Genomic DNA, 72,089 nt, shown 5'->3' with positions numbered 1-72,089 from the left:
TTCCATTTCAAGGTTTTATTCCATTTGTGTTTTCTTTATTGTTTCTACGTCCACTTCTAGGTATTGGATCACTTTGCTGAATTGCTTCACATATTTTATTGTGTTATCCTGTATTTCTTTCAGTGAGTTATGGATATTGTACTTAAATTACTCTATTATCTTCATGAGATATGATTTTAGGTCATCTTTCCTGATTTTCAAATGTTTTGGTGTATTCCAAGCTTGATGGGGTGGGAGAACTGGGTTCTGATGATATCCACATATATTAGCTTCTGTTGCTTATGGTATTGTGCTTTCCTCTTGCCATCTGGATGTCCATGGTGTTTGATGGTCTAGGTGACTCTGTCTAGAGTCTGAATCTTTTGCCCCTGGGTTGCTTCAGGTCTCCTGGTAGGCCTGAGGACCTGGCTGTAGAAGACCACCTGTGGGGCCTACAAACTGGGGTCTCTACATAGGGACCGGGAAGTTGCTGATCTGAAGCCCTGGTTGTGGTAGACCTTCTGGCAGGCCTTCAGACTATTGCATTTTCAGAGGAGCAGTTAAGCTGCTGTCCTGTGTGAAGATGTTCTCCGGAGGAAGGTGGCAATTGACTGTAGTTTCTGTTTTCCTGTGTGCAGCAGAACTCCATGGCATGTTTCAATCTGTTGAGTCAGCTGTCCTACATGCTGAAGAGCTCCCTTGGAGGTCTTTAGACTATGGTGTCAGTTGCTCGGTTTCCCTGTGTTCAGAGGAACTCCTAGATGCCTTCAAGCTGTGGTGTCTTTTGGGGAGCAGACAAGCTGGAGATCAGTTACTCTCATGCCCTGTGTATAGCAGATCTCCTGGGGCGCCTCAGGCTGTCATGTACTTTACCATGAGTACAGTGGATCTTCTGTGCTGCCTTAGCATATGTGTCACCAGGGGAGTAGACTAGATAGCCTTCTTCCCAAGTAGAAAGTACAAGGCAGAAGGAGAGGAATATTTGATGGGGAGGGGGGAAGGTGATGATAAATCCTGGGTCCACTGGAATCTAGTTGCAGCTTTAGGACTTCAAGATGGTACTTACCAAATGATCTGAGTGCAGCAGATCTTCTGGGCTGGTTCAGGATATGGCATTTCCAGGGGAGCAAATGACCTAGCAATCTGATTCAACAGAAAGGCAAAGAACTTATTGTAAATTTACTAAAATATAAAACAGTCTTTCTTTATTTAATTTTACTTCTAATAATCTTTAAATTCTTTTTTTATTTTTTATTTTTTTGTTTGATATATTTTTTATTTACATTTTAAATGATATCCCCTTTTCTGGCTCCCCACTCCCCAAAAGTCCCATAAGCCCCCTTTTCATCCCCTGTTCTTCTTTAGATATTAAATTCTTAATATCTAAAAATACTGTAGGCAATATTAAAACATAAGATATAATTTTCATTATAAAATATTTAAGTCATACCTCAAGAAAGATAATATGAAATATAATGAAATATAATAATTATTTATAAGGTTCCTGTGGAAATTTTTGTAGAAATATTTATGCTTAATGTTTAAAAGATTAGATTATCGCTTACAAATTCATGCTTTCCTTCATATATAGAAAAACATAAATCATGTGATTCATATGTGACCATTTCTATAAAAATATCTGTCTATTGCAAAAATCATAGTAGAAGGGTTCATTACTTTTAATCTTCATGTAGTTTTTCTTCTTTTTTGTTGTTGTTCCTTAGCACACAGAATCTCAGACTGAGGTAGCCAGTCAAAACACGAAGTGGTGAATTTCAGTATATTTTATTGTTATTTGTTTAACAAACATACATCCTGCTATTACGGAAATACAATATTTTAATTATAGAAAGCAAAGATTTGAAATTGTACTATCAATAGAATTTTTGATGTTAAAATTGCTGTTAGGATATCTAGTTTCAGATATAAACATTGTTAAAATGTGGGCTTTTGTTTGTTTTGTTCTGCCTTGGGAATAGAAAAGAAACTTCCAACAATTTCTAAAATGGACCTAAACATTCTTCTGCAAATTTGTACCATTTATTTTTGCAGGGTAGATGTCAGCATTGATGTATAATACAGACATATAATCTCTATCAGCTCTTAAAAGGCATTGAGGAAATCCTGCATCCTGAAGTATCAAATGTTTCTCCAAGATTTAATTCTTTATATGAAAATAAAAGAACATCCATCTAACTAGTGTGAAAATCTGCTTTCATTTTAATAAATGTTAAAATTATGTGTATACCACTGAATTGTATGATTTTTAATTTATTATCAATAAATATTTGATATATACTTCCTTCACACACACACACACACACATGCACGCCCGTGTGTGCGTGCGCGCACACACACACACACACACACACATACACACCCCTCTTCTGACTGCAGGAGAACACTGTTACAAGACAATCATATGATGAGCGGGTCTGCCTACAGTTTACACTGCAGCAATGAGAAGCCATCTGGAAATGAGTCTAGACTTTGAGCATCCCAATCCCTCATGTAAATGGGTCAATCTAACTATCTTACATGAGATATACCCCCATCCCATGTGAGTTCTGCAAATAAGGGAATAATTAAACATGAAGTCCAAGCAGAAGAAATCACATATTTTTATGATGGTTGGTTTGCTAAGCTCAGGCTAAGTTGAATTGAAATATCAGAGGGGAGTAATCCAAAAGCACTCTGCTCTGATGGCCCCATTCCATCAGTGACTACAGTAAATACTTGAGAGTATGAGTGTTTGGAATGGAACTGGAGAAAGCCCTCTGATCACTTGGAAAAAATAAGAACAGTTCACTGTCTCAGAGAAATCTGAACCATGGGATTCTTTATATACATACATACATACATAATTTTCTATATTATTTGTTTAAAATCCAAAAGCTTTCCACTTTCCCAGTTCCCCCCTCCCCATATGTCCCATAAGTCCTCTTCTCTCCATCCATTCTCCTATCTTTCCCCCTTCCTTTTCTCTGTCCTGGTACTCCCCTATAATGCTGAATCAAGCCTTAACAGGATTAGGGCCCTCTTCTTCCTTCTTCATGGGAATCATTTGATATGCTAATTGTGTCTTCAGTATTCAGAGCTTCATTGATAATATCCACTTATCAATGATTGCATTCCATGTGTATTTTTTGTGATTGCATTACCTCGCTTAGGAAGATATTTTCCAGTTCCATCCATTTGCCTTAAAAATTCATGAATTCATTGTTTTTAATTGCTGAATAGTACTCCATTGTGTATATGTACTACATTTTCTGTATCCATTCCTCCATTGAGTGACATCTGGGTTCTTTCCAGCTTCTGGCTATTATAAATAAGGCTGCTATGAACATAAAGGATCATGTGTCCTTATTGCGTGCTGGGGAATCCTCCGGGTATATGCCCAGGAGAGGAATAGCAGGGTCCTCTGGAAGTGTCATGTCCAGTTCTCTTAGGAACTGCCAGACTGATTTCCACAGTGTTTGTACCATCCTACCATAGTGTTTGTACCACCAGCAGTGAAGGAGTGTTCCTCTTTCTCCACATCCTTGCCAACACCTTCTGTCTCCTGAGTTTTTAACCTTAGCCACTCTGACTGGTGTGAGTTGAAATCTCAGGGTTGTTTTGATTTTTATTTCCCTAATGGGTAATGATGTTGAGCATTTCTTAAGGTGTTTCTCGGCCATCTAAATTTCTTCAGGTGAAACTTCTTTGTTTAGGTCTGTACCCCACTTTTTAATAGGGTTATTTGGTTCTCTGGGGTCTAACTTCTTGAGCTCCTTGTATATATTGGATATTAGCGCTCTATCAGTGTAGGATTGGTGAAGATCTGTTCCAAATTTGTTGGTTGCTGTTTTGTCCTTTTGACAGTGTCCTTTGCCTTACAGATACTTTGTAATTTTATGAGATCCTATTTGTCAAATCTTGATCTTAGAGCATAAGCTATTGGTGTTCTATTCAGGAACATTTCCCCTATGCCTATCTCCTCAAGGGTTTCCTCCAGTTACTTTTCTATTAGTTTCAGTGTGTCTGGTTTTATGTGGAGGTCCTTGATCCACTTGGAGTTGAGCTTAGTACAAGGAGATAAGAATGAATCAATTCCCATTCTCCTGCATGCTGACCTCCAGTTGAACCAGCACCATTTGTTGAAAAAGCTATCTTTTTTTCCACTGGATGTTTTCAGCTCCTTTGTCGAAGATCAGGTGACCATACGGGTGTGGACTCATTTCTGGGTCATCAATTCTATTCCATTGGTCCACTTGCCTATCACTGTGCCAATACCATGCAGTTATTAATACTATTGCTCTGTAGTATTGCTTGAGGTCTGGGATACTAATTCCCCCAGAAGTTCATTTACTGTGGAGAATAATTTTAGCTACCCTGGGTTTTTTGTTATTCCAGATGTATTTGAGAATTGCTTTTTCTAACTCTGTGAAGAACTGAGTTGGGATTTTGATGGGGATTGCATCGAATCTGTATATTGATTTTGGCAAGATGGCCATTTTAGCTATATTAATACTGCATGGAAGATTTTTCCATTTTCTGAGGTCTTCTGCAATTTCCTTCTTCAGTGACCTGAACTTCTTGTCGTATAGATCTTTCACTTGTTTGGTTAGAGTCACACCAAGATACTTTATATTGTTTGTGGCTATTGTGAAGGGTATCATTTCCCTAACTTCTTTCTCAGCCTGCTTATCCTTTGAGTATAGGAAGGCAACTGATTTGCTTGAGTTGATTTTATAACCAGCCACTTTGATGAAGTTGTTTATCAGCTGTAGGAGTTCTCTGGTGGAGTTTTTTGGGTCACTTAAATATATTATCATGTCATCTGCAAATAGTAATAATTTTACTTCTTCATTTCCAATTTGTATCCCTTTGACCTCCTTATGTTTTCTAATTGCTCTAGCTAGAACTTCAAGTACTATATTGAAAAGATATGGAGAGAGAGGGCAGCCTTGTCTAGTCCCTGATTTTAGTGGGATTGCTTCAAGTTTCTCTCCATTTAGTTTGATGTTGGCTACCGGTTTGCTGTATATTGCTTTAACTATGTTTAGGTATGGGCTTGAATTCCTGTTCTTTTCAAGACTTTTAGCATAAAAGCATGCTGAAGTTTGTTAAATGATTTATCAGCATCCAATGAAATGACCGTGTTTTTTTTTTCTTTGAGTTTGTTTATGTAGTGGATTGCATTGATGGATTTCCTTATATTGAACCATCCCTGCATCCCTGGGATGAAGCCCACTTGATCGTGGTGGATGATCGTTTTGATGTGTTCTTGGATTCGGTTGGCAAGAATTTTATTGAGTATTTTTGCATCAATATTCAAAAGGAAAATTGGTCTGAAGTTCTCTTTCTTTGTTGGATCTTTCTGCGGTTTTGGTATCAGTGTGATTGTGGCTTCTTAGAACGAGTTGGGTAGTGTTCCTTCTGTTTCTATTTTGTGGAACAGTTTGAAGAGTATTGGTGTTAGGTCTTCTTTGAAGGTCTGATTGAATTCTGCACTGAAGCCATCTGGGCCCATGCTTTTTTTGTTGGGAGACTTTCTATGACCCCTTTTATTTCTTTAGGGGTTATGGGCCTCTTTAGATGATCTATTTGATCCTGATTTAATTTTGGTGTTTGGTGTGTGTCTAGGAAATTGTCCATTTCCTCCAGATTCTTCAGTTGTGTTGAGTATAGGCTTTGGTAGTAAGATCTGATGATTTTTTGAATTTCCTCAGTTTCTGTTGTTATATCTCCCTTTTCATTTCTCATTTTGTTAATCTGAATAATGTCTCTGTGCCCTTTGGTTACTCTGGCTAAGTCTTTATCTATCTTGTTGGTTTTCTCAAAGTACCAGCTCCTGATTTTGTTGATTCTTTGTATGGTTCTCTTTGTTTCTACTTGATTGATTTCGGCCCTGAGTTTGATGATTTCCTGCCTTCTACTCCACTTGTGTGAATTTGCTTCTTTTTGCTCCAAGGTTTTCAGGTGTGTCATTAAGCTGTTAGTGTATGCTTTCTCAATTTTCTATTTGGAGGCACTCAGGGCTATGAGTTTTCCTCTTAGCACTGCTTCCATTGTGTCCCATAGATTTGGGTATGTTGTGTCTTTATTTTCATTAAATTCTAAAAAGTCTTTAATTTCTTTCTTTATTTCTTCCTTGACCAAGGTATCATTGAGTAGAGTATTGTTCAGTTTCCATGTGTATGTGGGCTTTCTGTTGTTTTTGTTGCTATTAAAGACCACTTTTACTCCATAGTGATTTGATAGGAGGCATGGTATTATTTCAATCTTCTTATATTTGTTGAGGTCGTTCTTGTGACCAATTATATGGTCGATTTTGGAGAACGTACCATGTGGTGCTGAGAAAAAGGTATATTCTTTTGCTTTAGGGTGAAATGTGCTATATGTATCTGTTAAATCTAATTGGTCCAAAGCTTCAAGTAGTTTCACTATGTCTCTGTTTATCTTCTATTTTCCTGATCGGTCCATTGAGGAGAGTGTGGTTTTGAAGTCACCCACAATTATTGTGTTACATGTAATGTGTGCTTTGAGCTTTAGTAAAGTTTCTTTTATGAATGAGGGTGCCTTTGCATTTAGAGCATAGATGCTCAGGATTGAGAGTTCTTCTTGGTGTGTTTTTCCTTTGACCATTAAGAAGTGTCCCTCAGTGTCTCTTTTGATGACTTTAGGTTGAAAGTCAATTTAATCTGATATTAGAATGGCTACTCCGGCTTGTTTCCTGAGACCATTTGCTTATAAAATTGTCTTCTAGCCTTTTACTCTAAAGTACTGTTTGTCTTGGACACTGAGGTGTGTTTCCTATATGCAGCAAAATGTAGGATCCTGTTTACCTATCTAGTCCATTAGTCTTTGTCTTTTTATTGGAGAATTGAGACATTGATGTTAAGAGATATTAAGGAATAGTGATTATTACTTCCTGTCATTTTTGATGTTATCTTTTATATTTGCTCGGTTAACTTCTTTTGGGTTTGGTAAAAGAAGGTTACTATCTTGCTTTTTCCAGGGTGAAGTTTCCCTCCTTGTATTGGTGTTTTCCTCCTATTATCCTTTGCAGGGCTGGATTTGTGGTAATATATGGGGTGAACTTGGTTTTGTCATGGAATATCTTGGTTTCTCCATCTATGGTGATTGAGAGTTTTGCTGGGTATACTAGTTTTGGATGGCATTTGTGTTCTCTTAGAATCTGCATGAGATCTGCCCAGGATCTTCTAGTTTTCATGGTCTCTGGTGAGAAGTCTGGTGAGATTCTGATAGGTCTTCCTTTATATGGGACTTGGCCTTTTTCTCTTACTGCCTTTAATATTCTTTGTTTGTTTAGAACATTTGGTGTTTTGATTATGATGTGACAGGAGTTATTTCTGTTCTGGTCCAGTCTGTTTGGAGTTCTGTAGGCTTCTTGTATATTCATGGGCATCTCTCTCTTTAGGTTAGGGAGGTTTTCTTCCATAATTTTATTGAAGATATTTGCTGGCCCTTTAAGTTGTAAATCTTCACTCTCATCTATGCCTATAATTCTTAGGTTTGGTCTTCTCATTGTGTCCTGGATTTCCTGGATGTTTGGGGTTACAAGCCTTTTGCATTTTGCATTTTCTTTAACTGATGAGTCCATGGCTTCTATGGTATCTTCGGAATCTGAGATTCTTTCTTCTATCTCTTGTATTCTGTTGTTGATATTTGCATCTATGGCCCCTGATTTCTTCCCAAGGTTTTCTCTCTCCAAAGTTGTCTCCCTTTGAGATTTCTTAGTTGTTTCTACTTCTGATTTTAAATCCTGGTTGGTTTTACTTAGCTCCTTCCTTCACTTGCTTGTTTGTGTTTTCCTGTAATTCTTTAAGAGATTTTTGTGTTTCCTCTTTCATGACCTCAGCCTGTTCACCAAAGTTATCCTGTATTTCCTTAAGTGATTTTTGTATTTCCTTATTGGCTTCTGAATTCTCCTGAATTTCTTTCAGTGATTTTTGTGTTTCCCTTGTAAGGGATTCTAACTTTTGTTCCATTTTCTCCTGAATTTCTTTAAGAGATTTATTTATGTCCTTCATGTGATCCTGTAACAACATCATGACCAGTGATTTTAAACCATATCTTGTTTTTTTGGAGTGTTGGTATATCCAGAACATGCTGCTAATGGAGAACTGGGTTCAGATGCTGCCATATTGCCTTGATTTCTGTTAGTAATATTCCTGCATTTGCCTTTTGTCATCTAGTTCTCAATGGTGTTAGTTGGTCTTGTTGTCAATGCTGGACTCACCAGTGCAAGCGTCCTCTTTGCAGCTGGTCTCCGGGTGTACAGCTGACCTCCTGCACTGCCGGGAGACTGGGTGCAGTGGCCCAGGCTGATCCTGATCCTGATCCTGAAGCGGGGGGCCTGAATGCTCCCGCCAGTGGCCTCAGGGCTGGATCCTCTGCTCTGCAGGGCCTGACTCCCCATAACATGCTGCTTGCTCCCAGCAGGCCTCCGGGTGTACCGCTGGCCTCTTTCACTTCTTGGAGACAGGGGTGCAGTAGAGGCCCAGCCTGCTCCTGATCCCGAAGCGGAGCTAGTTTTTCTTTATCATCCAATGAAAGTGAAGAATTCACTTATTTTTAATTTGAGAATATTTTATAATACTTCTCTTATTTTAAAACATATACTTGGTATTCTGTACGTTTTTGGCTAATATGTACTTATTAGTGAGTATATACCATGCATGTCCTTTTGGGTCAGAGTTGTGTCACTCTGGATGATATTTTCTAGTTCCATCCATTAGCCTGAAAAACTCAAGGTGTCCTTGATCGTAATAGCTGAATAATATTATATTTTGTAAATGATCCACATTTTCTGTATCCATTCTTCTGTTGTAGGACATGTGGTTGTTTCCAGCTTCTGGCTATCACAAACAAGGCCACTATGAACATAGTGGAACATTTGCCCCTGCAGCATTGTGGGCATCTTTTGTGTATATGTCCAAAAGTGTATAGCTGATTCTTCAGGTAGATCTATTTCCAAATTTCTGAGGAATATCCAGATTGAGTTTCAGAGTGACTGTACCAGTTTACAGTCCCACCAGGAATGGAGGAGTATTCTTTCTCTACATTTTCTCCAACATGAGCTCTTACCTGCGGTTTTGATCTTAGACATGGTTAGTGTAAGGAGGAATTGCAGTGTTGTTTTGATTTGCATTTCCCTGATTACTAAAGACTTTAAACATTTCTGTAAGTGCTTCTCAGATATTTGAGATTCCCCTGTTGAACTCTCTGTATAGTTCTATACCCCAATTTTTTATTGGATTGTTTGGTTTTTTGGCAGTTAGCTTCTTGTGTTCTTTATATATGTTGTGTATTAAACCTCTATCTGAAGTGAGGTTAGTGAAGATTTTTTCTCAATCTGTAGGTTGCCAGTTTGTCTTATTGACTATGTCCTTTGCCTTACAGAAGAATTTTAGTTTCATGAAGTACCATTTATCAATTTTTGATCTTAGAGCCTGAGCCATTGAAGTTCTGTTTAGGAAATTTCCACCTGTGCCAATGAGTTCAAGGCTTTTCCCGACTTTCTCTTCTGTTAGTTTAAGTGTATCTGGTTTTATATCAAGCTCCTTGATCCACTTGCACTTGAGCTTGTTCAAGTACAGGATACCTAGGATATGATCCACAAATTTTAAAATGTTTAACAAGCTGAAGAGCCCAAGTTAGGATGCCTAATCCCATTTTGGAGGAAGAAGAAAGAAATTACGGGAGAGGGAAGGAAGGGATGGACCTGGTTGGGAAAGAGGACAGCAAGGGAAAGAGGGGAAACATGATCAGGTAGGTGGTGGAACAAGTCTGAAACCCTGAGGCCAGCAGAAAGAAGGGAAACAGGAAACCTCAGGATTTTGGAGGCAAGGGGGTGCTCTCTAGAATATATCAGAAACCTGAGAGCTAAAAGAGACTCCCAGGACTCGTAGGGTGAGATTTTAGATGAAATTCCCTACAGTAGAGAGATGGAAGTTACAGAGCCCACCTCCAGAAGAAAGACAGCATCATGTGAGGGATGGAGTTGTTATCCCACAGTAAAAACTTCCCTCCCAGAATTGTTCCTGTCTGAAAGAACTGCAGGAATAAAATAGAGAAAATTCTGAAGTAAAAGAAGTCCAGTAACAGGCACAAATTGGGATCCAGCTAAAGGGAGGGCCCCAAGGCCTAACACTATTATTGAGGATATGGTGTACTCACAAAAATGGACCTATCATGGCTGCCCTATTAAAGACCCACAAAGCAACTCAAAGAGTCAGATGCAGATATTTACATCCAACCAGTGGACAGAGCTGCTGAGAAGTAGCAGCAGTCTCAACTATCCTGGACCCCTGAGGTCTCTCAGACACCATGCCACTGACTATGCAGTATATACCAGCTTATATGAGGTCCCAAAACACATACAGCAGAGGACTGCAAGGTCTGGACTCATTCAGAGAAAATGCACCTAACCCTCAAGAGATTGGAGGTCCCAAAGTAGGGCGATCTGGTGGTATGGGGGTGGGTTGGCAGGGTGGGGACATCCTCATGCAGATGGTGGGGAGGGGTATGGGATATGGAACAGTTAGAGTGTAGACTAGGAGGGAGATTATTTCTTGAGTGTAAAAATGATTAAATAAAATTTATAAAAAACATATGCAACAAATAACAAAGAACATTTTATACTATATGTTAAAGGTATTTTAATTTAAGATGAATTACTACACACATAAAAATGAGCTTTCCAGTTGCATGTTATACGAACTCATTAGTCAAAATATAAATTACATTTATATTTTCATTTTTCAATTTAAAATGTATTTTTTACTTATTCACTTAATGTTCTACTCACTGTCCCTCTCTTGATTACTGCTTCCCACGACCCTTCCCTTTTTCCCCTCCCTTTTTCCTCTGAGTAAGTGGGGGTCTGTATCCCCCTGACCCTGGCACTTCATGTCTTTGCAAGGCTAGGTATGTCCTTTCCTAATGAGGGCACACAAGGCAGCCCAGCTAGAAGAACATACCCCAAATGACAGACAAAAGCTTTTGAGATAGCCCTGTTCCCATAATTTAGCCCTTGTTTAGGCAATCATTTCAACATCACTTGATGGGTACAGCTTCTGATATTACTAGGATACATAATCTCATAGCAACATCCCTGATCTTCTTGCTCTTACAATCTATATGCCCTGTTTTGTACAACATATGGGAATATTTCTAAATTTTTCCACTGGATCCAGGATGAACATTTCTGTTCTGATTGTGGGTTTCTATAATTGTCTTAGTGTCTTGTAAATACAAATTTTCTTTATGAGATGTAAAGATATAATTTTCTGTGTGAATAAGCACAAAATTAAGTGTGTGTGTGTGTGTGTGTGTGTGTGTGTGTGTTTACCTGTTTTTGCTGTGAGGGATGCTGTTTGTTAAGTAAAATGGCAATTATTTGTACTGTATAATTATCTCTAGTCCTTTGTACTTTGATAGTATTTGTTTTTGTTTGTTTGGCATAATGGCTATATAGGATATCTTGAAGTATGAAATGGCAATACCTCCAGTGTTGATATTTTAGCTCAGGATTATGTTGAATACTTGGAGTCTTTTCTAGTTCCATGTGACATTTAGAATTTTTTTCTTTTCTAAGAAGCATGTTATTCTGTGAACATGTAATTAAACTGCATTTCATCTGTGAGTTGTATTTATAGGATGACAATTTTCCAAATATTAACTTCAGCATTATATGCTTATTTAATGTCTTTTTTGTAGTGTTTTCCTGAAACTCTTTTTTTCTGAAATAAGTTTACTTTAGTCTTTTTTGTGATGTTTATTCCAAGATAATTTGGGGTTTTTTTATGGTATTGTACATGGAAGTATAGAAGTTTGTCTGTGACAATATCAGTGTGTTTGTTGTAGGTATACAGAAAGTCTATTTGTGTTTGTAAGGTGACTTTTTCATACAGAAATTTTTGACTGTTTTACATGCATTGTGGTATAATTTAGGGGATCTACTATGTACAATATTATATCATCTGATAATAAGCATAGCGTGTATCTGTATTTTCATCATATATGTGTACTTTTAATTTCCTACTCTTCTGGGTTCCTCAGTGTACCTCTTCCAGCACAACACTGAAAAGGTGTGAGGACAGTTTGTAGCCTGTCTTCTTCAAGGTTTTAGTGGATTTTCTTGCACTATTTCTACATATAGGATGGTGTTAGCTTTAGGTTTGTCACAGATAGCTTTCATTATGTTAAAGTATGTTCCCACCAGCCCTATTCTCTGGATTTTTTATCTTGAAAACATTGTGTATTTTCCCAAAGTCTTTTTCTTCATCTATTGAAATAAATATTCAATTTGTATTCTTTTTTCTTTCTTATCATTCATTATATTTGTAAAATTGTGTGTGTTGATGCAAGCCTGTGTTTCTGAAACAATTATCACATGGGGCGATCTTCTTGTTATTTTCATTCTTCTAGTACTTTCTTACAGATTTCACACCTATAATCATCAGGTATACTCTTGTGTATATCTATGTAGCTTTCTCTGTGTGTGTTGGGGGGGGGTCTGGTTTTGGGTATTTCTTTAATGCTGGCCTTATAAAACATATTTTAAATAGATCCTATAATTTCTATATTGAAAAAAAGAAAAAAATTAGTTTGTAATTGGCATATGAAGATCTAGTGGTAATACAGATTTTGTCATTTTTGGGAAGCCTCCCCCACTGATTTTGATAGTTGTAACAGTTTTCACTTTCCCAAAAAATAAATAATAGTGTCACTTTACCTGCATTATCATCAGTTTGTGTCACATTTTTTTATTGGCTTGGGTAAGACAAAATGCCTAAATAGTTTTAATTTTTGTCCTTGATGACTAAGGATGAAGAATGTCATCAAGAGTTAATCAGACATTAATGTTTCATTCTGCTCATTTTGGTTCAGTTTCTTAATAGAGTTATTTGTTTTGTAATGTTCATATTGGTGGAAAGCAGAGAAAGAATAATTCCTGGGTATTGTTAACTTCTAAAACTGGCACATTTGGGGAGTTTGGGGCTTCAATTCCATCACGTCTGAAAACAAAATGACAGCAAAAACACTTAAGACCAATTCCACAATTTGACACAAGATTATCCCTGAATAGCTAAAATAGATTCCAGAATTTGATGTAGGAAGATTATCATTGAGAGTAATACCAACTAATTCTGGTGTTTAAATCGCTTGTTTAGTAGTTTTAATTAACAAATTACCATCCAGAATTCAGTTATAATTTATACTTGTTTTTGAAAAGTACAGTGGGAATTACATATGTTTATGGAACCAGTAATGATTTATCTTCTATAGCTCAGGACATAAGTTCAAATAAACAGTTTTAAGTTTTTTCTAAGAATAAATGATGATTTATTAATAAATGATGTTTGGGCATACTTTACCTGTGCTGTTAATATTGTGAATGGTGTGCTTTAGAATACCCATGCCATTTTAACACTTAGGACCTTAATAAGAACTTTAGACAGTAAGAAAATCATTCATATTAATTTACTCCCACAAATGAGATCACATATAACTTGGTGAAGACCAAGCATCAGTGATCAGCACTTAACAGGAATACATATTACATATATGTAAGAAAAACTAAGTGGACATAATTGACTACAAATTTATGTGTCAGTTTCTGCACTCTCAAACTAAATATGAGTGTGTGTACACACAGAAACAAACACAAAATCGCATTCATTAAAATAACTGCAATTTCATGATGAAGTTGTGAATTGCATAGAGAATTTAGAGAAAAGAGAAGAGTAGGATTTATTCAGAAAATGTGGGTTACAATGATATAAGTATACCTTGAGTTTTCAAAATTTACAAAAATATTCAAGTAATTTTCTAAACTAATATTGTTTCACCACACACAAAGAGTAATATTAAATAATAGCTTTCTTTCAAAAACACGAAGACTATCATGGTTTCTTAATTGCTTCTATTACTTACTGAAGTTACTTTGTGTCTGTTTGATCTTTAGATTGTAGGAGACTGAATGTAACACCACTTTAGCATCTTTTCTTTCACCATGTTTTAAGATCTCAAAGAAGACTACATCTGCCTTTTCTATTTTGATAGATAACTAGATACTAAGGAATCACGCCAATAAACACAGAAAATACAATATATAAATGCATAGTTGTAGGATTTGATATTATGAACTATCATTACAGGGAATTTATTCTTCCAAACTGATTCACTCAACTATATACCATATATACATATCAGATTTGTTTACTAAAGCCATAAAGCAAAATATAATCTCAATAGATGAAATTTAGAAATGATATTTAATCCTCTATTTTAAATAATTAATAACATGTAAGCAGAACCACAGTGTTTGTTATATGAAATATTTTAATGTACTAGGATCATTTAATTAGCTTATCAGAATTTACACCTGAAAGAAAATATGAAGCAAAATATAAATTTCACTTATGTGTTGTTCTTGCCAATGTCTATCAAGTAAGTGAAGCATTGTCAAATATTACAAAGGTTTTGGTAACAAAAATATCATTTGTTATACTGGACTGGTTTTTAAAATTAAATTAGTAAATATTTATTTGCCTTTTGAGTGATAATTTTTTACAAGCTTATTGTTTCTCGAATAACTTTAATCATTCAAAAAGAAGAATAATTGCTCATAGTTCATGAAAAGGAGAAATAAAGGTGAGCTGGATATTTGGTATGGAGTTTTTTGACTTCACAGGGGAGGGCAGTTTATTTTGAACCAAAAGGTAAAATATATGATACTAATTTTTGGTCAAGAGGATATGATGCATAGTTCTAATCCTGTTGTTATCTTGTTATCTGTGTAAACATTAAAAAGAAAAATTAGATTTTTCTCTCTAGCAACTGTCCAAGGCAGGTACAGCCAGGATCGCAGGTAACAACAGTGGCAGAGCAGCAGGAAGAGTGTCCTTACAGGATCCATATGCACCAAGGAGCTGATATACTCCACAACTATCTGTGCACAGGTCCTGCCAGGAAAGAACGGATCTCCAGAGAGTGATTTAACTCCTGGGTTTGGAGTTAAGACCACCATTTTCTCTCCAGTGACTGTCCAAGGGTAGTACAAACAGGGAACACAGGGATCACAAGTGTGGCAGATGGGACAGGGTTCTTCCAGGCTCTATCTGCAACTACAAGCTGGGCTGAGCCACATCCCTCTAGGCCAGAATAGAGTTGGTCTCCCAGGGATGCTGAGACAGGCTTGCAAGGCCACAGGAGGGACAAGAAGCAGCCAGAGGCAGCTGGACCAACTAACACAAGAAATAACTAGATGGTGAAAGGCAAACACAAGAAAGTTACCAACATAAACCAAGGCAACATGGCAATATCCAAACCCAGTTCTCCCACAAAAGCAAGTTCTAGACACCACAGCACTCCAGAAAAGCAAGATTTGGGTTTAAAATCACAGCTCATAAAGCTGATATAGGACTTCAAGTAGGACATAAAATACTCTCTTAAAGAATTAGAGGAAAACACAAACAAACAGGCAAAGGAAATGAACAAAACCATCCAGAATACAAAAATGGAAATAGAAACAATAAAGAAATCACAAAGGGAGACAACCCTGAATTTAGAAAACCTAGGAAAAGAATCAGGAGTCATAGATGCAAGCATCACCAACAGCATACAGAGATACAAGAGAGAATCTCAGGTGCAGAAGACACCATAGAAAACATTGACACAACAGTCAAAGAAAATGCAAAATGCAAAACGCTCCTAACCCAAAACATACAGGAAATGCAGGACACATTGAGAAGAGCAAACCTAAGGATTATAGGTAGAGATAAGAACGAAGATTTCCAGGTGAAAGATCCAGTAAGTGTCTTCAAAACTTATAGAAGAAAACTTCCCTAACCCAAAGAGACAGAACTCCAAATAGATTGGATCAGAAAAGAAATTCATCCCATCATATAATAATCAAAACACCAAATGCACTAAATGAAGAAAGAATATTAAAAGCAGTAAGTGAAAAAGGTCAAGTAATATATACATGTGACCCACAATTATTATGTCAAACTTCTCACCAGAGAATATAAAAGACAGAAGATACTGGGCAGATGTCATACAGACGCTAAGGGAATATAAATGTCAATCCAGGCAAAATGTCATACCCAGCAAAACTCTCAATTACCATAGATGGAGAAACCAAGATATTCCATGATAAAAAGAAAAAGTACACAGTATCTTTCCACAAATCCAGCCCTACAAAGGACAATGAATTGGGAAACATCAACAAAAGTAGGAAAACTACACAATAGAAAAAGCAAGAAAAATAATCTTATTTTAACAAACCAAAAAGAAGAGAGCAACATAAACATAACTCCAACTCTGATAACAAAAATAACAGGAAGCAACACTTTTCCTTAATATCTATTAATATCATTGGACTCAATTCTCCAATAAAAAGACATAGACTAAGATATGAGATACATAAGCCAGACCCAACATTTTGTTACATACATGAAATTCACCTCAGGCACAAAGACAGACATACATGAAATTCACCTCAGGCACAAAGACAGACATTACCTTAGAGAAGAAGGCTGGAAAACATTTTCCAAGCAAATATTCCCAAGAAACAAACCAGTGTAGCCATTCTAATATCAAATAAAATTAATTTTCAACATACAGTTATAAAAAAAAAGATGATGAAGGACATTTCATACTCATCAAAGGTAAATAATCTATCAAGATGAATTCTCAATTCTGAACATTTGTGCTCCAAATACAAGGGAACCTGCATTCATAAAAGAAACTTTACTAAACCTCAAAGTACACATTGCACCTCACACAATAATTGTGGGTGACTTCAACATTCCATTCTCCTCAATGGACCAATCAGGGAAGCACAAACTAAATGGAGACACAGTTAAACTAATTGAAGTTTTGGACCAAATGAATTTAACAGATATATAAAGAGAGAGCATTTCATCCTAAATTCACAAGAATATACCTTCTTCTCAGCACCTCAGGGTACTCTCCAAAATTGACCATATAATTGTCCACAAAACAGACCTCAACAGATATAAGAATATAGAAATAATCTCATGCCTCCTATCAGATCACTATGGAGTAAGGGTAGTCTTCAATAGCAACAAAACTAACAGAAAGCCCACATACACATGGAAGCTGAACAATGCTCTACTCAATGATAACTTGTTCATGGAAGAAATAAGGAAATAAATCAAAGACTTTTTTAATAATTTAATGAAAATGAAGGCACAGCATACCCAAAATTATGGGATACAATGAAAGAAGTGCTAAGAGGAAAACTCATAGCTCTGAGTGCCTCCAAAAAGAAGCTGGAGAGAGCATATACTAGCAGGTTGGTAGCATATCTGAAGGCTCTAGAACAAAGAGAATCAAATACACACTAGAAGAGTAGATGGCATGAAATAATCAAAATCACAGCTGAAATTAACAAAGTAGAAACAAACAGAGCTATACAAAGAATAAGCGAAACCAGGATCTGGTCCTTTGAAAAAAATCAACAAGATAAACTAAGCAGAGGGCACAGAGACAGTATCCAAGTCAACAATTTCAGAAATGAAAAGGTAGACATAACAACAGATACTGAGGAAATCCAAAAAAATTATCAGATCCTACTACAAAAGTCTATATCAACAAAACTTAAAAATCTGGTAGAAATGGACAATTTTCTAGACAGATACCAGGTACCACAGTTAAATCAAGATCAGATAAATGATCTAAACAGTCCCATAATGCCTAAAGAAATAGAAGCAATCATTAATAGTCTCCCAACCAAAAACGACAGAGGACCAGATGGGTTTAATGCAGAGTTCTGTCAGACCTGCAAAGAAGGCAAAATACCAATACGTTTCAAATTATTCCTTAAAATAGAAACAGAAGGAACACTACCCAATTCATTCTATTACTCTAATACATAAAACAAATAAAGACCCAATAAAGAAAGAGAATTTTGGACCAATTTTCCTTAAGAATATCAATAAAATTCTTGCGATCTGAATCCAAGAACACATCAAAATGATCATCCACCACGATCAAGTAGGCTTCATCCCAGGGATGTAGGGATGTTGCAATATATGGAAATCCATCAATGTAATCCACTATATAAACAAACACAAGGAAAATCACATGAACATTTCATTAGATGCCGAGAAACCATTTGGCAAAAATCCAACAACCTTTCATGATAAACGTCTTGGAAAGATCAGTAATTCAGAGCACATACCTAAACATAGTAAAAGAAATATACAAAAAACAAGTAGCCAACATCAAACTAAATGGAGAGAAACCTGAAGCAATCCAACTGAAATCAGGGACTAGACAAGTATACTCTCTACCTATCTGTTCAATAGAGTACTTGAAGTTCTAGCCAGAGCAATTAGACAACAAAAGTAGGTCAAAGGGATATAAATTGGAAAGGAAGAAGTCAAAAGTGTCACTATTTGCAGATGATATGATAGTATACTTAAGCAACCCTAGAAATTCCAAAAGAGAACTCCTAAATCTGATAAACAACTTCAGCAAAGTAGCTGGATATAAAATTAACTCTAACATATCAGTAGCCTTCCTATTCTCAAGGGACAAAGAGGCTTAGAAATAAATTAGTAAAACGACACATTTCACAGTACTTGCAAATAATATAAAATACATTGGTGTGACTCTAACCAAGCAAGTGAGAGATCTGTATGAAAAAAAAAATAACTTCAAGTCTCTGAAGAAAGCAACTGAAGATCTCAGAACTTGGAAATATCTCCCACGCTCATGGATTGACATGGTTAAAATAGTAAAGGTAGCCCTCTTGCTAAAAGCAATCTACAGATTCAATGCAATCTCCATCAAAATTCCAACTCAAGTCTTCGTAGAGTTAGAAATAACAGTTTCCAATTTTATCTGGAATAAGAAAAAAACCAGGATATAGAAATCTCTTAAGAGGGCTTATGAGACCAATGGAAAGGGGGGAACTGGGAAAGGGGAAGGGGGAAAGCATTCAGAATGTAAAGAAAGAATATAGAAAATAAAAAAGAAATTCCTTCTCAAAAATAAAAGAACCTCTAATAGAATCATCATTCCAGACCTCCACATAAAACCACATATAATGAATCTAATAGACATTAGAAGAGACAAAGTGGAGAAGAACGTGGAGCATATGGGCACATGGAAGATTTTCCTGAGGAGAACAGCAATAGCTTATGCACTAAGATCAAGAATTGACAAATGGGACGTCATAAAGTTATAAAGCTTCTGTAAGGCAAAGGACACTGTCAATAGGATAAAATGTTAACCATCAGTTTGGGAAAAGATCTTTACCAATACTATATCTGTCAGAGGGCTATTATCTGATGTATACAAAGAACTCAAGAAGTTAGACTCCAGAGCAACAAATAACTCTATAGAAAATGGGGTACAGTGCTAAACAAAGAATTCTCAACTGAGAAATAAGGAATGGCTGAGAAACTCCTAAAGAAATGCGCAACATCCTTAGTCTTCAGGGAAATGTAATTCAAAACAATCCTGAGATTCCACCTCACACCAGTCAGAATGACTAAGAAAAATATCTCAGGTGACAGCAGATGCTGACAAGAATGTGGAGAAAAAGCAACACTCATCCATTTCTGGTGGGAATGCAAGCTGGTACAACCATTCTGGAAATCAGCCTGGAGTTTCCTCAGAAAACTGGACATTGTACTACCTGAGAGCCCTGCTATACCACTACTAGGCATATACACAGAAGATACTTCAACATGTAATAAGGACACATGCTTCACTATATTCATAGCATCCTTGTTTATAATAACCAGAAGCTGGAAAGAACCCAGATGTCCTTCAACCGAAGAATTGATACAAAATATGGTGCAATTAAACCATGGAGTACTACTCAGCTTTTAAAAACAATGAATTCCTGAAATTATTAGGCAAATGTATTGAAAAAGAAAATATGATCCTGAGTGAGATATCCCAATCACAGAAGATCACAAATGGTATGCACTCACTGATAAATGGATATTAGCCCTAGCTACTGTGAATAGAATAGCAATGAACATGGGAGTGCAAATATATGTAACAAAAAAATCATGTCCTGGCTATAATCCAAGAAGTTGTATAACTGAGGCACATGGTACATTTACTTTTACCAAACTGAGAACTCTCCAAACTATTTTCCAGAAATTGCTGTACAATTTCTGTAATCCCACCAAAAGATATCTCAGAGATCTCTCATTCATTCACTCCCCTTCTCTTTCTTTCACAGACAGACTCTCTCTCTCTCTCTCTCTCTCTCTCTCTCTCTCTCTCTCTCTCTCTCTCCTTTTAAAACCACTATATCAGGGTACTGGATGATTTTGAATAAGCTGTGCTTTCTGAAACTTTGTGATTTAACATTTTTATATACTCTGGATAGTAATTCACAGCTCGCATGTATGCCTGCTGAACCTATACTAGACGTCACCTATCTGCTTGAGGGCATAAAGGAAGATGCATATCATGGGCTTGTCAACCTCCTTTTTGAACTAGGAGCCAAGGATATATTTGGGGTAGGAAGACCACTGGCATTCCCTATTGTTCCCACATGTAAAAATATTAGTGCCCAAGAGGGGTCATAGAATGTCTCCCAAACAAAAAAAGCACGGGACCAGATGGTTTTAGTGCAGAATTCTATCAAACCTTCAAAGAAGACCTAACATCAACAGTCTTCAAACTATTCCACAAAATAGAAACAGAAGGAACACTACCCAATTCCTTCTACGAAGCCACAATTACGCTGATACCAAAACCACACAAAGATCCAACAAAGAAAGAGAACTTCAGACCAATTTCCCTTATCAACATCGATGCAAAAATACTCAATAAAATTCTTGCCAACTGAATCTAAGAACACATCAAAATGATCATCCACCATGATCAAGTAGGCTTTATCCCAGGGATGCAGGGTTGGTTCAATATACAGAAATCCATCAATGCAATCCACTACATAAACAAACTCAAAGAAAAAATCCACATGGTCATTTCATTGGATGCTGAAAAAGCATTTGACAAAATTCAGCATCCTTTCATGCTTAAAGTCTTGGAAAGAACAGGAATTCAAGGCCCATACCTAAACATGGTAAAAGCAATATACAACAAACCAGTAGCCAGCATCAAACTAAATGGAGAGAAACTTGAAGCAATCCCACTGAAATCAGGGACTAGACAGGGCTGCCCCCTTTCTCCTTATCTTTTCAATATTGTACTTGAGATACTAGCTCGGGCAATTAGACAACAGAAGGAGATCAAAGGGATACAAATTAGAAAGGAAGAAGTCAAACTATCATTAAAAAAATCTCAAGGGATAGCACCTGTTGGGGAGAATGTGGAGAAAGAGAAACACTCCTCCATTGCTGGTAGGATTACAAGCTGGTACAACCACTCTGTAAATCAGTCTGGAGGTTCCTTGGAAAATTAGAAATCGATCTACCTGAAGACCCAGCTATATAAGACTCCTTATATATAAGACTCCTGGGCATATACCCAAAAGATGTCCTACCATACCACAATGCCATGTGTTCCACAAATATTTTAATCATTCATAGTGATCTTATTTTGTGATACCCAGATGCTACAAACCACCCAGATATCCTACAACAGAAAAATAGTTACAGAAATTGTGGCTAATTTGTATAATTGAATAAAATTCAGCTATTAAGAATGAGGAAATTATGAGTTTTGCAGACAAATTGATGGAACAAGTAAATATCATCCTGAGTGAGGTATCTCAGATCCAAATAGACATACATGGTATATACACACTAATAAGTGGATATTAGTCAAAATATTACAGAACATCTGGAAAATTGTGGAGAGAACTCAAGATTAACAAACTGGAGGGCAAAGAAAGGATGCTTCAGTACCACTTTGGATGGTGAAGAAAGCAATCAATGGGTACAGAGGGACAGAAGGATATGGGTAGGAGAGGGAGGAGGAGAGGAAAAGGGGAACATGGACATCAGATATTGGGGTAGGGAGTTCAAGAGTGAAGACCCGAGGACAAGCAGAATGAATGGAAACAGGCAACCTTAGGAGGTGGGAGTTCAGGGGTTTCTCTTGAATATACCAGTGACCGGGCAGGGAAGAGACTCTCAGGGATGCACATGAGATGAAATACCCAACAGTGGGGAGAGAGAACTCATAGAGTCCATCTCCAATAAAAAGAATGGACATCAAGTCGTGGGATGTGGTTGCAATTCCACTGTCAAATTCTCTGACACAGAATTTTTCATGTATAAAAGAAATTCAGCAGAAAAAAAAAAGGAAAATAGACTGAAGGAAAAGAGGTTCTGTAACTAGCTAAAATTAGGACCATATCAAGGGGAGGCTCCAAGGCCTGACACTATTACTGATTCTATGATGTACTTACAGATAGGAGCCTAACATTGCTGTCCTCCAAGAGGCCCAAAAACCAGCTGACCAAGGCTGATGCAGATAATTATACCCAGCCAATGATCTGAAGTTGGGGGACCCCTGTGGTTGAATTAGGGAAAGGCTGGAAGAAGTTGAGGAAGAGGGCATCCCCATAGGAGACCAGCAGTCTCAACAAACCTGGACCCCTGAGATCTCTCAGATACTGAGTCAACAACCAGGCAGAACACACTAGCTGGTCCCAGGCCCCTGACAAATATACAGTAGAGCACTGTCTGGTGTGACCTCAAAGAGAGGAGATGCACCTAATCATTGAGATACTTGAGGGCCCTGGGAGTGTGGAGGACTGACAGGGTATGTGGAGGTGGTCTAGAAGTTTGTGGACATCATCTTGGAGACAGGAGCAGAGGAATGGGATGAGGAACTGTTCAAGGGTAGACCAGGAGGAGATAATAGCTGTAAAAAAAAATATGTATGTGACTTTTAAAAAGTGACATTTTTTGCAAGGCACATGAATGAATGTGAAGTAACAGCCTTCTTTCAACAACAACAACAACAACAAAAAAGACTGTGCCACAGTTTCTTAATCACATCAGCTGCTTATGGATACTACTTTGCATCTGTTTCATCTTTAGACTTTAGGGAACAGGATGTAACAACACTGTCTACATCTTCTCCCTTTCATTGTTCCAACTCTCAAAGAAGACTGCATCTGCTTCTTCTTACTTGAGAGCTAACTACCTTCTAAGGAACCACTGTAATACACATATAAAATGTAATATATAAATGCATATTTGTAGTGTTTGGTATTATGGATTACAGTGAATTTATTCTATTTCTCAAAACTGATTGACTCATTAGTAAACTATTTGAAAGTACCTGGATTTGATTGCTGAAGACATTATACAAAAGCTAATCACCTTAAATGGACTTTTGGAAAAGATATTTATTTCATCTACTTTAAATAATGTGGAAAATGTAGCCAGAACCAATGAGTTTGCTATGTGAAATATTTTAATGTGCTGGGATAATACAAACTCCTATGACAAATTACAGGTGAAACTAAATACTAAGCAAAATATATAGTTCAATTCTTTGATGTTCTTTGCAGTGCCTCCTGAAGTGGGACATTTTCAAATATTGCAATTGTTTTACATATAAATTTATCATTTGTTCAACATTTATGTTACATATATTTAGGTATTATATTCACGTGCCTTTTAAATGAGACACATTTCACAAGGCCATTGTTGCTTCTTGAATCATTTTTATTTATTGATTCAAAAAAGGAAGAACTGGTCATGAGAAGAGGAAGGAAAGGCAAGGAAAGGTATGCAGTACCTTGACTGCACAGGGGAGGAAAAATGTATTTTGAAAGGAAAGTTAAATTATACATAATGCTGATTCCACAGTAAAGAGGTTATGATGCATAATTCTCATCCTGTTGTTATCTGTGCAAACATGAAAAAAATTAACACATGGTTGAGTTGACAGGAAAGGTTTCATCACTGAGATTACAACAGAACAAAATTAATTATTACAATGTAGACTATAGAGAAAGAATATACACAAAAAATTCTTTTATAGAAATAATCTGTGCCCCATACATTGGATAGAGAGAGAGTTACTACCGGAAATAATGACAATATGGTCTTACATGCAAATTTAAAATAAAAGTGATCAAAGTGCATATTGAAAAGACAACAGGATTACACCAAATCTGCTGAAACTATATGCCAGGAATCATGTATGAATGCAAAGTTCTAAAATAAAAAAAAAACATATTTTGATGGAATATTTTCAAAATAGGAACATTAACAATTCTGAATGATAAAATGTATTTAATATTGTTTTATAAATGAAATTACTCTCTAAGTCACAGTTATCACTATAGGAATTTCAAATCCAAAATTTAGTAAAACTCTTGTTAGATTTTGCTTCATTTAAAATCAAGTACTTTTAGTCACATGCTTATGTCAAATTTTTCATAAAAAACACTTCTCAATTAAAACAGAAAGTTGGGTATATATGGGGTCTCTTAGTCACCTACAGAAGATTGTTACTAAGGAGACATATCTGGAAAAGAAAGTGAGGTAAGTAGCAACAAAGATTTTATCACTAGAAAATGAGGATGGCTCCCAAAATATTCTATCTAAATCAGGAATGAGATGTGTGTGTATGAATATATATATGTAAATAGAGATAAATGTGCATATGAATATTAATATATTTAACATGTATTCATATATATGCTATAGCATAAGACAACATGTATTAACTTTACCTGTATCCAGGACTTGTCGAATGTTTTCAGGAGGAATGTGCTTTGACATGGCAAATTCCATAAGTTTTTGGTTTTGTTCATGAGTTAAAGATTTATGCCCTGTATTCTGTGAATAATAATGTCAGAGATTTGTTCATGACAATCCTGCATTATGTACATTGCTTCCTTTGTGTCCTATTATGATATTTAATGAAAAGACCCAACTTCTCCAAATTCATCCACCATGGATGGGGTCAATACCGCTAATAAAACTTAAACCAAGGGTCATAGACATAACTAATAAGATGAACCTTATGGTATGAGATCACTTTCCAGTATTTCATGATGAACAAAAATATAGAAACAATTTGTCTATGGAAATTACACATATCAATCTCATCTACTCTTAAAAATAAAGTGTCAAGAACTTCGACGGAAAATGGAAACTTCCCATTTCTCTTGGGCTATACTGTATGTTTTAATTTTCTACACATTTAGTGAAATGACACTGAAAATGGTCTGAACTTTGGGAAAATCACATATGCTCCATTTGTCCAGGGAGGAAACATGAACATGAACTCTTCAAGTCACTTACTTCATTGCCCACCAAAGTCTTTAGTGTCATGCCATTCTATTACAATACAACATTCATGTAGGTCCACACACAATCTGGTTATCAGTTAGTGGAAAGAACTTTGGACATCCTATAACACTGTACTTGGGGGAGTGGTAAATCTGACTTAGTCCTTATTTTCAGAGTAGTACATTTGTTACTATTTCAGAGACCTACTGCCATTTTTACCAATAACAAATATCAATTTTGTTTTCTGGCTGGATCTGTCAACATTCTCCCTGTAAAAGACTATGTTCTCTGGTGTCTGCTTCACAACTACATAATGATTATCCCCTTGATCTGGAATGATTATGGACATATTTCAAAAGTCAATGACACTCAATTTTCTGATGTTACTTATTTGTGAATCATTAATGTTGACCCTGAGAGTAGCAATAATCTCTGCTTCACAAATATACAATCCATGCATGTGTGCCTATTCCTGCAGGCATTCGTTTTCCATACTACATTATAATATGAAGAATATCTATTTGTATGCTACAAAACTGATCAAAAATCCAAAGTATAGAGACTTTGTAGTTCTCTGAATATCTTTTGCCAAGAGTAGTGGGACTATTGGTGAGCTACTACTGGCATTTTCAACCAGATATCAAAGGCTGTTGGTGAATTTTTTGAGAAGTTATAGCTATGTTTTTAATCATTGGAACACTTGATGAGAAATGTATACATGTACTCAAAGAGATAGTTAATAATTAGTAACATGTACATAATATTGTACTTTCTTTGTTATTAATGAAAAGGATGTAAGTATGACATTTTAGAGAATACTAGCTGTTCACAGTATGTGTAAGACAGAGTGACAGAGACAGAAACAGAAATACAGATTTGTGAGAAACAATTGCACTTATTCTGTTATCAAAGTTACCAGAAAGTAAAAGAATAGTCAGATCTGTTCTTTCAATTCCAAGTCTGATTTTGAATAATTATATAAAATTAGGTAACAAATTTTCTGGACAATAAAACGTACCATCTTGTGTTTGATTGTTTGTTTTGCGTGCTTTAATATAAAGTACAAAGTCAAATTATGTACAATTTATTTGAATAATGTTGCTATTATTTAAGATTTCTTAAATAGTCTGAAATACTTTAACATGTATTATGTTTAACTGCTTTTCAGAATGGCAGTTTGTCATTCAATATTCAGAATATTAAAATCTCTGCCAAATCTGAAAAAATAAATATTTAAAATAAAAGTGTAAACTAAAATTTCCCTCACTCAAGGATGACAGATCATGCAGAGGCATGAATACTTCAAATATGTTTAATAACAATGAGGTATACTATGGAGTAGCAAGTCTTGCAAATAAAAAATTTATGCAATATTAAAAGAAAAACAGTAAAAATTATCTGTAAATAATGTTTCTGTGGGAAAATTACTTGCAAAATACATTGCTAGAATTATTCAAATTTTCATATAATAATATCCTTCTCCAAGTAAACCTCGGGTGGCCTAGAATTTTTTTGTACTTGGTATTATATCAGAGATGATTAGAGAGATAAATATATTTCCAAACAACCAAATTTGCTCTTGACTTATGTAACATTGGCCAGCTGAACTATCATCATGAACCACAATGCATCAGTCTCAGAGGATGCTCCCACAACCTGTACTTACACTGGGTTGTGAATGTCTCGCCATCTTCTTGCAAATACCCAATGACTGTGGTCAAAGAACAATGTCTGTTTTTGCTAAAAAAAAAAAAAATAGAGAGAGGAACCATGGTTTGTTCATTGCTACCACTGAATTCATATTAAAGATCATCAACTGTTATATGCATTTAAGGAAGAACTGTGATCAATTATGTTGTCACTGTACAGAAATAGGACCTAATTCCTAATTTTTATTTTACTAATTGTTTACCTAATCTTTTCCTATTTTTTGTTCAGAAAATATCATACTAGTTGCAGTCACATAGTTTCTTTTCTTTATTTGTGCCAGTTTTCCACATACTATGAAGCTTCTGGTGATAGCCATATACAGACTTAAATAGTCATTGAGCAAGAATTTCTATATGAAAATTCTCTTGATCTAGCCCAGCCATAATAGAGACATGAGTTTATATATACGTATTTTAATAGACACTATAAGTAACCTAAAAGTTAAAGTTGTGGTTATAAAATATAAATGGGTCTAAGCATTCTTAGTTCTTATTGAGATATGCAGGCATGCATGAAATATAGTCATCCAAATGTCAGAGAGAAGCTTTAAATGTAGAGCTCATAAAAAGATACTAAAACTAGATTTATCAGACCTATGTGTAGAAGGTGTTTATGAAATCACTGATTGAACCATATAAGGTCTATGGTTCTGAAGTAGGTGATCACACCCTTCACCAAAGTATAGATGTGCCACAGCCGGTCCCAGCCTGGAACTTTCAGATCCAAGGGGGAACTCTAGATATCAGGAGAGGAACAGGTTCAGCTGGATGACAGACAGAAACAACCACACACAGAAAGGCAATTAAATCTGAATGTATTTAGGAGCTCTAAAGCAAGGATTTTTATACACAAAGAGTTGGTATTACCATTTCAAAAGATGTATCCAGTAAAGCAGGCACAATTATCATAACCATTTGGTAGAAGTACATGCAAAATCAATCAGGTACAATTTTTCTCATGTAACACATACAGAGGATCAATTTACAGATGCCATCAAACTTCCTGATTAGACTACAGAGTCACTTATAGTTTACAGTAAACCTTCAAAGATTTTGAAGTTACTTTTTTTTATTTTTTTTATTTTCTAAAGTCTTTGTTTACATTCTAAAATGCTTTCACCTTTCCCAGTTCCCCCCTCCCCATATGTCCCATAAGCCTTCTCTACACCCATACTCCAATCACCTCCCTCCTTTTTCTCTGTCCTGCTACTCCCCTACAATGCTGGATCAGGCCTTTCGAGGATCAGGGCCCTCTCCTTACTTCTTCATGGGAGTCATTTGATATGCTACTCGTGTCTTGGGTATTCAGAGCTTCTGGGCTAGTTATCATCCACTTATCAGGAATTGCATTCCATGCATATTATTTTGTGATTGTGTTACCTCACTTAGGATGATATTTTTCCATTTCCAACCATTTGCCTACAAATTTCATGAATTCATTGTTTTTAATTGCTGAGTAATATTCCATTGTGTAAATATATCACATTTTCTGTATCCATTTCTCCACTGAGGGACATCTGGGTTCTTTCCAGCTTCTGGCTATTATAAATAAGGCTGCTATGAACATAGTGGAGCATGTGTCCTTATGACATGCCGAGGAATCCTCTGGGTATATACCCAGGAGTGGTATAGCAGGGTCCTCCTGTAGTGTCACATTCAGTTTTCTGAGGAACCTCCAGACTGATTTCAAGAATGGTTGTACCTTCTTGCAATCACACCAGCAGTGGAATATTGTTCCTCTTTCTCCACATCCTTGCCAACACCTGTTGTCTCCTGAGTTTTTAACCTTAGCCATTCTGACTGGTGTGAGGTGAAATCTTAGGGTTGTTTTGATTTGCGTTTCCCTAATGACTAATGATGGTGGGCATTTCTTAAGGTGCTTCACAGCCATTCAAAATTATTCAGGTGAAAATTCTTTGTTTAGATATGCACCCCATTTTAATAGGTTTATTTGGTTCCCTGGGGTCTAACTTCTTGAGTTCCTGGTATATATTGGATATTAGTCCTCTATCGGATGTAGGGTTGGTGAAGATCTTTTCCCAGTTTGTTGGTTGCTGTTTTGTCCTTTTGACAGCGTCCTTTGCCTTACAGAAACTTTGTATTTTTATGAGGTCCCATTTGTCAATTCTTGATCTTAGAGCATAAGCTATTGGTGCTCTGTTCAGGAACTTTTCCCCTGTGCCCATGTCTTCAAGGGTTTTCCCCAGTTTCTTTTCTATTAGTTTCAGTGTGTCTGGTTTCTGTGGAGGTCCTTGATGCACTTGGGGTTGAGCTTTGTACAAGGAGATAAGAATGGATCAAGTTACAATCTTCTGCATGCTGACCTCCAATTGAACCAGCACCATTTGTTGAAAATGTTATCTTTTCCACTGGATGTTTTCTGCTCCTTTGTCAAAGATCAAGTGACCATAGGTGTGTGCATTCATTTCTGGGTCTTCAATTCTATTCCTTTGGTCGACTTGTCTGTTGCTGTGCCAATACCATGCAGTTTTTAACACTATTGCTCTGTAGTATTGTTTGAGGTCAGGGATATTGATTCCCCCAGAAGCTCTTTTACTGTTGAGAATAGTTTTAGCTATCCTGTTTTTGTTTGTTTGTTTGTGTGTGTGTGTGTGTGTGTGTGTGTGTGTGTGTTTGCTATTCCAGATGAATTTGAGAATTGCTTTTTCTAACTCTAAGAAGAACTGAGTTGGGATTTTGATGGGGATTGCGTTGAATCTGTATATTGCTTTTGGAAAGATGGCCATTTTAACTATATTAACCCTGCCTATCCAAGAGCATGGCAGATTTATATACTTCCTGAGGTCTTCTGCGATTTCCTTCTTCAGAGACCTAAAGTTCTTTTCATACAGATCTTTTATATGTTTGGTTAGAGTCACACCAAGTTACTTTATATTGTTTGTGGCTATTGTGATGGGTATCATTTCCCTAACTTCTTTCTCAGCCTGTTTATCCTTTGAGTATAGAAAGGCTACTGATTTGCTTGAGTTGATTTTATAACCAGCCACTTTGCTGAAGTGGTTTATCAGCTGTAGAACTTCTCTGGTGGAGTTTTTTTGGGTCAGTTCAGTATACTATCATATCATCTGCAAATAGTGATAATTTGATTTCTTCCTTTCCAATTTGTATCCCTTTGACCTCCTTATGTTGTCTAATTGCTCTAGCTAGACATTCAAATACTATATTGAAAAGATATGGAGAGAGAGGGCAGCCTTGTCTAGTCCCTGATTTTAGTAGGATTGCTTCAAGTTTCTTTCCAATTAGTTTGATATTGGCTACTGGTTTGCTTTAACTATTGCTTTAACTATGTTGAGGTATGGGCTTTGAATTCCTGTTCTTTCCAGGACTTTCAGCATGAAATGATGCTGAATTTTGCCAAATGTTTTTTCATCATCTAATGAAATGATCATATGGTTTTTTTCTTTGAGTTTGTTTATGTAGTGGATAGCATTAATGGATTTCCTTATATTGAACCATCCCTGCATCCCTGGGATGAAGCCTACTTGATCATGGTGGATGATTGTTTTGATGTGTTCTTCGATTCAGTTGACAATAATTTTATTTAGTATTTTTGCATCGATATTCATAAGGAAAATTGGTCTGAAGTTCTCTTTCTTTGTTGGATCTTTGTGTGGTTTTGGTATCAGTGTAACTGTGGCTTTGTAGAACGAGTTGGGTAGTGTTCCTTGTGTTTCTATTTTGTGAAATAGTTTGAAGAGTATTGGTGTTAGGTCTTCTTTGAATGTCTAATAGAATTCTGCACTAAAACCATCTGGTCCCATGCTTTTTTTGGTTGGGAGACTTTCTATGACCATTTTTATCTCTTTAGGGATTATGGGATTGTTTAGATGGTCTATTTGATCCTGATTTAATTTTGGTGTTTGATATCTGTCCAGAAAACTATCCATTTCCTCCAGATTCTCCAGTTGTGTTGAGTTTGAAGTTTCTTATACCCCTGGGTCTTAACAAGTTTTTGTGAGAAATCCTTATCTAACATTTAGCTTCCACCTTGTAAAATACTTCCTGACTTAATCAATGCTTTCCATACCAGAGTGCCAGAGCCACCCTCATCCACATATACACAGCCATATAAACCTGCATGTCGTTGGAAGGTTGTAATTATGTAAATGACTTTGAGGCAAAGCTTTACAGTTCTTAAAAGGGAGCTTGTAGTCAGTGAGTCAACTTCAAAAAACAGATTACCAGCCAGGTCATAGGAATCCCCATGAAGAGAGAAAAGGAGGAAGTCCAGAGAAAAGTGCTTCTTAAGAACTAAGGACCCAGAATTTTCTGGCTGGTGACTTACTTCAAGATGGATTCTTTTACATCTTTATTTGCTTGGTTTTTCTTAGTCCTGGCAACTAAGAAGGGAGAGAGTCTAAGAAATTGCCAAGTAAGATTTATGGCTCCTGAATAGGGTGTTCTGGAGAGCACCAGGAGGCATTTCTTGCCTCAGTCTGTAAAACTTTGCCTTATAGAGTTTACTGGGGCCACTGCAGCACAGATGATTTCTTTAGAAGGTTCGCTGTTGAACAGAGATATTAAAATTCAATGGCAGCCCTCCAAACACAATGATCCCTCAGGGTGTATCCATGAAATTGGAAACATGTATTATCTCCCTGAATAGTATCCAGATATGACCCATCATAGAATAATATTATCACATAGCTAAAAATGGAGTCTTTGGATTCATGAGCAGAAGCAAAGCATTCCCCTGCAAATTATATCACTTTAGCAGAAAGAAATGGTACAGGCATTGATGGTATACAACTTTAATCCCAGCACTCAGGAGGCAGAGGCAGGACACTTTCTGAATTTGAGGCCAGCCTTGTATACAAAGTAAGTTCCAGGAAACCAGGACTATAGAGAGAAACCTGGTCTCAAAAAACAAAACAAACACAAACAAACACAAAAAGCAAAATAATTGTAAGAAATGAAAATAGTTTGCTTAGTTAATGTTCTGGATAATTTGATTACTGGACATAAAATGTGATTTTCAATATCTTGCATTCCTCTTCACAAGTAATTTCACGACAATAAAGTCTTAGTTCTCCACCTGCTTCTATTTTGTCTACATTATCATCAACAATAGCAGCAGTTTTCCATTCTCCTTCAATCTGGAAAAGCAATAAAAATGACAAAAGAAAACCATACAAACCATCAAAATATGATTTGGTTTTCACATCTCTTCTCTCAAAAAAAACAATACTTTGAGAGTAGGTATTCACATTTCTTCTCTCAATCATTAATATATTTAAAATTACTGGAAATATCCATCATCGATATTTCATTTGTTAGTTCAAGATAATATTTCCAGGAGCTCAAAATATGTGATGACCTGATATTTATATATAGAATTATGGACCTGAGACTGCTTATCATTTTTTTTCCTCATACAATCTGTAAATCTGATGCATTATTTCAATTCTTTTATCTTAGAAAACATTTGATTGGAAAAATGCACCTGAATAAAACTCAGAAGGGTAATTTAATGAAGATGGACTTGCATGGATTAACTACATGACATATCACATCCACAGAATGATGCTACTGAGGAAGCTCACATATAAACACAGACCTCACACACTTACCTCAGCCTGAGCCAGTCCAAATGCCAAAGCCAGCAGCAGAAATTTTACCATGATAGCACCTGACTTTGCTCTTCTACAGAAGCTCAAATTAGATAACCAATTGTGAAGGATGTGGACTAACAAAGGTTTTAATACAGTTAGTGGAAGGGAGGGACATGGAATCAACCAATGATTTCCTATCACATCAACCTAGTTCTGTTCATTAGTTCCTAAATGCTAACTTTGAAGTCACAATACAGATGCAAATGACATATGATTTAAAAGGGAGAAAAGCAGTGAAGGCAAAGGGGATTGGGGAGAAAAATCCCTTGGAGAGGAACATTGTGGGGCAACATATGGAATGAAAAAAATAAGATTTATAAATTTAAAAAAATCATTGGGTTATAATTATTTTTTTACTCTCCATAGTTTATTTCCCATCCATCCTCCAACTGTTCTACATCCCATACCTCCTCCCTATCTCTTTTCTCCATGTGTGTTTCCTGACCCCCTCACCCCACCTGACCTGTAAACAACCAGGGGCCTCCAGTGTCTTGTAGGTTAGGTACACCATCTATAAATGAACACAGACCTGGCAGTCCTCTACTGTATGTGTGCTGGAAGCCTCATACCAGCTGGTGCATGCTCCCTGTTTGGTGGTCCAGAGTTCGAGCGACCTCTGGAGTCTGGATTGAGACTGCTGGTCTTCCTATAAGATTACCCTTCTCCTCGGCTTCTTTTCAGTTTTACCTAGGTCAACAACAGAGGTCGGCAGATTCTGTCCACTGGTTGGGTGAAAATATCTGCATCTGGCTCTTTCAGCTGCTTTATGGATCTTGTGGAGTTCAGTTATTCTAGTTCCCTTTTTGCAAGAGCTCCATATCCTCAGAAAGAGTGTCAGTCCTTGGGACCTCCCCTTGGGCTATATCCCACTATGGGCTTTATCACTGGACCACCTTTCCTCAGGCTCCTCTCCATTTCCATCCCTGTAATTCTTTGCAACAGGAACAATTGTGGGTCAGAGTTTTGACTGTGGGATGGTCGCCTCTCCCTCATTTGATGCCCTGTCTTCCTGGTGGAGGTGGGCAATATTAAAACCCTCTCCCTACTGTCCTGCATTTCATCTAATGCACCTCCCTTTGAGTCCTAAGAGTCTCTCACCTCCCAAGTCTCTGGTGCATTCTGGAGGGTTCCCCCAACCTCCTATCTCCCCAGAGATTGCCTGTTTCCATTCTTTCTGCTGGCCCTCAGGGCTTCAGTCCTTTTCCCTACCCCAATACCCAATCAGGTTCCTCTCTCCACTCCAGTACTCCCCCCATTTACTTTCTGTCCTTGAAACCTCTCACTTTTTTCTGTTTCTCTTCTATTCTTTCTAAACATTAAGCCTCGTGTCAAAGTCTCACAAGAAATCCACCATGGGCTTTCTGATATATTGTATTTTAAATTGTCATGTATTCTGAATATGAGTTCAAAGCTAGCATGTTTTCCATCAAGGCCTATTGTAGATTTTGCCTGTTAGCAAAATCTACTATAGATAAATAAGTAATATATAGACAGCAAAAATGAGGATTTGTTTGACAAGATTGCACAGTTACTTTCTAATCTAGAGACCACATTTCTGAGGTAAGAAGAACACTGTCATTTTCTCTTGTTCCCTTCTGAGGGCATTAGGTATCAAGAATTAGCTAAAAAGCCAAAATGAAATACATAACCCTGAATAAACTAATAGGGTCACTAATAAAATTAAAAATAAATGATTCAATGTAAAGATCCTGTTGTGTGTAAGTGATTTGACAAGTTTGAAGTGAAGGTTTTAGAAATGGGAGAAAAAATAATGGAAAACTTTCCTGTCTGTGAAGTTGTCAATAAACATATGTTTAGTATAAATTCACATTACTGGAGGGTGATATCCCTGAGAAATCACACATTCTTCCTTTGCATTTGTTTTCCATTCCATTCCAGTAGGAATGAGAGGATAATCCATGTTACAATACAATTACAGATTGGTGATATGCTTCTATGTTTGCTGACCTTTTCAAACAAATTGGACAGTTCACTGACTTCTGTTTGTCAAGAAGTCAGCTGTTGTATTTCTTGACTTGATGCTCAGTATCAATATGAACAGAGGAAAGCACCTGTATGTTTTCCCAGTTCCCAAACACCTGTGTGGATTCAAATGCCTCCACCAATTTACCAATATTCACACATCATGCACAGAAACTATGTATCAGATATTTTATGATTTAACTGGAATTTTACTTTAGAATTTCAGAAAAAATGACATTATTAAATTGATGCATTTCATTATTTTCTATATTCCAGTGTTTAAATTATTACTTATTTTTCTATACTGTGTTTATTTTATTAATAATTTTAAAGCAAATATACATTCTGAATACATGTGCTCTTGTAAAAATATAATTAAATGTCTTTTCAAACATATGAATATGCACACATACATGAATATATATGTACGCATATATCCATATATATGTGTTTTGTTAAATATGTTTTCAATTACCATCAAGTTCCAAATATCTAAATTTTGATAAAATTTACCCTATATCTCTCTGTCTTTCTGTCTACTTTATTTAACAATCCAGTCATTCAATAATTGTTGTCCAAATGAATTTTCTTTTCTCACATATCTATATTTTAAAGCTTCAAGAGTTCAGTTCTCCTCAAACTTATCCAGATTTGTCTCTTAAATATATTACTCTCTGATTTTCTTATATGGATTTTTGTGTGGTGGAAATAATACAGATATTTCTGGTTACATATGTTTATGTGTTACCCTGAAAAATAAATACATTGTAAGAAATCAATTTTAAACTCCAATATTTATCAAAATCCTTCTGCACAGAATATCTAATATCAATGTGCTTCTTGATATTTTCAATAAAAATATTTTTACTATTAACAACTTCATAACAAAATTTGGATATTATTACTCAAATTATATAACTTTTCTGTAAAATTAAACTATAAATTACACTGCATCAGCATGATTCAACGATTATGATTCTGAAAATCAATACTCATTAGTTTTGTTTGGGTGACAAACCATCTCAGAATCCTCAAGCTCCAGCATTGCCTTTGACCTTGAATATTTTTATTTATGTGTTTATTTATTTATTTATTTATTTTCTATATTCTTTGTTTACATTCCAAATGCTTTCCTCTTTCCGGTTTTCCCCCTCCCAAGTCCCATAAGCCCTCTTCTCTTCACCTTTTCCCCAATCACTCCCTCCCACTTCTCTGTCTTGGTAATCCCCTACAATGCTGGATCAAGCCTTTCCAGGACCAGGCCCTTCTTCCTTCCTTCTTCTTGGAAATCATTTGATATGCTAATTGTGCCTTGAGTATTCAGACCTTCTGGGGTAATTAATATCCACTTATCAGTGATTGCATTCCATGTGTATTCTTTTGTGATTGGGTTACCTCACTTAGGATGATATTTTCCACTTCCAACTATTTGCCTAAAAATTTCATGAATTCATTGTTTCTAATGGCTGAGTAGTACTCCATTGTGTAAATATACCACATTTTCTGTATCCATTTCTCCACTGAGGGATATCTGGGTTCTTTCCAGCTTCTGGCTATTATAAATAAGGCTGCTATGAACATAATGGAGCATGTGTCCTTATTGCATGCCAGGGAATCCTCTGGGTATATGCCCAGGAGTGGTATAGCCTGGTCCTCCAGAAGTGTCATGCCCAGTTTTCTGAGGGACTGCCAGACTGATTTCTAGGGTGGTTGTACCATCTTGCAATCCCACCAGCAATAGAGGAGTGTTCCTCTTTCTCTGAATCCTCACCAACACCTGCTGTCTCCTGAGTTTTTAACCTTAGCCATTCTGACTGGTGTTAGGTGAAATCTCAGGGTTGTTTGATTTGCATTTCCCAAATGACTAAAACCCAGGATAGCTAAAACTATTCTCAACAGCAAAAGAACTTCTGTGGGAATCAGTATTCCAGACCTCAAGCAATACTACAGAGCAATAGTGTTAAAAACGACATGGTATTGGTACAGTGACAGGCAAGTGGACCAATGGAATAGGATTGAAGACCCAGAAAAGAACCCACACACCTATGGTCACTTGATCTTCGACACAGGAGGTGAAAACATCCAGTAGAAAAAAGATAGCCTTTTCAACCAATGGTGCTGGTTCAATTGGAGTTCAGCATGCAGAAGAATGTGAATTGATCCATTCTTATCTCCTTGTACTAAGCACATCTCCAAGTGGGTTAAGGGCCTCCACATAAAACCAGACACACTGAAACTAATAGAAAAGAAACTGGGGAAGACCCTGGAGGACATAGACACAGGGAAAATGTTCCTGAACAGAACACCAATAGATCAAGATCAAGAATTGGCAAATGGGACCTCATAAAATTACAAAGTTTCTGTAAGACAAAGGACACTGTCAAAAGGACAAAACAGCAACCAACAGATTGGGAAAAGATCTTCACCAACCCTACATCTGATTGAGGGCTAATATCCAATACATACAAAGAACTCAAGAAGTTAGACCACAGAGAACCAAATAACCCTATTAAAATGGGGTACAGAGCTAAACAAAGAATTTTCATCTGAAGAAATTCAGATGGCTGAGAAGCACCTTAAGAAATGGCCTTGTATTTCTTGATCTTCCAATTAAATTATCATCCAACATTAAGTTGTCATTTGACTTGATGACAAGTCAGAACAGATGTATATTATTATTTTCTGCTTGCATAAAATTACTTCTTTTGTATGACAGCAAAATTTATCCTGGTCTTTGCTAGAGTCAAGCCATACCCATTTTGTATTGGCTAATGCAACACTATTACAAGAGTCCAAAATATCTTAATTATGTTTACTTCTCTTCTTCAGCTCATTTTCAGTCTTAGAATAAAATGTTTACTCATTGGTGTTTTCTCTAATGGAATGTTCCTGTGTTTAGTGTCCAGTTCTTACACTTTAACATGATCAGTTCTTCTAATGTTTCTTCAGCTTTGCTTCTAAAATATATAGATTCATGGCACATTTGGACATAGCTCTAGTGTATTTGGCAGAAATGATTCTGAAATATTTTAATACAAATGTTCATTACTCTCCACAAATTTGTTTATTATTGACAATGATTTTCTTTCATGCTTATAATAATCCTTCTGAAGATCTATTTCATTTACATTTTCCATTACAAAGTGTATTTTAATTATCACTTATATTGTATCCATATTTTGGCCCCATTATTATGAGAAATAATGAAAAACTGAGGTTCAAACAGTAGCAAGTTCAGTCAATCATGTCAGTCACAAAAGTAAACAGGTTTTATTTTCAATTGAGTGACAAATCACCTGAATTTTCCATCCTCAACATTTCCCAGTGGCTTAGTCTTTATGTACAATATAAACAATTAGACTTATCCATTCAATTTGATCTCAAGTCAGAATAGATTATTAAATGTTTCCTTTAGCCATCTCTGTAATATTCATGCTCGATGAAATTTAATGTCTCCTGAGTTTAAATGAGCTTGAGTGTAATCATGTGCACAATCTTTGCTAATGATTTCCTTCCTAAAAAGCTTTAAAGAAAACTAAATAATTTTATTATTCATTGATTCCAATTCCCTTGATTTTATCTATAATCAAAAATTGTTATAATGAATCATCACATATTCACAATTTTGCCTGTGACAAAAATGAACTTAAAAGGAAGTGATAAAGTATGACAAAGAAAGTAGAGGCATATGGGATAGTACACAGTGAAAAAAAACAAGGGACACATTATTTTATTATTATATAATATCATAAGTTAAAATAATGACAAAGATTCTGTAATGTATGAGTTAATGTCTGGTACACAAATAATCCTATATGTGATTACTTTAAATACTATGAAATCCACTTCTTTTTATTTCTCTCACTTTTCCTTGCTTTACTTTGTACTACTGCTATGGTTGACAAGCATAAAAGAACTATTTTTTATCTTGCATTCAGAGTCAACCACTAGGATTAGTTCTGAATTCATGTTCCCAGAACTAAAAACACCCAGGATATTGAACCTTGACATCTAATTTAAGATGAAATTGCACTATCAGAGTCTTCTCTCACTATGATGGGTAATATTTTACAAAGATTAGGCTGAAAAGTAAAAGAATGCTCCAGGAAACATGTGACAAATACAACTTCATGCACAAAAAGACATTGCAGTTACTTCACCTAGAGGCCAGGAATATCTCTGAAATATGAGTGGAATAACTGGAAGTCAAAGATACTAAAAGCAAAATAACAGAAATATGCTTGTAAATTTGTCTCCTAGAAATAGTTGAACTAGGAAAATGGCAGTATCAATGGACATGTTAACATGGAAGGGGAAAATTTTTGTAGAGTTCCACCCCTTGAAATAACCACAGAAAACTAATGAACACCAGGACAAGGAAAATTTACTTCCTGTAGTAAAGACTAGTATTCTATTGGGCTCTTCAATACAGAATTGTCATCCCTAAAACCATATGTACACAAACAGACAAACATTACTCATCTGCTTCTGTGTATGTGTGTGGGAGTAGTGGGAGGTGAATGAAGGAAACAAGGAAATATTGATGTGCATTGTTGACTATTGAAAACATGAAAATGTCTTAAAATAGCTCCTGCTGTATACAGAACTGGTTTAGGTTAATATCAGAATTTTGAGTAGTAATTTTCTTTCTAATATAGCAGAGCTGAGATGCAGATAGAGCCTTGTGGGGGACCTGGCCCCCACAATCCGTTGTTTGTTGTTTGCCTTGACCCCAGATGCTTGTTTCTATGATTCATTCCATATGCAATAAAATGGCCTTTTTTTGTTACATAAGATGTGCTCTCTATAATTATCTTTAGTTATAAATGTAAGCCTTACAACATAGGTAGCAATGATCATGATCTAGTAAAGCTGCATTCGGAGATTCATTTCAAATTTCATGACCAATAAATAATCGTGGACCCTTGACAATGTTTCCAGTTCCAGGGAGGACTTTCCTCCCGTTGAGTGGCTCCTGAATCCTATCACACAGTAGTTGGTGGCCAGCAACTTGTAAGTGCCATTTCTTGTAACTTTTTGCTTATCTGAACATGCTTCTAATTGTCATTGTTCTTAGGTGTCACATCTTGGTAGAACTATATCCTGCTCTCCTTTGGCAGACTACATAGTATTTCTGGAACCAGGAAAACAACCTGGCAGGACAGAATTCTTTGTATCAGAGATCCAGATAGAATTGCCTGAGTCCTATATCCTAACTCTAAAGGGTCTTTAGACATAGGGGCCTACAACAACCACTACAATTCTCAAAAGCTCAAAATATTTTTTATTGTTTTGGCAGTCACATTGAAAACCTGACAAATTATCCAAAGGATTTTTTTTTACGGTCTTTTTTTTTATTGTTTTTTTAATTCGATATATTTTTTATTTACATTTCAAACGATTTCCCCTTTTCTAGACCCCCACTCCCTGAAACTCCCATCAGCCCCCTTCCCTCCCCCTGTTTTCCCACCCAACCCTTCCCACTTCCCTGTTCTGGTTTTGCCCTATACTGCTTCACTGAGTCTTTCCAGAACAAGGGGCCCCTCCTTCGTTCTTCTTGTACCTCATTTGATATGTGGATTATGTTTTGGGTATTCCAGTTTTCTAGGTTAATATCCACTTATTAGTGAGTGCATACCATGATTCATCTTTTGAGTTTGAGTTACCTCACTTAGTATGATGTTCTCTAGCTCCATTCATTTGCCTAAGAATTTCATGAATTCATTGTTTCTAATGGCTGAATAGTACTCCATTGTGTAGATATACCACATTTTTTTCCATCCACTCTTCTGTTGAGGGATACATGGGTTCTTTCCAGCTTCTGGCAATTATAAATAGGGCTGCTATGAACATAGTGGAACATGTATCCTTATTACATGCTGGGGAATCTTCTGGGTATATGTCCAGGAGTGGTATAGCAGGATCTTCTGGAAGTGAGGTGCCCAGTTTTCGGAGGAACCGCCAGACTGATGTCCAGAGTGGTTGTACCAATTTGCAACCCCACCAGTAGTGGAGGAGTGTTCCTCTTTCTCCACATCCTCGCCAACATCTGCTGTTTCCTGAATTTTTAATCTTAGCCATTCTGACTGGTGTAAGGTGAAATCTCAGGGTTGTTTTGATTTGCATTTCCCCAATAACTAATAAAGTTGGGCATTTTTAAGATGCTTCTCTGCCATCTGAAGTTCTTCAGGTGAGAATTCCCTGTTTAACTCTGTACCCCATTTTTTAATAGGGTTATTTGGTTTTCTGGAGTCTAACTTCTTGAGTTCTTTATATATATATATATTGGATATTAGCCCTCTATCTGATGTAGGTTTGGTGAAGGTCTTTTCCCAATTTGTTGGTTGCCGATTTGTCCTTTTGATGCTGTCCTTTGCCTTACAGAAACTTTGTAATTTTATGAGGTCCCATTTGTCAATTCTTGATCTTAGAGCATACTCTATTGGTCATCTGTTCAGAAAACTTCCCCCTGTACCGATGTCTTCAAGGGGCTTCCCCAGTTTCTTTTCTATTAGCTTCAGAGTGTCTGGCTTTATGTGGAGGTCCTTGATCCATTTGGAGTTGAGCTTATTACAAGGAGACAAGGATTGATCAATTCGCATTCTTCTGCATGCTGACCTCCAGTTGAACCAGCACCATTTGTTGAAAAGGCTATCTTTTTTCCATTGGATGTTTTCAGTCCCATTGTCGAGGATCAAGTGGCCATAGGTGTGTGGGTTCGTTTCTGGATCTTCAATCCTGTTCCTTTGATCTGCCTGCCTGTCACTGTACCAATACCATGAAGTTTTTAACACTATTGCTCTATAGTATTGCTTGAGGTCAGGGATATTGATACCCCAGAATTTCTTTTATTGTTGAGAATAGTTTTAACTATGCTGGGTTTTTTGTTATTCCAGATGAATTTGAGGATTGCTCTTTCTAACTCTATGAATTGAGTTGGGATTTTGATGGGTATTGCGTTTAATCTGTATATTGCTTTTGGACCCATAACCTCTAAAGAAATAGAAGGGGTCATAGAAAGTCTTCCAACCAAAAAAAGCACAGGACCAGATGGTTTCAGTGCAGAATTCTATCAGACCTTCAAAGAAGACCTAACATCAATACTCTTCAAATTATTCCACAAAATATAAACAGAAGGAACACTACCAAATTCCTTCTATGAAGCCACAATTATGCTGATACCAAAACCACACAAAGATCCAACATTGAAAGAGAACTTCAGACCAATTTCTCTTACGAACATCAATGCAAAACTACTCAATAAAATTCTTGCCACCCAAATTCAAGAACACATCAAAATGATCATCCACCATGTTCAAGTAGGCTTTATCCAAGGGATGCAGGGTTGGTTCAATATACAGAAATCCATCAATGCAATCCACTACATAAACAAACTCAAAGAAAAAAACCACGTGGTCATTTCATTGGATGCTGAAAAATCACTTGACAAAATTCAGCATCCTTTCATGCTTAAAGTCTTGGAAAGAACAGGAATTCAAGGCTCATACCTAAACACAGTAAAAGCAATATACAGCAAACCGGTAGCCAGCCTCAAACTAAATGGAGAGAAACTTGAAGCTATCCCACTAAAATCAGCGACTAAACAGGGCTGCCCCCTTTCTCCTTATCTTTTCAATATTGTACTTGAGGTACTAGCTCGGGCAGTTAGACAACATAAGGAGGTCAAAGGGATACAAATTTGAAAGGAAGAAGTCAAACTATCACTATTTGCAGATGATATGATAGTCTACCTAAGTGATCCAAAAAACTCCACTAGAGAACTCCTACAGCTGATAAACAACTTCAGCAAAGTGGCTGGTTATAAAATCCACTCAAGCAAATCAGTAGCCTTCCTATACTCAAAGGATAAGCAGGCTGAGAAAGAAATTAGGGAAATGACACCCTTCACAATAGCCACAAACAGTACTAAGTACCTTGGTGTGACTCTTACCAAACATGTGAAAGATCTCTATGACAAGAACTTCAAGATTATGAAGAAGGAAATTGAAGAAGACCTCAAAAAATGGAAAAACCTCCCAAGCTCATGGATCAGCAGGATTAATATCCAAAGGATTTTTACCATTCCAAATATTGCCTGATTTACCCTCTATCCTTCCTGTGGGTAGTATTTGATCCCAAGTAGCTAAATTTCATTTAACATGTTGATGATTATATACATGTATGTCCATGTGTATATATATGGACATATGTATACACATATACATATACATATGTATATAAATATATGTGTGTGAGAGTGTGAGTCTGTGTTTGTGTGTGTGTTCTGAATAAATGTAGCTAAATAGAAACTATAAGTATGAAACAAAAGTTTAAATGTAAGATAGGTAAATATTCAATATGATTCAACGGGTTAAGATCAAATCACTTTGTTCTTACATCTCCCCTATAATCCTCCTCCATTGTATTAAATTATCTACCTCATCACCATTTCAAACCTTATTCCTATGATTCTGTTTTCCTTTTTAGAGAGGTTTTTTAAAAATACTTTTTATTTAATATATTATTTATGTTTCAAATGATTTCCCCTTTCCTGGATTCCCCCTCCGTGAAAGTCTCATAAGCCCTCTTCCCTCCCCCTGTTCCCCAATCCACCCCTTCTGATTTCCCTGTTCTAAAACTCCCCTAAAATGCTGCACTGTGCTTTTGAGGACCAGGGACCACTCCTTGCTTCTTCTTGGACATCATTTGATATGTGAATTGTGTCTTGAGTATTCCAAACTTCTAGGCTAATATCCGCTTATAAGTGAGTGCATACCATGAGTGTTCTTTTGTGGCTGGGTTACCTCACTTAGAATGATATTCTCCAGTTCCATCCATTTGTCTAAGAATTTCATGAGTTCATTGTTTTTAATGGCTGAATCGTACTCCATTGTGTATATAAACCACACTTTCTGTATCCATTCCTCTGTTGAGCGTCCTCTCGGTTCTTTCCAGCTTTTGGCTATTATAAATGGTGCTTCTATGAACATAGTGGAGCATGTATCCTTATTACATGCTGGGGAATCCTCTGGGCATATGCCCAGGTGTGGTATAGGAAGGTCCTCTGGTAGTATCATTCCCAGTTTTCTGAGGAAGCACCAGACTGATTTTCAGAATGGTTGTACCAGCTTACATCCCCAACATCAGTAGAGGAGTGTCCCTTTTTCTCCATATCCTTGCCAGCACCTGTTTTCTCCTGAATTTTTGATCTCAGCCATTCTGATTGGTGTGAGGTGAAATCTCAGGGTTGTTTTGATTTGCATTTCCCTGTTGAGTAAGGATGTTGAACTTTTCTTTAAGTTCGTCTCTGCCATTCGATATTCCTCAGGTGAAAATTCTTTGTTCAGCTCTGTACCCCATTTTTTTCTTTATTGATATATGTTTTATTTACATTTCAAATGATTTCCCCCTTTCTGGGTCCCCACTCCCCACAAGTCCCATAAGCCCTCTTCCCTCCCCCTGTTCCTCCATCTACCCCTTCCCACTTCCCTGTTCTGGTATTCCCCTATATGTTGCATTGAGTCTTTCCAGAACCAGGGACCACTCCTCCTTCTTTTTGGACATCATTTAATATGTGGATTATGTCTTGGGTATTCAAAGTTTCTAGGCTAATATCCACTTATCAGTGAGTGCATACCATGATTGATCTTTTGAGACTGTGTTACCTCACTTAGTATGATTGTACTGGCTAGTTCTGTGTGTCAACTTGACACAGGCTGGAGTTATCACAGAGAAAGGAGCTTTAGTTGGGGAAGTGCCTCCATGAGATCCACCTGTGGGGCATTTTCTCAATTAGTGATCCAGTGGGGAGGGCCCCTTATGGGTGGTACTATCTTTTGGCTGCTGCTCTTGGGTTCTATAAGAGAGTGGGCTGAGCAATCCAGGGGAAGCAAGCCAGGAAGAAACATCCCTCCATGGCCTCTGCATCAGCTCCTGCTTCCTGACCTTCTTGAGTTCCAGTCCAGACTTCCTTTAGTGATGAACTGCAACATGGAAGTGTAAGCTGAATAAACCCTTTCCTCCCCAACTTGCTTCTTGGTCATGATGTTTGTGCAGGAATAGAAACCCTGACTAAGACAATGATGTTCTCCAGCTCCATCCATTTGTCTAAGTATTTCATGAATTCGTTGTTTCTAATGGCTCCATTATGTAAATATACATTTTTTTTTTACCCATTCCTCCGTTGAAGGACACCTGGGTTCTTTCCAGCTTCTGGCTACTACAAATAGGGCTGCTATGAACATAGTGGAGCATATATCCTTATTACATACTGAGGAATCCTCTAGGTATATGTCCAAATCCTCAAGGTATATGGACTCTAATTGGTCCAAAGCTTCAATTCGTTTTACTGTGTCCCTGTTTAGTTACTGTTTTCCTGAATGATCTATTGAAGAGAGTGGAGTGTTGAAGTCACCCACAATTATTGTTTTAGGTACAATGTGTGCTTTGAGCTTTAGTAAAGCTTCTTTTATGAATGAGGGTGCTTTTGCATTTGGAGCATAGATGTTCAGGATTGAGAGTTCTTCTTGGTGTATTTTTCCTTTGACCAGCAAGAAGTGTACCTCAGTGTCTCTTTTGATGACTTTAGGTTGAAAGTCAATTTTATCTGATATTAGAGTGGTTACTCTGGCTTGTTCCCTGAGACCATTTGCTTGTAAAATTGTCTTCCAACCTTCTACTCTAAGAGTGTTTGTCTTTGACACTGAGGTGTGTTTCCTGTATGCAGCAACATGGAGGGTCCTGTTTACGGATCCAGTCTGTTAGTCTATGTCTTTTTATTGGGGAATTGAGTCCATAGATGTTAAGAGATATTAAGGAATAGTGATTATCACTTCCTGTCATTTTTGATGTTTTTTATATTTGATTGGTTTTCTACTTTTGGGTTTGATGAAGGAAGGGTACTATCGTGCTTTTTCCAGAGTGAAGTTTCCTCACAGAGACAGTATCCAGATCAACAAAATCAGAAATGAAAAGGGAGATATAACAACACAAAAAGAGGAAATTCAAAAAATCGTCAGATCCTACTACAAAAGCCTATACTTAACACAACTGGACAATCTGGAGGAAATGGATAGTTTCCTGGACAGATATCAAACACCAAAATTAAATCAGGATCAAATTGATTATCTGAACAGTCCCGTAACACCTGAAGAAATAAAAGGGGTCATAGAATGTCTCCCAAACAAAATAAGCACGGGACCACATGGTTTTAGTGCAGAATTCTATCAGACCTTCAAAGAAGACCAAACATCAACACTCTTCAAACTATTCCATAAAATATATATAGAAAAAACACTACCAAACTCATTCTACGAAGCCACAATTATGCTAATACCAAAACCACACAAAGATCCCACAAAGAAAGAACTTCAAGCCAATTTCCTTTATGAATATCGAAGCAAAAATACTAAATAAAATTCTTGTCAACTGAACCCAAGAACACATGAAAATGATCATCAATATCGATCAAGTGGGCTTCATCCCAGGAATGCAGGGATGGTTCAATATAAGGAAATCCAGCAATGCAATCCACTACATAAACAAACTAAAAGAAAAAAAAACACATGATCATTTCATTAGATGCTGAAAAAGTATTTGACAAAATTCAGCATCCTTTCATGCTAAAAGTCTTGGAAAGAACAGGAATTCAAGGCCCATACCTAAACATAGTTAAAGCAATATACAGCAAACCGGTAGCCAGCATCAAACTAAATGGAGAGAAACTTGAAATAATCCCTCTAAAATCAGGGACTAGACAAGGTTGCCCTCTCTCTCCATATCTTTTCAATATAGTACTTGAAGTTCTCACTAAAGCAATTAGGCAATATAAGGATGTCAAAGGGATACAAATTGGAATGGAAGAAATCAAATAATCACTATTTGCAGATGATATGATAGTATACTTAAGTGACCCAAAAAACTCCACCAGAGAACCTCGACAGCAGATAAACAACTTCAGCAAAGTGGCTGGTTATAAAATCAACTCAAGTAAATCAGTACCCTTCCTATACTCAAAGGATAAACAGGCAGAGAAAGAAGTTAGGGAAATGACACCTTTCACAATAGCCACAAACAATATAAAGTATCTTGGTGTGCCTCTAACCAAACAAATAAAAGATCTGCATGAGAAGAACTTTAGGTCTCTGAAGAAGAAAATAGAAGAAGACCTCAGAAAATGGAAAAATCTTCCATGCTCTTGGATTGGCAGGATTTCTTCAGGTGTTATGGGACTATTTAGAACATCTATTTGATCCTGATTTAGTTTTGGTGTCAGATATCTGTCTAGGAAACTTTCCATTTCCTCCAGATTCTCCAGTTGTGTTGTGTATAGGCTTTTGTAGTAGGATCTAATGATTTTTTAAATTTCCTCTGTTTCTGTTGTTATATCTCCCTTTTCATTTTTTTTATTCGATATATTTTTTATTTACATTTCAAATGATTTCCCCTTTTCTAGCCCCCCCACTCCCCGAAAGTCCCATAAGCCCCCTTTTCTCCCCCTGTCCTCCCACCCACCCCTTCCCACTTCCCCGTTCTGGTTTTGCCCTATACTTCTTCACTGAGTCTTTCTAGAACAAGGGGCCACTCCTCCTTTCTTCTTGTACCTCATTTGATGTATGGATTATGTTTGGGGTATTCCAGTTTTCTAGGTTAATATCCACTTATTAGTGAGTGCATACCATGAGTCACCTTTTGAGTCTGGGTTACCTCACTTAGTATGATGTTTTCTAGTTCCATCCATTTGCCTAAGAATTTCATGAATTCATTGTTTCTAATGGCTGAATAGTACTCCATTGTGTAGATATACCACATTTTTTGCATCCACTCTTCTGTTGAGGGATACCTGGGTTCTTTCCAGCATCTGGCAATTATAAATAGGGCTGCTATGAACATAGTAGAGCATGTATCCTTATTACATGGTGGGGAATCCTCTGGGTATATGCCCAGGAGTGGTATAGCAGGATCTTCTGGAAGCGAGGTGCCCAGTTTTCAGAGGAACCGCCAGACTGATTTCCAGAGTGGTTGTACCAATTTGCAACCCCACCAGCAGTGGAGGAGTGTTCCTCTTTCTCCACATCCTCTCCAACACCTGATGTCTCCTGAATTTTTAATCTTAGCCATTCTGACTGGTGTAAGGTGAAATCTCAGGATTGTTTTGATTTGCATTTCCCTAATGACTAATGAAGTTGAGCATTTTTTAAGATGCTTCTCTGCCATCCGAAGTTCTTCAGGTGAGAATTCCCTGTTTAACTCTGTACCCCATTTTTTAATAGGGTTGTTTGGTTTTCTGGAGTCTAACTTCTTTAGTTCTTTATATATATTGGATATTAGCCCTCTATCTGATGTAGGATTGGTGAAGATCTTTTCCCAATTTGTTGGTTGCCGATTTGTCGTTTTGATGGTGTCCTTTGCTGTACAGAAACGTTGTAATTTTATGAGGTCCCATTTGTCAATTCTTGATCTTAGAGCATACGCTATTGGTGTTCTGTTCAGAAATTTTCTCCCTGTACCAATGTCCTCAAGGGTCTTCCCCAGTTTCTTTTCTATTAGCTTCAGAGTGTCTGGCTTTATGTGGAGGTCCTTGATCCATTTGGATTTGAGCTTAGTACAAGGTGATAAAGATGAATCAATTCGCATTCTTCTGCATGCTGACCTCCAGTTGAACCAGCACCATTTGTTGAAAAGGCTATCTTTTTATCATTGGATGTTTTCAGCCCCTTTGTCGAGGATCAAGTGGCCATAGGTGTGTGGGTTCATTTCTGGATCTTCAATCCTGTTCCATTGATCCTCCTGCCTGTCACTGTACCAATACCATGCAGTTTTTAACACTATTGCTCTGTAGTATTGCTTGAGGTCAGGGATACTGATTCCCCCAGAATTTCTTTTGTTGCTGAGAATAGTTTTAGCTATCCTGGGTTTTTTGTTTTTCCAGATGAATTTGTTAATTGCTTTTTCTAACTCTGTGAAGAATTGAGTTGGGATTTTGATGGGTATTGCATTGAATCTGTATATTGCTTTTGGCAAAATGGCCATCTTAACTATATTGATTCTGGCGATCCATGAGCATGGGAGGTTTTCCCATTTTTTTGAGGTCTTCTTCCATTTCCTTCTTCAGAGTCTTGAAGTTCTTGTCGTAAAGATCTTTCACATGTTTGGTAAGAGTCACCCCAAGATACTTTATACTGTTTGTGGCTATTGTGAAGGGGGTCATTTCCCTAATTTCTTTCTCAGCCTGCTTATCCTTTGAGTATAGGAAGGCCACTGATTTGCTTGAGTTGATTTTATAACCTGCCACTTTGCTGAAGTTGTTTATCAGCTGTAGGAGTTCTCTAGTGGAGTTTATTGGGTCACTTAGGTAGACTATCATGTCATCTGCAAATAATGATAGTTTGACTTCTTCCTTTCCAATTTGTATCCCTTTGACCTCCTTATGTTGTCGAATTGCCCGAGCTAGTACCTCAAGTACAATATTGAAAAGATAAGGAGAGAGGGGGCAGCCCTGTCTAATCCCTAATTTTAGTGGGATTGCTTCAAGTTTCTCTCCATTTAGTTTGATGCTGGCTACCGGTTTGCTGTATATTGCTTTTACTATGTTTAGGTATGGGCCTTGAATTCCCGTTCTTTCCAAGACTTTAAGCATGAAAGGATGCTGAATTTTGTCAAATGCTTTTTCAGCATCCAATGAAATGACCATGTGGTTTTTTTCTTTGAGTTTGTTTATGTAGTGGATTGCAGTGATGGATTTCCGTATATTAAACCAACCCTGCATTCCCGGGATAAAGCCTCCTTGATCATGGTGGATGATCGTTTTGATGTGTTTTTGGATTCGGTTGGCAAGAATTTTATTGAGTATTTTTGCATCGATGTTCATAAGGGAAATTGGTCTGAAGTTCTCTTTCTTTGTTGGATCTTTGTGTGGCTTTGGTATCAGCGTAATTGTGGCTTTGTAGAAGGAATTGGGTAGTGTTCCTTCTGTTTCTATTTTGTGGAATAGTTTGAAGAGTATTGGTGTTAACTCGTCTTTGAAGGTCTGATAGAATTCTGCATTGAAACCATCTGGTCCTGTGCTTTTTTTGTTTGGATGACTTTCTATGACTCCTTCTATTTCTTTAGGCGTTATGGGACTGTTTAGATGATCTATTTGGTCCTGATTTAATTTTGGTATTTGGTATCTGTCAAGGAAATTGTCCATTTCCTCTAGATTCTCCAGTTGTGTTGAGTACAGGCTCTTGTAGTAGGATCTGATGATTTTTTGGATTTCCTAAGTTTCCATTGTTATATCTCCCTTTTCATTTCTAAGTTTCTTAATTTGGATACTTTCTCTGTGCCCTTTGGTCAGTCTGGCTAAGGGTTTATCTATCTTGTTGATTTTCTCAAAGAACCAGCTCCTGGATTCGTTAATTCTTTGTACGGTTCGCTTTGTTTCCAATTGATTGCTTTCAGCCCTGAGTTTGATGATTTCCTGCCTTCTACTCCTCCTGGGTGAATTGGCTTCTTTTTGTTTCAGGACTTTCAGGTGTGTCATTAAGCTGCTAGTGTATGCTCTCTCCATGTTCTTTTTGGAGGCACTCAGGGCTATGAGTTTACCTCTTAGCACTGCTTTCATTGTGTCCCAAAGATTTGGGTATGTTGTGCCTTGATTTTCATTAAATTCTAAAAAGTCTCTGATTTCTTTCTTTAGTTCTTCTTTGGTCAAGGTGTCATTGAGTAGAGTATTATTCAGCCTCCATATGTATGTGGGCTTTCTGTTGTTTTTGTTGCTATTGAAAATCACTCTTACACCATAGTGATCTGAAAGGAGGCATGGGATTAGTTCGATCATCTTATATTTGTTGAGGTCTGCCTTGTGTCCAATTATATGGTCGATTTTGGAGAAGGTACCATGAGGTGCTGAGAAAAAGGTATATTCTTTTGCTTTAGGGTGAAATGTTCTATAAATATCAGTCAAATCCAATTGGTCCAAAGCTTCAATTAGTTTTACTGTGTCTCTGTTTAGTTTCTGTTTTCCCGATCAGTCCATTGAGGAAAGTGGAGTGTTGAAGTCCCCCACAATTATTGTGTTAGGTGCAATGTGTGCTTTGAGCTTAATAAAGTTTCTTTTACGAATGAGGGTGCCTTTGCATTTGGCGCATAGATGTTCAGAATTGAAAGTTCTTCTTGGTGGATTTTTCCTTTGACCAGCAAGAAGTGTCCTTCTGTGTCTCTTTTGATGACTTTAGGTTGAAAGTCAATTTTATCTGATATTAGAATGGCTACTCCTGCTCGTTTCCTGTGACCATTGGCTTGTAAGATTGTCTTCCAGCCTTTTACTCTAAGGTAGCTTTTATCTTTGACACTGAGGTGTGTCTCCTGTATACAGCAAATTGTAGGGTCCTGTTTCCTTATCCAGTCTGTTAGTCTATGTCTTTTTATTGGGGAATTGAGACCATTGATGTTAAGAGATATTAGGGAATAGTGATTATTACTTCCTGTCATTTTTGATGTTCTTTTTATATTTGAGTGGTTATCTTCTTTTGGGTTTGATGAAGGAAGGTAACTATCTTGTTTTTTCCAGGGTGTAGTTTCCCTCCTTGTATTGGAGTTTTCCTCCTATTATTCTTTGTAGAGCTGGGTTTGTGGAAAGATATTGTGTAAATTTGGTTTTGTCATGGAATATCTTGGTTTCTCCATCTATGGTGAATGAGAGTTTTGCTGGGTATAGTAGTTTTGGCTGACATTTGTGTTCTCTTAGAGTCTGCATGAGATCTGCCCAGGATCTTCTAGCTTTCATGGTCTCTGGCGAGAAGTCTGGTGTGATTCTGATAGGTCTTCCTTTATATGTTACTTGGCCTTTCTCTCTTACTGCCTTTAATATTCTTTCTTTGTTTAGTGCATTTGGGGTTTTTATTATTATGTGACGAGAGGTATTTCTGCTCAGGTCCAGTCTGTTTGGAGTTCTGTAGGCTTCTTGTATATTCATAGGCATCTCTCTCTTTAAGTTAGGAAAGTTTTCTTCCATAATTTTGTTGAAGATATTTGCTGGCCCTTTCTGTTGTAAATCTTCACTCTCATCTATACCTATAATCCTTAGGTTTGGTCTTCTCATTGTATCCTGGATTTCCTGGATGTTCTGGGATACAAGCTTTTTGCATTTTGTATTTTCTTTGACAGTTGATTCAATGGTTTCTATGGTATCTTCGGCATCTGAGATTCTTTCTTCCATCTCTTGTATTCTGTTGTTTATATTTGCATCTATGGCCCCTGATTTCTTCTCAAGGTTTTCTATCTCCAAAGTTGTCTCCCTTTGTGATTTCTTAGTTGTATCTACTTCTGTTTTTAGGTCCAGGATGGTTTCGCTCAGTTCCATCATTTTTTTGTCTGTGTTTTCCTGTAATTCTTTAAGAGATTTATGTGTTTCCTCTTTCCTGACTTCTGCCTTTTGATTCAAGTTCTCCTGCATTTCTTTAAGTTTTTTTTTGCCTTTCTTCTTTATTGGCTTCTATCTCTTGGGCCTTATTCTCCTGCATTTCTTTAAGTGTTTTTTGTGTTTCCATTAAACGGGTTTCTAGCTTATTCATGTTCCCCTGTATTGCTTTAAGAGATTCATTCATGTCCTTTTTGTGTTCTTCTAGCAGCATCATGAACAGTGATTTTAAATCCAAATCTTGTTTCTCTGGTGTGTTGGCATAACCAGGACTTGCTGATGTTGGAGAGTTTGGTTCAGATGCTGCCATATTGCCTATATTTCTGTTAGTAGCGTTCCTGCGTTTGCCCTTTGCCATCTTCTTCTCTGGAGCTAATTGGTCTTGTCTCTGGCTGGTGTTTCAGCCTCCTGAGAGGCTCTAGGGCTATTTCTGCACCACTGGAGGGCAGGGTTTGCCCTGTTGCAGATTGCTAATGTGCTTTCCTCCTCTTGGGTGCCCTTGCAGCCCTAGTGTTCTTTGCCCCAGATTGTGTCTGTGAGCCAGAAAGTGCCCGTTTGCTCCTTCAGGGAGTGCTGAGGCTGTATGCTGTAGGGACCTTTTCTGCGTGCTGATCTCTCTGCTGGGCAGCGGAACTCCCAACCGGGTTGGTGCACACAAGGCTAGCCTAGATGCTCAGGCCCTGAGTCTAGGCAAAAGCATGGCAGGCCAATGTCTGAGCAAAGTTCCCCTCAGCTGTGAGTGTTAATTGGGTCTGTCAGGTGGCTAGGATGGTGGCGTGTGCGTGCTCCCTGAGAGTGCTGGGAGAGTCTGCTGGGCTAACAATCTCCTGGCCGGGTCAGCGCACAGATGGCCCACCAAGCAGCCCAGGGCCTGGGGGCTGTCCAGGACCTGACCATCTGAGACCCCTGCTATGTCCGCCTCGGGCTATGCCTGTTAGCAGGTTTGGTTTTGCCTGCTAGGTCTCTCTAGCTTCCCATAGGCAAAATGGCAGTGGTGCGCAAACCGGCCTGGATAAACAACCTCCTAGCCGGGTCGGCACACAGGTGGCCCACCGAGTAGCCCAGGGCCTGGGGGCAGTCCAGGGCCTGACCGTCTGAGACCGGGCTATGTCCGCCTCAGGCTATGCCTGTTACCTGGTTTGGTTTTGTCTGCTGGGTCCCTCTGGCTTCCCGTAGGCAAAATGGCGGCGGTGCGTGCATGACGGCGGGGGGAGGGGGGAACCTCCTGGCCCGGTTTGCACCCTGGTGCCCCCCCCATCAGCCCAGGGCCTGGGTGCAGGCCAACGCCCGTCGGGCTTAGACCCCCGCGATGTTGGTCTCGGGTTATATTTGCGTACCTCAGTCTGATTTCTCTGGCGACCGAGAACCAATATGGAGGCCTCGTATCTGACTGGCAGGAGGCAGAGTTCTGGTGTGGCTTCTGTGTGGTGAAAGGTGCCATAAATCCTCTGCTGCTCGCAGCCTGGCTGGCCAGCGATGGCCAGTGGTCGTGGGCGCAGGGTCTGCCTGGACCCTGTCCGCTTGGTTCTACTGCTGATGGCCCTTCCTCTGGACCATCCGCTGCTGCTGCTCTCCCTTTTCATTTCTAATTTTGTTAATCTGTATACTGAATCTGTGCCCTTTGGTTAGTCTGCCTAAGGATTTATCTATCTTTGTTGATTTTCCCCAAGAACCAGCTCCTGGTTTTGTTGATTCTTTGTATGGTTCTCTTTGTTTCTACTGGATTGATTTCAGCCCTGAGTTTGATATTTCCTGCCTTCTACTCCTCCTGGGTGGAATAGCTTCTTTTTGTTCCAGGGTTTCCAGGTATGTCATTAAGCTGCTAGTCTATGCTCTCTCCATTTTGTTTTTGGAGGCACTCAGGGCTATGAGTTTTCCTCTTAGCACTGCTTTCATTGTGTCCCATAGATTTGGGTATGTTGTGTTTACATTTTCATTAAATAATAAAAAGTCTTTAATTTCTTTCTTATTTCTTCCTTGACCAAGGTATCATTGAGTAGAATATTGTTCAGTTTCCACGTGTATGTGGGTTTTCTGTTGTTTTTGTTGCTATTGAAGACCACTTTTACTCCATAGTGATCTGATAGGAGGCATGGGATTATTTCGATCTTTTTATATTTGTTGAGGTCTGTCTTGTGTCCAATTATATGATCGATTTTGGAGAAGGTACAATTAGGTGCTGAGAAAATGGTATATTCTTTTGCTTTAGGATAGAATGTTCTATATATATCTCTTAAATCTAATTGGTCCAAAGCTTCAATGAGTTTCATTGTGTCCCTGTTTAGTTTCTGTTTTCCTGATCGGTCCATTGAGGAAAGTGCAGTGTTGAAGTCACCCACAATTATTGTGTTAGGTGCAATGTGTGCTTTGAGTTTCAATAAAGTTTCTTTTACGAAAGAGGGTGCCCTTGCATTTGGAGCATAGATGTTCAGGATTGAGAGTTCTTCTTGTTGTATTTTTCCTTTCACCAGCAAGAAGTGTCCCTCAGAGTCTCTTTTGATGACTTTGGGTTGAAAAGTCAATTTTATCTGATATTAGAATGGCTAATCCAGCTTGTTTCCTGAGACCATTTGCTTGTAAAATTGTCTAACTGGCAGGTGTTATGTCAAAAAATGAAAATAGAGCAATATTTGTCTCTGCGCACTAAGGTCAAGTCAAAGGGGAGCCAGGACATCCACATAAAACAAAATACACTGAATTTTATAGAAGCGGAAATGGGCAAGAGGCTCAAAGTCATGGGCACAGGTGAAATTTCATGAATAGAACTCCCATGGCTCAGGCTCTAAAATAAAGAATTAATAAACAGTGCCTGATGAAACAGAAAAGCTTCTGTAAGGCAAAGAACATAGTCAATAGGCCAAATTGACAACCTACAGATTGGAAAAAATTCTTCACTAACCCCACATCTGAAAGAGGTGAATATCCGAAATATATAAAGAACACAAGAAGGTAAGGGAACCTCCAAAAAATCCAAACAACCCAATCAAAAATGGGGTGTACAACTAAGCAAAGCATTCACAACAGAGGAATCTCAAAGGGACAAAAAGCATTTTAAGAAATTGTCAAAGTCCTTAGTCATCAGGGAAATGCAAACCAAACAAATCTGAGATTCCAGCTAATACCAATCAGAATAGTTAAGATAAAAACTCAGGTGACAGCACCTGTTGGAGAGAATGTGGATGAAGAGGAAGACTCCTCCATTGCTGGTAGGATTACAAACTGGTACAACCACTCTGGAAATCAATCTTGAGTTTCCTCAGAAAATTAGAAATAGATTTACCTGAAGACCCAATTATACCACTCCTGGGCAAATACCCAAAAGATGTTCTACCATCCCACAAGGCCATGTGTTCCATAAAGTTCTTTTATTGTTCATAGTGACCTTATTTTGTGATAGCCAGAAGCTGGAAACAACCCAGGTGTCCTTCAACAGAAGAATGGACACAGAAACTGTGGTTCATTTATATAATTGAATGATATTCAGCTATTAAGAACAAAGGCTTTATGAGTTTTGCAGGCAAATGGATGGAACTAGAAAATATCATCCTGAATGAGGTATCTTAGACCCAAGAGGACATTAATGGTATGTACTCACTAATAAGCGGGTATTAGACAAAAAGTTACAGAACACCCAGAAACCAATGCACAGAACTCAAGAAGGTTAACAAGCTGAAAGGACCAAGTAAAGATGCATCGATCCCACTTGGGAGTGTGAAGAAAGCAATCACAGGGGACAGAGTGAGGGAAAATGTTAGGAGAGGAAGGGGGAGGGGAAAGGGGGAACCTGACAGGGTATTTGTGAAGGGGTTCAGGAGTAAAGCAGAATGACTGGCAATATGCAACCTCGCGACTTGAGAGGTCAAGGGTGTTTCTAGAATGTACCAGAGACCGGGTAGGTGAGAGACTCTCAGGACTCAATGGTATGGACCTTAGCTGAAATACCCACAAATGGGCAGAAGTAACTAATAGAGTCCATCTCCAGTAGAAAGACAGGGCATAGAGTCAAGGGATGTGATTGCAACCCCATAGTCACAAACTCTGACCCATAAACGTTCCTGTCTAAAAGAACTTCCAGCAACAAAAATGGAGAAGGGAAAGGAAAAAGATTCAGTGACTGGCTCAAATTATGACCCATCTCAAGAGGAGGCTCCAACGCCTGACACTATTACATATTCTATGATGTACTTGCAGATTGGAGCCTGGCATGGCTCTCCTCCAAGAGGCCAAACAACCAGCTGACCAAGACTGATACAGATAATTATACCCAACCAACGATCTTAAGTCAGGGGACTCCTGTAGTTGAATTAGGGAAAGGCTGGAAGAATTTGAAGAAGAGGGTGATCCCATAGATAACCAGCAGTCTCAACAAACATGGACCCCTGAAATCTCTCAGACACCGAGTCAACAACCAAGCAGCACACACTAGCTGGTCCCAGGCCCCTGACAAATATACAGTAGAGCACTGTCTGGGGTGACCTCAATGAGAGAAGATGTACCTAACCCTGGAGAAACTTGGGAGCCAGGGAGTGGGGAGGACTGACAAGATGTGTGTGGGTGGTCTAGGAGTTAGGGTACATCCTATTGGAGACAGGGAAGGAGGAATGGGATGAGGAACTGTCTGAGGGTAGAACAGGAGGGGAAAATGGCTGGACTGTAAAAAAATGATTATACATATGTGACTTTTAAAAGTGAAATCTTTTTACAAGGCATGGGAAAGAAAGTGAATTAATAGCCTTCTTTCAACAACAAAAAGACTATGTCATGGTTTCTTAATCACATCAGCTGTTTATGGATACTACTTTGCATCTGTGTCATCTTTAGATGATACGAAACAGGATGTAACAACACTGTCTATATTCTTCTCCCTTTCACTCTTCCTATCCTCAGAGAAGACTGCATCTGCTTCTTCTTTCTTGATAGCTAACTACCTTCTAAGGAACCACTGTAATAAACATAGAAAATGTAATACATAATTGCATATTTGTTGTGTTTGGTATTATGGATTACAGTGAACTTATTCTATTCCTTAAAACTGATTGACTCATTCATATACTATTTGAAAGTACCTGGATTCCTTTGCTTGCTGGAGTCATCAAACAAAAGATAATCCCCTTAAATGAATTTTTGGAAAAGATATTTATTTCATCTATTTTAAATAATGTGGAAAATTTAGCCAGAACCAATTAGTTTGTTATGTGAAATACTGTAGTGTGCTGGAATAATTCATCCTTCTATCACAAATAACAGGTGATACTAAATAATAAGCAAAATAAAAAAGTTCAGTTCTTTGATGTTCTGGGCAATGCATCCTGAAGTGTGACATTTTCAAATATTATAATTTTTTTACATATAAATATATTATTTGTTCTGCATTTATGTGTTTCATATATTTAGGTATAATATTTATATGCCTTTTAAACAAGACTTTTTCACAAGGTCATTATTGATTCTTGAATCACTTTATTTAATCATTCAAAGAAGAAAGAGCTGATCATGAGAAGAGGAAGGAAAGGCAAGACAGGTATGCAGTACCTTGACTGCACAGGGGAGGAAAAAATGTATTTTGAAAGAAAAGTTGAATTGTACATGATACTGATTCCACAGTCAAGAGGTTATGAAGCATAATTCTCATCTTTTTATCTGTGAAAACATGAAAAAAAGTAACATATGGTTGAGCTGATAGGAAAGGTTTTCTCAATGAGATTGCAGCAGAACAAAGTCAAATATAACAATTTAGATTATAGAGAAAGAATTAAACACAAGGAATTCATTCATAGAAATAATATGTGCCCCATACATTGGATATAGAGAGTTACTACAGTAAATAATAATAATGTGGGCCTACATGCAAGTTTAAAATGATCAAAGTACATATTGACCAGGATTATACCAGGACTGCTTAAAATATATTCCAGAAATCATACATAAATGAAAAATTTTCAAATTGAAAAAAACAAATATTCTTGATGGAATATTTTTAAAATAGAAACATTAACAATTCTGAATGATAAAAAGTATTTAATATTGTTTTCTACATGAAATTATTCTCTAACTCACAGTTATAACGATTGGATTTTCAAATACAAAAACTAGTAAAACTCTTGCTTGATTTTGCTTCATTTACAAACAACTACATTTACTCACATGCTTATGTCAAACTTTTAAGTAAAAACACTTCTCAATTAAAACAGAGAGGTAGGTATATATGGCGTCTCTTTTGACTCACCTACAGAAGATTGTTACTGAGGGCAGGGATCTGTAAAAGAAAGTAAGGGGGGTAAGGAGCAACAAAGATTTTATCACTAGAAAATGAGAATAGCTCCCAAAATATTCTATCTAAATTAGGAATGAGATATGTGTGTATGAATTTATATATACATATATATGCATATATATACATATATATCTATGTATAGAGATGCATAATTATATATACATACATATATATGCACATATATACATATGTATATATGCACATATATACATAAATATACATATAAATATATGTAGAGATAAATTTATATATGTCTATTAATATATTTAACATATATACGTATATATGCTAAAGCACAAAACAACATGCATTAACTTTACCTATATCCAGGACTTCTCAAATATTTTCAACAGGAATGTGCTTTGACGCGGCAAATTCCACAAATTTCTCATTTTGTTCATGAGTTAAAGTTTTATGTCCTGCATTCCATGAATAATAATGTCAGAGATTTATTCATGACAATTCTGCATTATGTAAGTTGCTTCCTTTGTGTCCCACTATGATATTTAATGAAAAGACCCAACTTCCCTAAATTCATTTACCATGGATAGGGTCAATACTGATAATAAAATTTAACCCAAGGGTCACAGACATAACTAATAAGGTGACCTTGTAGTATAAGATTACTTTCCAGTATTTTATGAATAACAAAACTTAAAAACTATTTGTCTATGGAAAGTACACATATCACTCTCATATAATCTTAAAAATAAAAGTGCCAACAACTTCTATGGAAAATGGAAACTCCCCATTTCTCTTGGGCTATACTGTATGTTTTAATTTTCTACACATTTAGTGAAATGACACTGAAAATGGTCTGAACTTTGGGAAATCACATATGCTCCATTTGTCCAGGGAGGAAACATGAACATGAATTCTTCCAATCACTTCCTTCGTTGCCCATGATCTTTAGTGTCATGCCACTCTATTACAATACAACATTCATGTAGGTCCACACACAATCTGGTTATCAGTTAGTGGAAAGAACTTTGGACGTCCTATAACACTGTACTGGGGGGAATGGTGAATCTGACTTAGTCTTTATTTTCAGAGTAGTAGCTTTGTTACTATTTCAGAGATCCACTGCCATTCTTACCAACAACAAATATCAATTTTGTTTTCCGGCTGGCTCTGTCAACATTTTCACTGTAAAAGACTATGTTCTCTGGTGTCTGCTTCACAACTACATAATGATTATCCCCTTGATCTGTAATGATAATAAAAATATTTCAAAAGTCAGTAACACTCAATTTTCTGATGTCACCTATTTGTGAAACATTAATGTTGAGCCTGACAGTTGCAATAATCACTGAATCACTAATATACAATCCATGCATACATGCCTATTCCTGTAGACATTCCTGTTCCATATATACATTATAATATGAGGAATATCTATTTGTCTGCTACAAAACTGATCAAAACTCCAAAGAATAGAGACTTTCTAGTTCTCTGAATATCTTGTGCCAATTCTAGTAGGACTATTGATTAGGTATTATTGACACTTTCAACCAGATATCAAAGGCTGTTGGTGAATTTTGTGAGAAGTTAGAACTATGTTTTTAAACATTGGAAAATTGATGAGAAATGTATACATATACTCAAAGAGATAGTTACTAATTAGTAACATGTACAAAATATTGTACTTTCTCTATTATTAATTAAATGGATATACATAAGACATTTTTAGAGATTACTAGATGTTCATAAAATGGATGTGTGTAACACAGAGTGACAGAGACAGACGGAGATTTGTGAGAAACAATTGCACATATTCTGTGATCAAACTTACAAGAAAGTAAAAAATATATATATTAGGATCTGGTCCCTTTCAATTCCAAATCTGTTTTTGAATGATGATATAAAATTAGCTAACAAATCTTCAGGACAATAGACTGTGCCATCTTTTGTTTGATTTTGTTTGTTTCTCATGCTTTAATATCAAGTGCAAAGTCAAATTATGTATAATTTATTTGAATACTGTTGCTATTATTTTAGGATTACATACAACATTGAAAAAGTCAGTTTGAAATATTTTAACAAGTATTATGAATAACTGCTTTTCATAATGAAAGTTTTTCAGTCAATATTCAGAATATTAAATTATCTACCATACCTGAGAAAATAAATATTTAAAATAAAAGTGTAAACTAAAATTTTCCTCAGTCAAGAATGACAGATCATGTTTTTATTTCCAAGAACAGGGGGAAAAGAGGCAAGAATTCATTGAATATGTTTAAAAACAATGAGGCCTAATATGGAGTAGTAGGATTTGCAAATAAAAAATGATGCAATGTTAAAAGATAAAACAGTAAAAATTATCTGGAAATATTGTTTTTGAGGAAAAGTACTTGCAACATATATTGTTAGAATTTTTCACATCTTTATCTATCAATGGTTTTCTCCAAGTAAACCTCAGGTGACCTAGAATTTATTTGTACTTGGTAACATATCTGAGGAGGTTTGGAGAGATTAATAAATTTCCAAACAATTCAAATTAACTCTTAACCTACATAACATTGGCCAGCTGAACTTTCAACATAAACCACAATGCTTTAGTCCCAGATGGTGCTCCCAGAACCTGTACTTACACTGGGTTCTGAAGGTCTCCACCATCTTCTTGCAAATACCCAGTGACTGTGGTCAAAGAGCAATGTCCATTTTCACTAAAAAATATTAGAGAGAGAAACAATGATTTGTTCATTGCTACCATTGAATTCATATTATAGATCAAGTGTTATAATGCATTTAAGTAAGAACTGTGATCAATTATGTTATCACTGTACAGAAATTGGACCTAATTACCTAATTTTTCCCCTGAATGTTCATCTAAAATTTTCCTATTTCTTGTTCAGAAAATATACTGATGCAGTCATATAGTTTTTGTTATTTGTGCCAATTTCCCCCCTCCTATGAAGGTTCTGTGATATACTTATACAAACTGGAATAGTCATTGTGAAAGAAATTCTGTATGAAAATTCTCTTGAACTAGTCCAGCCATAGAATAGAAATGGGTTTATGCATGTATTTCAAGTGGTATTATATGTAACCTAAAAGTTAAAGTTGTGACTAGACATCCAAATGGCAGAGAGACCCTTTTAATGTAGAGCTAATAAAAAAGATACTAAAACTAGAGTTATCTGACCTATTTGTAGAGGATGAATATGAAATCACTGATTGAATAATAAAAGATCTATGATTTGACCTAGGTGATCACACACTTCACCTAACTACAGATGATTTCTTTAGAGGGTTTTCTCTTGAACAGAGATAATAAAATTCAATGGCAGCACTCCAACCAGAATGGTCCCACAGGGTGAATTCATAAAATTGGAGACATATTCTCTCTCTGAGTGGTTTTCAGATATAGGCCATTATAGAATAATATTATCACATTGCTAATAATGGGGATTTTGGATTCATGACCAGAATCAAAACATTCCCCTGAAAATTACATCACTTTAGCATTAATAAGTGGTATGGGCAGTGAGTGCCTCCTAGCACTCAGGAGGCAGAGGCAAAACAATTTCTGAGTTTAAGGCAAGCCTTGAATGCAGAGTGAGTTCCAGAAAATCCAGGGATATGCAGAGAAACACGGTCTCAAAAACAAAACAAAACAAAACAAACAAACAAACAAAAAAACCCAAACCAAAACAAAACGAAACAAAATGAAAATAGTTTGTTCAGTTTACATTCTGGATTATTTGCTTACTGGACATAAAATGTGATTTTCAATATCTTGCAATCCTCTTCACAAGTAATTTCACGACAATAGAGTCTCATTTCTCCAGCTGGTTCGATCTTGTCTACATTATCAGCAGCGATAGCAACAGTTTTTCATTCTCCTTCAATCTGGAAAAGCAATAAAAATGACAAAAGAAAGCCATAAATACCATTAAAATATGAGTTGGTTTTCACATCTCTTCTCTCATAAACCATACAATATTTTAAGAGTAGGTATTTACCATTCTTCTCTCAGTCATTAATATATTTAAAATCAATGGAAATATTCATCAATGATATTTCATTTGTTAGTTTGAAATAATATTATCAGGAACTCAAAAAATATAATGACTTTATATATATATATATATATATATATATAGAGAGAGAGAGAGAGAGAGAGAGAGAAATCAGGAACCTGCAACTCCTTATATTTTGTCCTTATACAATCTGTAAATCCAATCCCTTATCTCACTTCTTACATCTTAGAAATCATCTGATTGGAAAAAAATGTACCTGAATAAAACTCAGAAGGGTAATTTAATGAAGATGGACTTGCATGGATTAACTACATGACATATCACATCCACAGAATGATGCTACTGAGGAAGCTCACACACAAACACAGACCTCACACACTTACCTCAGCCTGTGCCAGTCCAAATGCCAAAGCCAGCAGCAGAAATTTTACCATGATGGCACCTGACTTTGTTCTTCTACAGAAGCCCAAATTAGATAACTAATTGTGAAGGATGTGGACTAACAAAGGTTTTTATACAGTTAGTGGAAGGGAGGGACATGGAATGAACCAATAATTGATCAACAACTAGAACAATCTAGTTCTGCTCAGTACTTCCTGCTGTGCCCTGGCAGATGAAATATGAACTCATGTCCTTAAAGGAATATGATTATCCATCAGACCATGATTTTTTGATGACTAATTGAGCATTACACTTAGAATGAAAGGAGTATCTCTATGATAGCATTTATGAGTAATTCTTTGACTCCAGAAATGTAGTGGTGGGTAAATATCACAATGCATATCACTATGCATATAAGATTCATTTAACCAAGGTGGCATGCAATTTAAGATACATTCTGAATCATAGCCTAATACTATTCAGTTAAAGGAATTTAAAACTGTGGCTTGGGCAATATGAGCCAGAGTAACCAAATGCTTTCAAAAAATATGTTAAAGTATAAGGAAAATTTCCTATGAAAATATAGTCATAAGACTTCTACTTTTAAAACTTTCCATATATTGTCTTCTATATTCTTTCATGTTAATATCATCCTCCATCACATCTACATAGTTACAAGTGAGATCATTGAAAAATAGCTCTATAAATGCAGAAAAAATAGGTCATATGTTCACTGCTTAAAATTACAAAAATTACTGATGAAAAGAAAATAAAGCAAGTGTAAAAGTATGTAAAAAGTAATGGTATTCTGAAAGACTGTTCATATGTGTAAAGGAACTGTATTCAAGCTAAAATTAATACTTTATATTTTCTAATGAAATGTCCCTATTCCAAGCAAAATTTTGACTTCCTTACACATCAGATCCAAGATCTCGGTTGTCATTGGAAGCAAGATATAGTCAGCCAGATCTAGGAACAACAAAAAAGTCTATCAAAATTCTAGAATATTGTTTCTCCTCTGGGGCTGTACTCTCTAACACATGGAATAAACTACAGTTAGCACTGTGCCATTTTTCTTTGAAAACTCATGGTTTGTAGCTACATCACTGGGAAACAGTAAAGGTGTGTACTTTATAACATTAGCTTTGTAGTTTTATCTGAATTTATTTGCATTTGAGGTAATAATTACATAATTTCACACTCCCCTTTGATCCCTCTAAATCCTCCCGTATGCATTCCCATGATCTCATTAAATTTGATGAAAGATTTCTTCAGATATTTTTGATACACACATATGCTAACACACACACACACACACACACACACACATATATATATATATATATATATATATATATATATATATATATATATATATACATATTGCTATTCTGAAAATATATAATTTTACTTTAACATAGGTTTACAGGGTTGATCATCTGATGTAAAATAACCTTTGTTCCCCTCTTCCTAATCTCTAATTTCTATATTTCTTGTAGTTTTTAATATAGAATTGTTGCTTCATGGTCTTTCCAATCTACATTATCATTTCCTTCCCTCTCCAATTGAACTCATATTTAGTCATAGTGTCATTTTTGGCTGCAGCCTCTCTCTTCATCTCTCCCTTTTAACTCTCTCTCATTTTATTCTTTACAACCCTTCAATATCCTCTTCTGCAATGTAGCTAGATTCTTGGGTATGCAATCAGTGGAATAGATATAACTACACTCCACATCTTTGAACTTTGGTTGTTTCTGGTTTTCTGAACTGGTCTCTACCTGCTATGAATGGAACATTTTATTGTGTTGAGTGAACCCAAAACCCTTTTCCTTTTATTCAAAGCAGATTTTGTTCTCATATAATATGTAAAGTTTATGGAATTACATCTCTCTGTTCCTCCCAGTTTCTCCTTACCTCCCAACTAGTTTAGATGAATTGGTTTCTGTCTCTCATTAAAAATAAAAAGTCTACTAAGGAATAATAAAATAAAACACTATATACTAAGATGAACACAACACTAACACAACTAAATTAGACCACACAAACTAATAGATAAAAAAGAGCCCTAGAGAAAACACAAGAAAAGCCCTAGAGAAAAGCATAACTATAGCTTCATACACTCTGGAATCCCATAAAATTAATAATTTGGAAAGCATACTATAAATGCCAATGATACAGTATTTAAAAGGGGGTGAGAGAAATGAAAGGGGAGGTGATTAGTTAGAAGAACCCTTGGAGAGGGACATTCTGGAGCAACATTTGGAATATAAATACATAAAGTTAGTAAGTTACAAAAATTATAGGAAAATAAAAACAAAAATATAAAATTTTCAAAATATATAATTTTTCAAAAAGGAAAAAGGCAACATTGTGAGAATAAAAACCTCCAAAGATACTGTTGAGTCCAGTTTCTGTTGACCATCTACTGATGGGATTGTAGCTATGCTTTAGTTTATTTTCATTACTCAGTGAGATTCCTTTGAAGAAAACTAAGTTTGATTTGAAAGTGGCTATCTATTGGAGTGGTTTCTGATTTACGAATAGGGCATGTGTCCACATCATTTAGATCCAGGTCTCTCTCTGGTACAGACTTGTGCAGGCCTTCTGTGTGGTACTTCAGTTTCAATTTGTTCATATCCCCATGCTTCATATTGAATAAAAATGGCTTGTTTGCTTGGTGTTCTCTATCACCCATGGCTATAATTTCTATCTTCTACAGGGTTTCCTGTACCATAAAGTGAGTGATTTGATATAGATACTAACTTTAGGCATGACTATTACTACATGGTCTCAAGTGGTTCATAAATCTTGATTTTGAGATTTGTTGCTAGAAAGAACACAAGAAAGAAAACATGACACATTTGTCTTTTGAGATCTGGGTTATCTCACCCAACAGAATCTTTTATAGAACCCATCATTTATCTGCAAATTTCATGATTCCATTTTCCTCAGCATTTAATAGTATTCCACACTATATATGTACCATTTTTTATCACCCATAAGACAAGTTTTAGGATATTTAGGTTATCTTCATTTCCTAGCTGATATAAATATAGGGGCAATGAACATATATGAACAAGTAACTGAGAAAAATTATGTCAAGTCAATTGGGCACAAGCCAAACAAAACTGCTGTTGTTTAACAGAGTCACATGGTGCATTTACTTTTACCCAACTGAGAATTCTCTGCTCTGTTTCCCAGAGTAGTTCTGCAATTTCCTCCAATGCTAGTCTTTGAACCCTCTCACTTTCTCTTTGATTCTCTTCTTTTTAAACATTTGCCTACAGGGCAAAGTCTTACAAGAAAGCAACCATTGGCTTTCTGACACATGGTGTTTTACATTTTTACGTATTCTGAATATTAATTCACAGCTAAAAACGTATGCCAGCAAGGTGTATAGTGGATTTTTCCTGTCTGCTAGACAGCAAAAATGAGGATCTTGGTCCACTGGATTGCACACTTCTTTTCTGAACTAGAGACCACTTATAGGTTTGGAGGTAGAAAGTATACTAACATTTCCTATTGTTCCCTTGTGATGGCATTAGTGACCAAGATTTAATTACAAAGTGAAAATAACATACATAACCCTGAATAAACTAATAGGGCCGATAATAAATCTAAAGGTAATGATACTGTTAAAAAGATACTGTTGTATGTAGGGGATTTGACAAGCCAGAGATGAAGATGTTAGAAATGGGAGAAATAAATACAAGAATATTATTCTATGTGTAATATTGTTAAAAACCAAAAATTTAGTATAAAAGCACATTACTGGAGATGTTCCTGAGAAATCACACATTCTTCCTTTGCATTTGTTTTCTGTTCCATTCCAGTAGGAATGAGAGGATAATCCATGTTACAATCCAATTACAGATTGGTGATATGCTTCTGTTTGCTGACCTTTTCAAACAAATTGGATAGTTCACTGACTTCTGTTTGTCAAGAAGTCAGCTGCTGTATTTCTTACATGATGCTCAGGATCAATATGAACAGAAGAAGGCACCTGTATTTTTTCCCAGTTCCCAAACACCTGTGTAGATTCAATTGCCTCCACGAATTTGCCAATATTCACACATCATGCACAGAAACTATGTAACAGATATCTTATGATTTCAAACAGGAATTTTATTTTATATTTTCAGAAATAATAAAATGACATGTTACGTGATTGATCCAATTCATTATTTTCTATATTCCTTTGTTCAAATTATTACTTATTTACCTATATTGTGTTATTTTATCAATACTTTTAAAATGATTATACATTCTGAATACATGTCCTTCTATAAAAAATATACTTAAATGTCTTTACAAATGTATGTGTGTGTGTGTGTGTGTGTGTGTGTGTGTTAAACATGTTTTCAACTATCTCCAAGTTCCAAATATCTAAATTTGGATAAAATTTACCCCATCTCTTTGTCTCTGTCTCTCTATTTTATCAGACAATTCAGACATTCAAAAATTGTTGTCCAAAGTAAATTTTCTTCTCTCATATATCCAAGTTTTAAAGCTTCAAGTGTTCAGTTCTAAACCTTATTCAGCTTTGCCTCTTAAATATATTGCTCTCTAATATTCCAGGATATGTATCTGTGTAGGGTGGAATGATACAGAAGTTTCTGGTTAGAGATGTGCATGTCTTTTCCTGAAAAATAAATATATTGTAAGAAATACAAATATTTGTCAAAATCCTTCTGTATAAAATAGCTAACATCAATATGCTTCTTGACATTTTCAATAAAACAGTTTATTTTACTATTAAAAAATTAATAACAAAATTCATATACTATTATTCTGAAATAGATACATTTCCAATTAAATGCAAGCTACAAATGACACAGCATCAGGATGAATCAACCACGATCACTCGAAAATCAATACTCTTTAGTTTTGGTTCAGTAACAAATAATCTCAGAATCCTCAGGCTCCAGTCTTGCCTTTGGATGTGTACTTCTATAGCATCCAATTAAATCATCATCATACATTCAGGTTGATGTCAAATCATATGACAGGAAAATATGTCCTGGTCACTCCATGTGTTCTTGCTGGAATAAAAGCATATGCATTTTGTATTGGCTAATAAAATGCTATTTCTAGAGTCCAAAATATCTAAAGGTTAATTAAGTTTACCTCTCCTCTTCTACTCATTTTCAGCCTTAGAATAAAACATTCACTCATTGGTCTTTTCACTAAAGGAATGTTCCTTTGTCCAATGTCCAGTTCTTACACTTTAACACGATCACTTCTTCACAAGTTTCTTCAGCTTTGCCTCTTAAATATATAGATCCATGCTTCATCTGGACATAACTCTAGTGTATTTGGGGAAAATTATTCTGACATATTTTAATGCAAATATTCATTACTCTCCACAAATTTGTTTATGACTGACAATGATTTTCTTTCATTCTTACAATAATCATTCTGAATATTCACTAACAACTATATCCTTTATCTTTTCCATTATAAAGCATATTTTTGTATCTATATTTTGGCCCCATTACATTATGAGAGATTATGAATTCGTTGACAAAACTAGCATTCAAATAGTACCAAGTTGAGTCAAACATGACAGTCACAAATGTAAACAGGTTTTATTTTCAATTGAGTGACAAATCACTGGAGAGTCTCCATCCTCAGCATTTCTCACAGGTTTTGTCTTTATGTATAATACAAATAATTTGCCCCATCCATTCAGGTTGAAGTCAAATCAGAATAGATTATTAAATTTTTCCTTTTACCTTCTCTATAATATTCATACTCCCTGAAATTCTATGTCTCTTGAGTAATTGTATATACAAACTTTGCTAATAATTTCCCTTCCTAAATAGATTTAAGGAAACTTAAATACATTCATTGATCCTAATTCCCTTGTTCTTTTTTTCTTTATATCTTTGTTTACATTCCAAATGATTTCCCTTTTCCAAGATCCCCCCTCCCCATATGTTCCATAAACCTTCTTCTCTCCATCCATTCTCCAATCACCTCCCTCATTTTTTTTGTCCTTATATTCCCCTCCAATGCTAGATCAATCTTTTCCTTGTTCTTGTATATACTAACATACTGTCATATCGACTCATCACATATTCACAATTTTTAATGTGACAAAAATTAATTGACAAGTAAGTCTTGAAGTATGACAGAGAAAGGAGGGGAATATGGGATAGTACACAGAGGGAATATTCAAGGGGTAAATGACTTTATCATAATATACTATGATAAATTAAAATAATTAATAAGATTTTATAATTTTGACCTAATATCTGTTGCAAATATACTTCCATATCTGTTTATTTTGAATACTACATTGGAAGATTCATTTCAAATTTGATGACCAATAAATAACTCTGGGCACTTGACAAGTTTTCCAGTTCCAGGGATGATTGCCCTCCCATTGAGTGGCTCCTGAATCCTATCACACAGTAGTTGGTGGCCAGAAACTTGTGGGTGCCATTTCTTGTACCTTTTTACTTATCTGGCCATGCTTCTAATTGTCGTGGTTCTTAGTTGCCACATCTCAGTAGAACTATTTGCTGATCTCCTTTGTCACACACAATAGTATTTCTGGAAACAAGAAAATGACATGACAGGCCAGAATTCTTAGTTTCACAGATACAGTTAGAATTACTGAGTCCTATATCCTGACACTGCAGGATCTTTAGATATAGGGGCTTATGCAAGCACTGCAGTCCTCCCAAGCTCAAAATTATCTGTATTGTTTTGGCAGTCCATTGAAAACCTGTCAAATTATTCAAAGGATATTTACCATTCCAAATATTGCCTGGTTTACAGTCTATCATTCCCCTAGATTGTATATAAGCACAACTGGCTAAATGTCATTTAACATATAAATGATTATATACATGTGTGTACATGTATATACATATGTATATATTTTATGTGTTCTGAATAAATGTAGGGGAATATAATCTATGAATACAAAATGACTGTTTAAATATATGATAGGTAAATATTCTATATGATTGCATGGGTTTTGATCAAAGACTTTGATTTTTTATATGCCCCCCTATAAACTTCCCCTATTGTATTAAATTATCCACCTCATCTACACTTTAAATCTTCTTCCTGTCATTCTGTTTTCATCTTTAGAGTACGTTTATCCTGCCATTAACATCTCATTCCTCAGCCCTACCCTTCCTATTATCTCTTTTCTTGATACATTTTCACTCACTTATATATTTGTATCTGTGGATTTCCATCTTAGAAAAGCAGACAAGAAAGAACATGTGATGTTTGGGATTCTTGGTATGGGTTATATAACTAAGTATGATATTTCCTTGTTTTGTCCGTTTCCCTACAAAATCCATAATTCCATTTATATTTACAGTATTATAGTATTCCATAATGCATGAAGAATTTATTTTTGTTATCCTTTTCTCAAGTGAAGGGTAATTAGTTTGTGTCCAGTCCATACATATTATCAATAGAGCTGCAATAAACATGTCAAAGTGTCCTGGAAATAGAATGTCAAGTCCTTTGAGCAAATGGCAAAGAGTTATATTGTTGCTTCATATGATAGATTTCCATTCAGTCTATTGAAAGTAATACACACCAGTTTTCTGAGTAGTACAATTTTACAACCCACTAGGAGTATTCCCTTTCCCCTACATCTTATCCAAGTTTTCTTAATGCTTATCTTTTCTCTTCTTCCTGGGATAAGAAGTAATCTTAGCCACGCTGTGGTTTGCATTCCCCAAATGATTAGTGCAGAGTTATATTTTTGAGATATTTCTGAGTAATTGTCTCTCTTTGTCGCAGTCTATTTTTAAAACACTGTCTTCAGATAAGAGTCCCATTTTGAGTGGAAAATTTATTTTCTGACTCTGATTTGGCAGATTTTTATGTTTTCTGGACTTTAATTCTATTTCATGTATAGAGCTGGTAAAGATTCCCTCCCATTCTTGGTACTTCCCCTTCACCATGTTTATTACTTCTTTATCTATATCAAATTTTACTTATGAGAAATCCGACTTGACACTTTTTTGCCATATTTCACATTTTACGTGTTTATCTACACTGATTCCTTAAAAGATATTGTCCATATGTTATTTGTTTTACATGATAAGCTGTCCAGTTTCTTTTAACCTTCTATTCTGAGCTATGAGCCATTGAGTGATATTTCCTTAGAGAAATCCATTGTTTTCACCCTGGTATCAATTGATGTGACCCCTAGATTCCCAAAATTGTCTTTAATTCAGTGATAAGATGAACTTATCCAGTAACACACAAGAATATTCTTTAAAAATGGATTGAGGAAAGAGTCCTGTGATTTAGAAAGCATTGATAAGCTTGATGTTCTTATGTGAGAAATGTAAAACAACGGTAAACAGAATACATTATATATGTGAAATATGCATGAAATTGCCAATTGCTTCACTTAATCGATACATGTTATTGAGATATATGTGACAAATCACGTTTGTTAGCAAATAAAAAAATATTGAAGTATCCTGGTTATTGTGTGCAATGATGAGACATTTGGTGCTTTCAGCATAATGGATGTCATACCTGACTCAGGTAGAGTCCACGAAACCATTCCACCCTCTGGAAAGAGCATATGCTAAAATTTATGGCACTCTTCCTATCTCTGTGTTCTCCAAAATTATAAAATTATTTGAAGTGAGGTAATTACTTTTAATAGTTAATCCTGTAGCAGTTTTAGGCATTTTTGTCTCTGACCATTTTTAAAGGTTGGTTTCTACCTACTAGTGAGTAATAATTAGGAACAGAATTGCCATGTTACAATCTGATTAAAATTGATAGATATATTTTTATGGTTGTTGACCTTTTCAATTTAAAAAAATATTCAATGACTATTGTTCTCAAGAACTGTGCGGATGTATTTCTTGGCCTAGTACTCAAGCTTAGGACAATCATAAGAGGACAACTTTAAAATTTAAAAAAGTATGAGAATAAAATTGCCTTCACCATATTTTCAAATTGTAACCATGTTGCACATATCATTGTAATGACTGTGTAATGACATGTAGTTTGAGGTTTGTTCATAATTTTATTGTAAAACTAGGGACTTTATACTTAGACATAAGGATTTTTTTTTGCATTTAGATGCATCTGATCAAATTATTTACTACTCAGGTTTAGATATTTCATTTTTATTAAAATTGGGGATTTCATCATGCAATCCAAATACATGTCCTATTATATAAAAAGTTTTTAGATATTTCTTAGAAAATGTATGAATTTTCTATTTATTGCCTCTTTAATATCTCTCAACATCCTAAATAATGAGGTTTTGATAAAGTTTACTTCGTTTTCTCTGCCTCTCTCCTGCCTACATTGGAGAATGCATGGATTCATTAGTATTTTCTTTTCTGAAAAATGTTCCCTCTCTTCACTGTCTGAGCTCTATAAGTCTCACAGGACTGTTTCACTAAAGATTCTCCAGCTTAATTTCTTAAATATTCAGTCGATTGACTCCTTGAGACATAGCTCTACTTTATTATGAAAAATTCCTTAGAAGTATTTTTATATC

At 36.3% G+C, this 72,089-nt stretch overlaps 1 protein-coding gene and 1 pseudogene across 1 annotated transcript; both read right to left on the bottom strand.

Annotated features, from left to right (window-relative positions):
- Nucleotides 1–24,114: 24,114 nt before the first annotated feature.
- LOC127674436 (odorant-binding protein 1a-like) lies at nucleotides 24,115–32,568 on the bottom strand. The gene is made up of 6 exons (XM_052170223.1): nucleotides 32,518–32,568; nucleotides 31,904–32,043; nucleotides 26,884–26,957; nucleotides 25,437–25,547; nucleotides 24,656–24,754; nucleotides 24,115–24,134 (listed from the first exon to the last, which is right to left on the bottom strand). Exons 1-6 carry the CDS (start codon nucleotides 32,566–32,568, stop codon nucleotides 24,115–24,117), a joined length of 495 nt encoding a protein of 164 aa, XP_052026183.1.
- A 25,985-nt stretch (nucleotides 32,569–58,553) lies between these two features.
- LOC127675723 (odorant-binding protein 1a-like) lies at nucleotides 58,554–62,634 on the bottom strand (annotated as a pseudogene).
- Between the last annotated feature and the right edge of the window lie 9,455 nt (nucleotides 62,635–72,089).

The sequence above is a fragment of the Apodemus sylvaticus genome, chromosome X, assembly GCF_947179515.1.
Source record: "Apodemus sylvaticus chromosome X, mApoSyl1.1, whole genome shotgun sequence".
Taxonomy (NCBI): Eukaryota; Metazoa; Chordata; class Mammalia; order Rodentia; family Muridae; genus Apodemus; species Apodemus sylvaticus.
This window is presented reverse-complemented; position numbering and strand designations above follow the sequence as displayed.

What these genes read in the sequence shown, in the direction of transcription:
- LOC127674436 (XM_052170223.1), bottom strand. Translation starts at nt 32,568, where the DNA reads ATGGTAAAATTTCTGCTGCTGGCTTTGGCATTTGGACTGGCTCAGGCT. An exon ending in TTGGACTGGCTCAGGCTGAG is followed by an intron (nt 32,044 to 32,517) that starts GTAAGTGTGTGA and finishes TTGCTTTTCCAG; the next exon opens with ATTGAAGGAGAATGGAAAAC. An exon ending in CGAGACATTCACAACCCAGT is followed by an intron (nt 25,548 to 26,883) that starts GTAAGTACAGGT and finishes TAATCATTCCAG; the next exon opens with ATCAAGGGGATAATCATTAT.